The sequence below is a fragment of the Bufo bufo genome, chromosome 8, assembly GCF_905171765.1.
Source record: "Bufo bufo chromosome 8, aBufBuf1.1, whole genome shotgun sequence".
Taxonomy (NCBI): Eukaryota; Metazoa; Chordata; class Amphibia; order Anura; family Bufonidae; genus Bufo; species Bufo bufo.
The window spans coordinates 24965549-25037637 of record NC_053396.1 but is presented as its reverse complement, the minus strand read 5'-3'; the positions used below and the strand labels follow the sequence as shown (position 1 = coordinate 25037637).

At 45.3% G+C, this 72089-nt stretch overlaps 3 protein-coding genes and 1 long non-coding RNA gene across 4 annotated transcripts; 1 reads left to right on the top strand and 3 right to left on the bottom strand.

Moving 5' to 3' along the window:
* Positions 1 to 1159: 1159 nt before the first annotated feature.
* On the bottom strand, positions 1160 to 4090 carry LOC120978030 (protein kinase C delta type-like). The gene is made up of 6 exons (XM_040406268.1): positions 3919 to 4090; positions 2604 to 2857; positions 2397 to 2488; positions 2092 to 2154; positions 1347 to 1806; positions 1160 to 1258 (listed from the first exon to the last, which is right to left on the bottom strand). Exons 1-6 carry the CDS (start codon positions 4088 to 4090, stop codon positions 1160 to 1162), a joined length of 1140 nt encoding a protein of 379 aa, XP_040262202.1.
* Positions 4091 to 20388: 16298 nt separating this feature from the next.
* On the top strand, positions 20389 to 53277 carry TTC16 (tetratricopeptide repeat domain 16). Its single transcript, XM_040405173.1, has 14 exons — positions 20389 to 20476; positions 22603 to 22654; positions 22732 to 22907; positions 26972 to 27062; positions 27192 to 27335; positions 29807 to 29907; positions 31849 to 31978; positions 34530 to 34744; positions 41139 to 41401; positions 43103 to 43244; positions 43319 to 43484; positions 50530 to 50669; positions 51515 to 51623; positions 52888 to 53277. Exons 2-14 carry the CDS (start codon positions 22610 to 22612, stop codon positions 53044 to 53046), a joined length of 1881 nt encoding a protein of 626 aa, XP_040261107.1. The 5' UTR covers positions 20389 to 20476; positions 22603 to 22609; the 3' UTR covers positions 53047 to 53277.
* A 2087-nt stretch (positions 53278 to 55364) lies between these two features.
* On the bottom strand, positions 55365 to 56339 carry LOC120977304. The gene is made up of 2 exons (XR_005773869.1): positions 55981 to 56339; positions 55365 to 55941 (listed from the first exon to the last, which is right to left on the bottom strand). It is a non-coding gene; the product is annotated as an uncharacterized LOC120977304 (long non-coding RNA).
* A 72-nt stretch (positions 56340 to 56411) lies between these two features.
* TOR2A (torsin family 2 member A) lies at positions 56412 to 70771 on the bottom strand. The gene is made up of 6 exons (XM_040405174.1): positions 70573 to 70771; positions 69144 to 69409; positions 61535 to 61710; positions 60104 to 60231; positions 56633 to 57055; positions 56412 to 56588 (listed from the first exon to the last, which is right to left on the bottom strand). Exons 1-5 carry the CDS (start codon positions 70751 to 70753, stop codon positions 56811 to 56813), a joined length of 996 nt encoding a protein of 331 aa, XP_040261108.1. The 5' UTR covers positions 70754 to 70771; the 3' UTR covers positions 56412 to 56588; positions 56633 to 56810.
* Positions 70772 to 72089: the final 1318 nt, after the last annotated feature.

Genomic DNA, 72089 nt, shown 5'->3' with positions numbered 1-72089 from the left:
AAGGTACCTGCTTCTTATGATTACTTGTGTGGTGCACGGCTGTGTGTGATTTGTAGTTCTGCACAGAATTATGCTGGGAGTTGTAGTTCCACTACGAGGCCCAAGTGTGTTCACTGCATGCGCCCTATGTCTAAGTGGCATGTGTTCTACGGGTGTGATGTGTGTACAATTTGTCTTATGTCTAAGTGGCATGTGTGCAACATGTGTCGTATGTGTGAGTGGCGTGTGCACATACATGTGAGTGGCTTCTGTGCAGTGTCTTCCAATGTGTGTGACGTGTATGTTTCTACGTATCTTCGTCTAGCTTTGTTCTCCTTGAAGACATAGGGGCCCAGACACTCTTCCTGCACAGGGCCCCATAGCCGTCAGTCTCTGCCCCTGTCCTGATCAGCACACGAAGGGTCAATGGAAATAAAACCAGGTACACAAAGATATAGGGTTGGAAAAAAGAATTTTATTTCAGGTATATTTGTATTAATGAGGGGACAGATGCTGTGATGTATATTCCAAGTCAAGGATATGTTACATCCATTGACTTTCATTGATTTCAAAGGGAAGGCGAAAAAACCCCCAGGAGGGGGAAAAATTCCTTCCCGACTCCACTTTGGGCAGTCAGACTATTTCCCTGGATCAGATCCTATGAATCCAGAGGAAGGCGAAAAAACCCTTAGGAGGGGGAAAAATTCCTTCCCGACTCCACGTATGGCAGTCAGATTAGTCCCTGAAACAATGACCGAATAATTTGTCCCCAAAAAGGCTAGCCGAATTGTATTTTCAATTTGGGGAGGGCAGCTTTGTGATCCAAAGGAAGGCGAGAAAAAAACCCTTTATGATGATGCCAATTTGTCCTAATGTAAGGGGAAAAACACTCCTTCCTGACTGCAAATATGGCAGTGGGACAATAGTCCCTGGATCAGATGCCCATATACATACTCACATGTCTGGTGTAGAGATGGAAATCTGTGAGTTCTTGACACGCCGTCTTGAAGAGATGTCAGGCCAGAGTTCAGAGGATTCGGAGCCAAGAGACCGGGGCAGCATTATGGTGACATTGACGGCAGTGTATCAGCAGAGAGAGGCATAGTCCAGAGCAAGCCAAGGTCAGCTACACAGGCAGCGGGCAGAGGAGGCGCAGGGTTCTGGAGAGGCCGGCTTCATCCTACTTTGTCCAGCTAGGTGACAGGAATGAAAAGCTGGACATGGGGTGAAGAGGTGGTTCATCCTCCGGCCACTTCAGATGGCTCCTCTCTAGAGCGTGCTGCAAGAGAAGGAAGTGCACAGAGATATCCGTCATTTCACTTTCTAACTGTGGTTCTAGTTCTAGTTTATAACTAGTCATCACTTACCTGGAAAGGTCTAAAGGGAGGCTGCGCTCTCCTCATCTCCAGTTCCTCCCAACAGATGGTTCCGAAAAATGGGTGGTCTCTGATGTTTCCTGACACACCTAGGCGCCTCTCTGGATCTTTCCGTAGCAGCTTCTTGATGAGATGTTTCAGGTCTACCTCCAGCCATGTTGGAAATCTTGGCTTAGCTTTGGTGATTGCCAGGTAGACCAATTGCATCTGGTGGCTGTCCTTAAATGGGAAATGTCCAGTTGACATTTTGGACACGACAACTCCCAGGCTCCACCAGTCTGCTGCTACGGTGTATGGTTGATCCAGGTGCACCTCTGGGGCCATGTAGCGGTATGTTCCCGCCTGTCCATAGATCTTAGTGGACGCGGTCAAACCGTCTTGCGCCAGCCCCAGGTCTATAATTCGGATGTGACCATCTGTGTCCAGCATGATGTTGGCTGGTTTGATGTCTCTGCAAAGAAATAAAAAGATTTCTGGCTTTGACGTCACACAAGACACATGTAGTAGGTGAGACTGAGCACCAGAAGAGACTGGCAGAAGGTCAGAAATGCAGACAGATGTTATATTGGAGTAGCAGATTTGTTGCAGGGATTTCTTTGATTGTCCCATTCATCTGAATGGGGTTTGCAGAAACAGCCCTATTCAGATAGATGGAACTGATATTCAGTCATAGAAATTTCTCTCATCTTCTGTATGCGACTTGTCCTCTAGACAATATGATTACTGCTTCTCTTACCGATGGGCGATGCCATGGCCGTGGAGGAACTGGAGGCCGCAGATCACTTCTGCCGTGTAGAACCTGATGTAGAAAGGGGAGGATTTAGTATCGGGGGCCTGAAACCATCTGTATAACTGCTGTAAAGGAAGATGTCACCTCATCTGCTGACTGTAGAGTAATCCTGGATCACCACAGACTACCAGGTACCAGGTATTAACCACTACACTACCCAAGACCATCAGGAGCAGGACATGAGTGTTATCCCCCATGATGGACCTTCTTCAGGACATTTTCTTTCCCATATCTCGCCATTAGTCACTCACCGGACATTTTCGATGTTCAGCTTGCCGCTCATGTCGATCAGTGACTCAAGGCTGCCACCGGACAAGTACTCCATGATGAAATAGGCATGGGCCTGTACAAGAAAGGAGCAGTAACATCACTGGTATAAAGCAGAACATGAGATTCCAGGTAACACATAGTCTATTGTATGTGGAGAAGAGGAGTGGAGCAGGGAGACCTCTCTGTACCTGAGACTGCAGAGCGGCAGAGAGATGACACAGGAATGGGCAGTCTCTGGCCTCCAGGAGTATCTGCCTCTCTCGCTGTAGGGCTTCCGCATTGTCCTCTATGGGGATGATCTTGATGGCCTTGTAGATGTTTCGGCCACGGACGGAAGCCAGGACCACTTTGCCGAAGCTGCCCCGACCCAGCACCTGATGGAACCTGAACCCGCTGATGGAAATTCGGGTGTTGGCTCTGGGTGTTATAGCCGTGCTGGGTCCTGAGGCAAAAATAAGGAATAGAATATTATCAGAGAACATGAGATCAGTCTCTATTAGACTGCAGAAGTCATCATCTGAAGTGCGGCTGATAAACGTATATTCACTGTATATAATGATTTTTCTACATGCTGCATCCATATTATCATAGGACGTGTTCATACCTGGCATCACATAATTGAAAAAGGCTAAACTTACTAATACATCGGCCAACAAAATAATATATAGTAATGTATAGACAGTGGTGCACTCACCATGGAGGCAGACCACACTACTGCTGAGCTCCTTTCCAAGATAAAACAAATATATTTTCCTGCAGCCACCACTAGGGGGAGCTCAATGCATAGAGATTGTTATAGGTTCAATGGTAACTGTATAAATTCCTGTGCAGTGAGCTCCCCCTAGTGGTGGCTGCAGGCAGCAGTTTTACAATATACTATGTGATGAGAAACAGAAGATGTAGAAGAGTAAATCAATGGATTGATGCTAGTAGACTGGTGTAAATACATTGTGAAATATGGAGCAGATTTACTACTGCTGTTTAATAGTTATACAGGGTGAACTTACCCTAGACAGATTTATTACAGTGGCTGATGCTGGATGATAAGTCCGTCTGATCTTTCTTTTTTTTGAAAAACCGTATTGGGTGTATTTCATGGAATTGAAAACTAAACATAGAACTGTCTTGAATATTTCCCATATTTCAGACATTACCCTTCTACCTGATGTCCTAACTGTAACCTGTCACTTTGCAGCCGTCCTGTTACTGATACAGCTTTACTGTACATAAGGACCATCCGTCCCCTGAGGTAACGTACCGCCCCCGAAGAACCCCCCCCCCCCCCTCACTGCAATGTATGACCGGGGCTTAGTGCTGATAATACAATGACATTAATATCTGCAGTCCCATATAAATGTAGTGACATCTAATACATGGCTCCTGTACAGATCTCCTCATCTTGTCTATATGGGAACATGTACTACAAATAAATCTCCATCCACATTGTGGAAGAGACGTGTGGAGATGAAATAGTGCCCCATATGAAGACAGTGCCCCCATTACCTGCTCTTGGCTCCTCATCCTCCAACACTCTGGCATTGGGTGCAATCCTCTTCTTCTTGGTGTCTTTCTGTCGGCTGTCATCTTCCCTCTTCCTCTTCTCTTCTCCTCCACTCATCTTCTTCTCCTCTTCTTCGCTCCTCTTCTCCTCGTCTTCTTCTCCACTGGACGTCATCTCGCACAAATCTCGCAGGGCAATCCAACTCTCTTCCACTCGCGGCAGTTGACAGTTGGAAAGTGAACGGCAGTTGAGCGTGCGCCAGTCACATGACCTCAGGACAGGCAGTAGAACCTTCAGCTGGCACCTGCCATGTAGGTGCCCCGTGTGCCCGCTCTGCCACATACATTGTACTGTGGACACCATGAGCGGTAGAGATAGAAATTCCTAGAAATGTTATATGACTTCATATAAAACATACAAGATGGAGCTGATGTGACGGGTATATCTGGGGTGGAGGTGGCGCTCATATTTCATTTCAGGCCTTTATAGGGTTTGATAATCAGTAAATTTGCTGGAAATGAAGACGGTTTGGGAAATAAAGGAATGAAATAATCCTTGTGAGGGGCAGTTGTGTCCAGTAGTCAGGACAGTGTGTTGTCAGTGATTGTGTATTTCCTGCTCTTATTACTCCCATTATCACTGGGGGTCCTGAGAGAGTGGCGGTGTGGGGTACCCCAGGTGTACCCCTGTATTAAGGCCTGTTATACTATATCTGTACATAACTTTACACATCGCTGATATCTGTGGGTGACATTTGGACCAGGTGTACAGGATGGCTTTCCACATTTTCATCTCCTGACATGAAGCAGAGATCTTCACATGAGATGTAAGGATCCTAAAAATTTAGTTTAAAGGGCTTCTGTCACCCCACCAAACCTTTTTTTTTTTTTTTTGCTTACTTATAATCCCCACACTGCGATTTATGCCTACATAATCAAATTAATCATTTTGGTCCTGTAGATTTTGTTTAAAACATGCTTTTAAAATATGCAAATTACCTTGCTACCAGCAAGTAGGGCGTCTACTTGCTGGTAGCAGCCGCATCCTCCGATCCTAAAGACGCCCCCCTCCGCATTGTGATTGACAGGGCCAGAGGACGGGATCTTTCTCTGCTGGCCCTGCCTGTTAGCATTCAAAATCTGGCGCCTGCGCCGCGGCCGTATCTGTCTTCAATCGGCGCAGGCGCACTGAGAGGCGGCCGCTTGCTCGGCCGCTCCATCCTCAAATGCGCCTGCGCCGATGACGTCACATCTACACCCGGCGCAGGCGCATTGAGGATGGAGCGGACCGAGCAAGCGGCCACTTCTCAGTGCGCCTGCGCCGATTGAAGACAGGTACAGCCGCGGCGCAGGCGCAGATTTTGAATGCTAACAGGCAGGGCCAGCAGATCCCGTTCCCTGGCCCTGTCAATCACAATGCGGAGGGAGCGTCTTTAGGATCGGAGGATGCGGCTGCTACCAGCAAGTAGCCGCTCTACTTGCTGGTAGCAAGGTAATTTGCATATTTTAAAAGCATGTTTTAAACAAAATCTACAGGACCAAAATGATTAATTTGATTATGTAGGCATAAACCGCAGTGTGGGGATTATAAGTAAGCAAAAAAAAAAAAAAAAGGTTTAGTGGGGTGACAGAAGCCCTTTAATAAAAACTTGCAGAACCTTTTATTACATAACGATTAAGCTTTCTCTGCATTAGACTGAACAATCCCACAATGACATTTACACTGTACTGATCAGATCTACAGTCATGGCCTGATCAGTGGGGATTGATCGCTGGGACCCGACCGATGCCCACAATGAAGGGTCTGTGATGCTCCATAAGGGACAATGGCTCTTTGGCTTTTTCCTGAGACGGCACCGCTCCTGATCTATCACTGTGTGCGACTTGTAACCTCCTTGAATGTAAATGTGCTGCGTGTTATATCACGGTGCTTGGTGGCGAGTGGCCCTGTATAGTGACAGAAACCAAGGGGCCAATGTGCTTCTCCAAGGACATGAAGTCCTCTCATTCTTGGGATTGGTGGGATCCTAGTGGTCGTAGCCTCCACAGATGAGACCCGATGTCGTATCTAATCAGTAGTTTACATGATGAATGTTTGAATGTTATTGGTTATTTAGGCCGCTGGAGAAATCTTCATGGAGTAGTGGTCGTGCAGTGTCTCACTCCGTATCAGTAGTGGGCCCTGTGTGTATATATATATATATCTGCAGTATGTCATTTCATGATCTGTATGGACAATTGCTGTAATTCCTACAGAGTCAGACAAAATGAGCAACCAACCAAAGCTAGGATTGGACCTGCTGAACCCGGAAGACAGCTACTTTCACACTCGCGTTTTTTGCGGATCCGTCCTGGATCTGAAAAGACACTTCCGTTACTATAATACAACCGCATGCACCTGTCATGAACGGATCCGGTTGTATTATGTCTTATATAGCCATGACAGATCCTTCATGAACCCCATTGAAAGTCATGGGGGATGGATCTGTTTTTCTATTGTGTCAGAGAAACGGATTCCTTCCCCATTGACTTACATTGTGTGCCAGGAACAGATCCGTCTTGCTCCGCACCACATCGCTGCTTGCATGGGGACGCAACTAAACGAACAGAATGCATATTGAGTTGAGTCAGTTTTGTCCCCATTGACAGTAAATGGGGACAAAACTGAAGCGTTTTCTTCCGCTAGTGAGATCTTATGACGGATCTCAATAGCGGAATTGAAAACGCTGGTGTTGAAAGTAGCCTAAGTTGACAAGTAGCTACCCTCTGAATTGTGCGCAGGCCAAGGGTAGGCCTCAAGACAGGAATAACAGAAACCCAGAGTGTTGTAGAGTATAAGGAGAGACTAGTGGAGGTGAGAGGGTTACCTCAGCCTATAGACTCCATTAGCACTCACTGTGAGACAGCAGTTGGCCTACGGTGCCTGTTCACACTCTGCAGTGAAGTACAAGCTGCATTTGGAGCCACATTCCTCCATGGATGGTGTGGACGTGTTATTAGAATTTGTGAGTAAGCTGGAAGTGTATATGTACCGGCCATGTGAAACAGAGAAGTTTATGGAAGTATATACCCCACTGGAAGATCGGCCAAAAGTGACAATAGCCTGAGTGTGAGCAGAGTCAATAACCTCCCCAAGAGCCTGTTATTAGGATTACAGCCATAGCTAACTTGTGATGTCCTTTGAATGAATTACAACTTCGCTTTGCATTGCAATAATCTGTTACATCTACCCCAAAGGCAAGTGATTCTCAGTAAATGTTCCAGGCATTTATTTTACCACCTCTTTTGCACCCAAGGGTGCTGGCATCACGCACCTCAGGGACCCTGCCTTCCCTGCACCTTAAACCCTATACCATCAAGGGAACCTGAACCAACATCTGGCCGGAGACCCCCCCAACACCAGAGTGTGCCCCGAAGGAATCCAGTGCTTTCTTCTCGTCACTGCACGCCAGCCCACGGAGCTGCAGAAACGTGAGTACCAACTACTACCCCCATCAAGGCACCAACACTCCCACACTGTCCGGCGGTCCCAGTCGCTGCATTTGTCTTGCTTGTCTCCTACCCTCTCTGCTCATAGCTGGGACAAGCAGTCATGACCACTGGAAACCTCTGGGTACGGCACAGTAAAATGGTCAGACCCTTCAGGCCCATGTAGATTTCTTAGGCATTGCCTTAGCCTTCATGCACACATCAGGCCATACAGAGGCATACTGAGTCACTCTACACCATAGTACAGAGCCCTAGGCAACTCCCTGTATCACCATATAGTTCCCTGTGCAGCACCATGCTACACATTAGAAGGTTAGAAGCTTTGCTCCATCATATCGCATCTGATGGAGCATGTCATGATCTGCCTGAACCTCAGTAACTTTTGATGGACATTTTAACACTGGAAATAAAACTTCTCAGATGATGGTTTTAGAATTTCATTTAATTGACATTAAATGGTCAGAATATTTCTCCAGTGTTGACCATCAGATTACCATAATCATGATGCATGATAGATGACTCCGCTCCTGAGAAGAAGTGATGCTGAAATTAAGAAGAACACTATTACACAATTAACAAGAAATATTCTACTATAGATTTATGATATATTTCTATAGAAACCTCCTATAATATATTGTACCTGTGTACAATAATTGCGACCTGCATAAATACGGGCGGGTAGCCCTCGAAAAAGGGTGCTGCTTTATACCTTTATGAAGTTTTGGCTCATGTTTGGGGAATGGGATAACTACACTCTTGGGGATTGCTATATCCCAATACTCCCCTGAGTAGAAGCTCTTGTAAGAGCTTGTTCCTGGTTCCTGCTCTCTGCATTTAGGAGAGGTTCACCCACTGGAGCCTGGAGCCTTGTTGTAGGTCCAGGGTGGGTAGGAGACGGCGAGACCTCCACCAAGCTTCGGCGGTTTGTGGGGTCTGCAGTGCTGACGGTGTCAAGTGGAGTGCTTGGAGTCCTCTGGAAGCACTAGGAGAATCTATCGACGGAGGCACCCGGTCGGGGTGCTAGGCGTTCCGTTACACCTTTGGCCGGTGTTAGAAAACCCCCAATTATTTCCACGTCTATTGTTACCCATTCATAGAGTGGCCATCCAAGTATGGACGGCAGCGAAGAAATTATGTGAGTACTCGGACGTAATGGAGGGGCTCCCACTATGGGATAACCCTCTGTTTCCTGATTTATTGTCATTTCATGATGCCCCTTTTTAGAGAAGTCACAATATTTGTCACATAGAGGATATCTATCAAAGCAAAGTAGTCATGTCTTTTACCGATCTCCAGACTAGACTCCAACTACTTCATAATGCATTTTATCTCTACCTACAGCTCAGGCATGCTCTCAACACTCAAATCCCGGGAGGTCCTTCTATATCTAAATTTTCCCTAATAGGAGTCCTGAAGTCACAGGGCCCTAAGGGGCTCATCTCTTTCATATACACTCATCTGATAAATACCCGGATTAATTCTACTCAATTGCCTGTGATGCATAAATGGCAGAATGTGATCCCTGACTTAACAGAGGATGATATATCCGAGGTCTTGGAATCAGCTATGTATGTTTCCCCGGCAATAAATAATAGATTCATACAGGTGTGCATTGTTCATCGGAGCTATTTATCCCCAGTTAGGTTAAATAAAATGGGAGATTGAATGACACTAGATGCCATAGATGCGCCAAGGAGATTTTTGGCATCTCATATGGGCTTGCCCTTACATTGAGACATTCTGGTCGGAAGTCACCCAACTTCCTTTCTGGACTGATCCATACACCGGTCCCCATGGACCCTAAGTTGTGTCTACTAAAACGTACTAGACGATGAGATATTACCCACTATACTAAAACCTTCCTTCGGGAAACACTATTTTGGCAAGAAAAGCGATAGTTCTAAGATGGATGGGGGGATCGTGCTACCTCATTTTCTCAATGGAAAGGTTTAATCAACACAATTATCCCGTACGAAAATATTGTGTATAAGCATAGGAAGTGTGAACCTAAGTTTGAAAAAGTTTGGGGGGCCTGGTGTTCTTCTCCAAATACATTGCATTCTATGTCTTTTATACAAACCCAATTACCTTCAGGTTCATAGATCATTAGGTTTGGGCAACAACCTTTATTATATACTTGTCCAGTAATTTGGCTTCTCGTCTATATTCTGAAGTAAATGTGCTGATGCATCTGTAAAGCTGCTGCTTATGTATACAATTGAATGTCACTATATCCTGGCTTATTGGTGCAATCAGTCAGGACAATAGTCGGATTGAATGTCATTTACATATATATTTTTATTGACATGTACTGATTACCAATGTACAACGGTAACATTTTTCGTCTGTTACTTACATGACAATCTCAATGTCAGTTATATCTACTTTACTTGTTCAATAAAACGAGTAAAAAATAAATAAATCAGACATCATACAGTACAGGACAATCTCGTTCTAACAAAGCTAGAACCAGCCCTGTACCTCACATGGATCCAGAGATCTCCCCATTCTCTGCTTTTATTGTTCCTAACTCTTTTCAGCCTGGCGGCTCAATGGGGCGTGTCCTTTCTGCTGCAGCTCTCTCCCTGTAACTGCCATAGCTTCTAACAGAACATATGGCTGGTGGCAGTTGGAGATTTAAACTGAGCATGTGCGACCAGCTCAGTGAGACGGACAAAAAATAAGGAAAAGAACAAACAGCAGGTGGCGCTGTACAGATACATTTTATTGAATAACTCGGTGGCTATATTACATTTTTAATTACATGCAACTACAAAAGTATTCAGATCCAGGTGCTGGTTTGAAAAATGTAGAATATGTTTTGTGACACAACCCCTTTAAATAGTATAGGACTCAAAGTTCAAAGCCATTGCGCTGTGTTCATGTCTCATCTCCTTATTGTGTAAAGCTTTTATACTAATCAATTTTTTCATTGAAAAATTTATTTATTTTTGTTAAAAATTATAAATTGTCTTTCTTTAAAGCAAAGGTTATCTGATGATCTTATAGGATATATCAGTATAAATAAGCAGTCTGTGCCTTTAGTGTGATTGCACTGTAGATATGGAGAACTTACAGTGTATTCATTCCAGACAGGAAGCATTCATGATATGTAGGTTCCCCCTGTAACAGGGAGAAGTCTGTCAATCAGGAATACATTAGATTCCTGTTGCTGGCATTGGCCTGAAACAAGTAAACTGTATGTTTTCATATATGCAAATGAGCCTCTAGGAGCAACAGGGGCGTTTCTAGAGCCTCAGCTCTCTCTGCAAATGCCGCGCCCTCTGCACTTTGATTGACAGGAGAAGGCAGAAGGGTCTGGGATCCAAGGAGTTATTGTGATTGCCTGGAGCCGGGAAGGAATTTTTACCCCTAAGACCTCTTTCACACGGGCGTTGCGGGAAAAGGTGCGGGTGCGTTGCGGGGACATGCGCGATTTTTCCGCGCGAGTGCAAAACATTGTAATGCGTTTTGCACGCGCGTGAGAAAAATCGTCATGTTTGGTACCCAAACTCGAACTTCTTCACAGAAGTTCAGGCTTGGGATCGGTGTTCTGTAGATTGTATTATTTTCCCTTATAACATGGTTATATGGGAAAATAATAGCATTATGAATACAGAATGCACAGAACAATAGGGATGGAGGGGTTAAAAAATAAATAAATAAAATTTTTTTAACTAATCTTAATCCACTTGCTCGCGCAGCCCGGCTTCTCTTCACTCATAGAAGTGAATTGGGCTGCGTGAAAATCGCAAGCATTCGCAAGCAAGTGCGGATGCGGTGCGATTTTCACGCATGGTTGCTAGGAGACGATTGGGATGGGGACCCGATCTTTATTATTTTCCCTTATAACATGGTTATATGGGAAAATAATAGCATTCTGAATACAGAATGCATAGTACAATAGGGCTGGAGGGGTTAAAAAAAATGAAAAAATAATTTAACTCACCTTAATCCACTTGCTCGCGCAGCCGGCATCTCCTTCTGTCTTCTTCTTTGCTGTGTACAGGAAAAGGACCTGTGGTGATGTCACTCCGGTCATCACATGGTCCATCACATGATCTTTTAACATGGTGATGGGTCATGTGATGGACCATGTGATGACCGGAGTGACGTCACCACAGGTCCTTTTCCTGTACACAGCAAAGAAGAAGACAGAAGGAGATGCCGGCTGCGCGAGCAAGTGGATTAAGGTGAGTTAAATAATTTTTTCATTTTTTTTAACCCCTCCAGCCCTATTGTACTATGCATTCTGTATTCAGAATGCTATTATTTTCCCATATAACCATGTTATAAGGGAAAATAATAAAGATCGGGTCCCCATCCCAATCGTCTCCTAGCAACCATGCGTGAAAATCGCACCGCATCCGCACTTGCTTGCGGATGCTTGCGATTTTCACGCAGCCCAATTCACTTCTATGGGGCCTGTGTTGCGTGAAAAACACACAAAATAGAGCTTGCTGCAATTTTCACGCAACGCACAAGTGATGCGTGAAAATCACCGCTCATGTGAACAGCACATAGAAATGAATGGGTCCGGATTCAGTGCGGGTGCAATGCCTTCAACTCACGCATTGCACCTACACGGAAATCTCGCCCGTGTGAAAGGGGCCTAAAAGCAGGAAAATTGGTTTCTACTTCATGGAATTTTTTTTGCCTTCCTTTGGATCAACTTAGAGGATAACAGGCTGAACTGGATGAACGGATGTGTTTTTTTCAGCCTTATTAATGTATGGGGGTAATACTGATCTTCCTACAGTGGTCTGTTAGTAACAGTACGGTGGTAATATTCAGTCACTATTTAGCTGTATTACTAGTAGTCATGGTGCGGCATTATCTGGATTGGGGGCCACTCAGGTGACAGGTGCTGACCCCCTATCTATGCCCCAGAGTCATGCCACCGATGACATCACAGATAGTGTTTCTAAGGAAACAAGAAGCGTTATCGTGCCAGGATTCTAATGATGACATCACAAAGGGTGGCTTAGCATCAGAGCGGCCATCTTGAATGTACTTTATTAACCTACCCTTAATGGAGTATTACCTGGGGGGATCATTTATTTTGAGACTTGTACTAGTTTTCCGGCTATAATAACAGTCACAAACTTTAGCACATGCTGATTTTATGGAAGAATTTGTAACTTTAAATATTACACTTTTAAATATTGGTCACTCGCCCCTTCAGGATCCAGCTCTGAGCTTACTTACTATACCCTTAGGATACCCATAGAAAATAGGGGCTGAGTACGATTTGTGCAATTTCATAATTAAGAGAAATAAAACACAATTTTTAAAAACATTTAAAAAAACACTATGTTTATTTATAAAAGGTTTTAAATGAATTTTCTGCAGCTTTGGCTCCGTCTTCAGGATTGGCTGGATTCAGGTCCGCTAACTTGTAGAGAGGAGGTCGGGGGTCGCACCTTTTCAGGGACAGAATATTGTCACCAGAGGTTCCTGATGTTATTTTGTAGTCGGATCCTAGAAGAGAAAATACCTAAATAAAAAAACGGTTTACAAAACCACAAGGAGAAGACGGAGGGAAGCGGCTAAACTTACCGGACCTGGTGGTGCTCTGCTCATCTTCATTGGAATTTCAGATGGTTTGGATGGTAAAACCATCTATAGATGGTAAGTGGGCCCCAAGGGGTAGATGGTAAGTGGGCCCCAGGGGGTAGATGGTAAGTGGGCCCCAAGGGGTGGATGGTAAGTGGGCCCAAAGAGGTAGATGGTAAATTGCCCCAAGGGGTAGATGGTAAGTGGGCCCCAAGCCGCAGATGGTAAATGGCCCCAGGCGGCAGATGGTAAGTGGGGCCAAGCAGCAGATGTTATATGGTGGCCACGGGGCAGATGGTATACTAAGGGCCTATCGGCAGATGTTACAGCCGGCGGCAGATGTTACAGGATGGCCGCTTTCTCTTCCGGGTACTTTTGGCCCTGATGTTAGTGGTGTTCCCCGGAAGGTCCTCCATCTCCACGTCGTCCGGATACTGGCGAGGGCCGACATCCATTTTGTCATCATCGCCGTGATCGGACTTCATCTCAACATCATCGGCATATTGTCGAGGGCCGACATCCATTTTCTCTACAGCAGTCATCACAGGAAAAGTCTTCGGCATCAACCTCCTCTTCTTCCCCATGATGAGAGCCAGCTAGAGATACTGACACTGCTGTCAGGGCGTGACCCCAATTTATAGGATTAGACCACACCCCCTGATTATTATGTCATAAGTAAATGAGTCATGCCCCATTATGACATCACAAGTAAAATGGTCATGCCAGAGGAGGGGGGGCCAGGGGGACAAGCATCTATTGATGACATCACAAGAAGATCCTTAGCATGAGAGCGGCCATATTGGATTTACTGAACTCACATTTTTAATATCACATCATGTACATACATGTTCTTGCCTGAAATTTTCTTCATGTTTGTTCATTCTCTTCACAAAGATTTTGGGATGAGGGGTGGGATATATGACCCCAGGGGATTTCGGTCCCTATAGAAGCCAATCACATCACAGCTTTCATTTCGTATTTGGATCTTTGAAAATAAAAGCTGCGCTGTGATTGGACGCTATGGGCAACAAAGACTGTTTTACTGTTAATCTGACCCGATGTGTTAGATGATGGGAGTGATATAATGTGTAAGAGATGGTGGGAGTGATGAATTATGTATAAGATGATGGGAGATATGCATTGTGTGTGACATGATAGGAATAAAACATTGGTTGTACGATGATGGGGGTGAAAAACTGTGTATGAGAGGATGGGAGTGATACATTGTGTGTGAAATGATTGGAGTGCTTACAGATATTTATCTATAATGTAATATTTTCACAATAAAAAAAATATTTTAAAGATATTTCTGATACTTTACAGTGGATTATTATGTAATATACAGGACTATACATGGGGTGCAGTGTAATATACAGGACTATACATGGGGTGCAGTGTAATATACAGGACTATACATTGGGGGCAGTATAATATACAGGACTATACATGGGGTGCAGTATAATATACAGGACTATACATGGGGGGCAGTATAATATACAGGACTATACATGGGGGGCAGTATAATATACAGGACTATACATGGGGTGCAGTGTAATATACAGGACTATACATGGGGTCCAGTGTAATATACAGGACTATACATGGGATGCAGTGTAATATACAGGACTACACATGGGGTGCAGTATAATATACAGGACTATACATGGGGTGCAGTGTAATGTACAGGACTATACATGGGGTGCAGTGTAATATACAGGACTATACATGGGGTGCAGTGTAATGTACAGGACTATACATGGGGTGCAGTGTAATATACAGGACTATACATGGGATGCAGTGTAATATACAGGACTACACATGGGGTGCAGTATAATATACAGGACTATACATGGGGGGCAGTGTAATATACAGGACTATACATGGGGTGCAGTGTAATATACAGGACTATACATAGGGTGCAGTATAATATACAGGACTATACATGGGATGCAGTGTAATATACAGGACTACACATGAGGTGCAGTATAATATACAGGACTATACATGGGGTGCAGTGTAAAATACAGGATTATACATGGGGGCAGTGTAATATACAGGACTATACATGAGGTGCAGTATAATATACAGGACTATACATGGGGTACAGTATAATATACAGGACTACACATGGGGTGCAGTATAATATACAGGACTATACATGGGGTGCAGTGTAATATATAGGACTATACATGGGGTTCAGTGTAAAATACAGGATTATACATGGGGGCAGTGTAATATACAGGACTATACATGGGGTACAGTATAATATACAGGACTATACATAGGGTGCAGTATAATATACAGGACTATACATGGAGAGCAGTGTAATATACAGGACTATACATGAGGTGCAGTGTAATATACAGGACTATACATGAGGTGCAGTGTAATAAACAGGACTATACATGAGGTGCAGTGTAATATACAGGACTATACATAGGGTGCAGTGTAATATACAGGACTATACATGGAGAGCAGTGTAATATACAGGACTATACATGGGGTGCAGTGTAATATACAGGACTATACATGGGGTGCAGTGTAATAAACAGGACTATACATGGGGTGCAGTGTAATATACAGGACTATACATGGGGTGCAGTGTAATATACAGGACTATACATGGGGTACAGTGTAATATACAGGACTATACATGGGGTGCAGTGTAATATATAGGACTATACATGGGGTGCAGTGTAATATACAGGACTATACATGGGATGCAGTGTAATATACAGGACTATACATGGTGTGCAGGGTAATATACAGGACTACACATGGGGTGCAGTATAATATACAGGACTATACATGAGGTGCAGTGTAATATACAGGACTATACATGGGGTACAGTGTAATATACAGGACTATACATGGGGTGCAGTGTAATATATAGGACTATACATGGGGTGCAGTGTAATATACAGGACTATACATGGGATGCAGTGTAATATACAGGACTATACATGGTGTGCAGTATAATATACAGGACTATACATGGGGTGCAGTGTAATATACAGGACTATACATGGGGTTCAGTGTAAAATACAGGATTATACATGGGAGCAGTGTAATATACAGGACTATACATGGGGTGCAGTATAATATACAGGACTATACATGGGGTGCAGTGTAATGTACAGGACTATACATGGGGTGCAGTATAATATACAGGACTATACATGGGGTGCAGTGTAATATACAGGATTATACATGGGGTGCAGTGTAATATACAGGACTATACATGGGGTGCAGTATAATATACAGGACTATACATGGGGTGCAGTATAATATACAGGACTATACATTGGGTGCAGTGTAAGATACAGGACTATACATGGGGTGCAGTGTAATATACAGAACTATACATGGGATGCAGTGTAATATACAGGACTATACATGGGGGGCAGTGTAATATACAGGACTATACATGGGGTGCAGTATAATATACAGGACTATACATGGGGTGCAGTGTAATATACAGGATTATACATGGGGTGCAGTATATTATACAGGACTATACATTGGGTACAGTACAATATACAGGACTATACATTGGGGGCAGTATAATATACAGGACTATACATGGGGTACAGTGTAATATACAGGACTATACATGGGGTACAGTACAATATACAGGACTATACATTGGGGGCAGTATAATATACAGGACTATACATGGGGTGCAGTATAATATACAGGACTATACATGGGGTAAAGTGTAATATACAGGACTATACATGGGGTGCAGTGTAATATACAGGACTATACATGGGGTACAGTACAATATACATGACTATACATGGGGTGCAGTATAATATACAGGACTATACATGGGGTGCAGTATAATATACAGGACTATACATGGGGTGCAGTGTAATATACAGGACTATACATGGGGGCAGTGTAATATACAGGACTATACATGGGGTGCAGTGTAATATACAGGACTATACATGGGGTGCAGTGTAATATACAGGACTATACATGGGGTGCAGTATAATATACAGGACTATACATGGGGGGCAGTGTAATATACAGGACTATACATGGGGTGCAGTATAATATACAGGACTATACATGGGGTGCAGTGTAATATACAGGATTATACATGGGGTGCAGTATATTATACAGGACTATACATTGGGTACAGTACAATATACAGGACTATACATTGGGGGCAGTATAATATACAGGACTATACATGGGGTACAGTGTAATATACAGGACTATACATGGGGTACAGTACAATATACAGGACTATACATTGGGGGCAGTATAATATACAGGACTATACATGGGGTGCAGTATAATATACAGGACTATACATGGGGTAAAGTGTAATATACAGGACTATACATGGGGTGCAGTGTAATATACAGGACTATACATGGGGTACAGTACAATATACATGACTATACATGGGGTGCAGTATAATATACAGGACTATACATGGGGTGCAGTATAATATACAGGACTATACATGGGGTGCAGTGTAATATACAGGACTATACATGGGGTGCAGTGTAATATACAGGACTATACATGGGGTGCAGTGTAATATACAGGACTATACATGGGGTGCAGTGTAATATACAGGACTATACATGGGGTGCAGTATAATATACAGGACTATACATGGGGGGCAGTGTAATATACAGGTCTATACATGGGGGCAGTGTAATATACAGGACTATACATGGGGTGCAGTATAATATACAGGACTATGCATGGGGGGCAGTGTAATATACAGGACTATACATGGGGTGCAGTATAATATACAGGACTATACATGAGGTGCAGTGTAATATACAGGACTATACATGGGGTGCAGTATAATATACAGGACTATACATGGGGTGCAGTATAATATACAGGACTATACATGGGGTGCAGTATAATATACAGGACTATACATGGGGGGCAGTGTAATATACAGGTCTATACATGGGGGCAGTGTAATATACAGGACTATACATGGGGTGCAGTATAATATACAGGACTATACATGGGGGGCAGTGTAATATACAGGACTATACATGGGGGGCAGTGTAATATACAGGACTATACATGGGGTGTAGTATAATATATAGGACTATGCATGAGGTGCAGTGTAATATACAGGACTATACATGGGGTGCAGTGTAATATACAGGACTATACATGGGGTGCAGTATAATATACAGGACTATACATGGGGTGCAGTGTAATATACAGGATTATACATGGGGTGCAGTATATTATACAGGACTATACATTGGGTACAGTACAATATACAGGACTATACATTGGGGGCAGTATAATATACAGGACTATACATGGGGTACAGTGTAATATACAGGACTATACATGGGGTACAGTACAATATACAGGACTATACATTGGGGGCAGTATAATATACAGGACTATACATGGGGTGCAGTATAATATACAGGACTATACATGGGGTAAAGTGTAATATACAGGACTATACATGGGGTGCAGTGTAATATACAGGACTATACATGGGGTACAGTACAATATACATGACTATACATGGGGTGCAGTATAATATACAGGACTATACATGGGGTGCAGTATAATATACAGGACTATACATGGGGTGCAGTGTAATATACAGGACTATACATGGGGGCAGTGTAATATACAGGACTATACATGGGGTGCAGTGTAATATACAGGACTATACATGGGGTGCAGTGTAATATACAGGACTATAAATGGGGTGCAGTATAATATACAGGACTATACATGGGGGGCAGTGTAATATACAGGTCTATACATGGGGCAGTGTAATATACAGGACTATACATGGGGTGCAGTATAATATACAGGACTATACATGGGGGGCAGTGTAATATACAGGACTATACATGGGGTGCAGTATAATATACAGGACTATACATGAGGTGCAGTGTAATATACAGGACTATACATGGGGTGCAGTATAATATACAGGACTATACATGGGGTGCAGTATAATATACAGGACTATACATGGGGTGCAGTATAATATACAGGACTATACATGGGGGGCAGTGTAATATACAGGTCTATACATGGGGGCAGTGTAATATACAGGACTATACATGGGGTGCAGTATAATATACAGGACTATACATGGGGGGCAGTGTAATATACAGGACTATACATGGGGGGCAGTGTAATATACAGGACTATACATGGGGTGTAGTATAATATATAGGACTATACATGAGGTGCAGTGTAATATACAGGACTATACATGGGGTGCAGTGTAATATACAGGACTATACATGAGGTGCAGTGTAATATACAGGACTATACATAGGGTGCAGTATAATATACAGGACTATACATGGGGTGCAGTGTAATATACAGGACTATACATGGGGTGCAGTATAATATACAGGACTATACATGGGGATCAGTGTAAGATACAGGACTATACATGGGGATCAGTGTAAGATACAGGACTATACATGGGGTGCAGTATAATATACAGGACTATACATGGGGTGCAGTGTAATATACAGGACTATACATGGGGTGCAGTGTAATATACAGGACTATACATAGGGTGCAGTATAATATACAGGACTATACATGGGCTACAGTGTAATATACAGGACTATACATGAGGTGCAGTGTAATATACAGGACTATACATGGGGTGCAGTGTAATATACAGGACTATACATGGGCTACAGTGTAATATACAGGACTATACATGAGGTGCAGTGTAATATACAGGACTATACATGGGCTACAGTGTAATATACAGGACTATACATGAGGTGCAGTGTAATATACAGGACTATACATGGGGTGCAGTATAATATACAGGACTATACATGGGGGGCAGTATAATATACAGGACTATACATGAGGAGCAGTGTAATATACAGGACTATACATGAGGTGCAGTGTAATATACAGGACTATACATGGGCTACAGTGTAATATACAGGACTATACATGGGGTGCAGTGTAATATACAGGACTATACATAGGGTGCAGTATAATATACAGGACTATACATGGGGTGCAGTATAATATACAGGACTATACATGGGGTGCAGTATAATATACAGGACTATATAGCTGCATCTATTCTATTAATGTTATGTAAAAAAAAAAGTCATGACAACTGGATGTGAAAACATGTATTCTATACATTGAGTTTTAACTAAAGAAGTAGAAATTTATCTACAGTAGAAAAAAAGATTTATATCATATTATGATTTATATGATATAAGATTTATATGATATAAAGTGAAGGCTGTATAATAATAAAAAGGGCCTGATTCTGTAGTGAACATCAGATATCCGGTAATTACAGCCCCGCAGTCACATGACTGCCAGTGCGTGGCCTCCTCCTAATCCTGAGCTCCATTCACCGCTGTTGCTTAGTAACCAAGAAGTTGTACACTGCACAGTAGAGTGCGGCTGCTGCAGGTCGGACAGGCTGCGCTGATTTCCCAGTGACAGGGCAGGGGTTGTGTGAGATTTCTTGGAAGGAAATTTCTAAAAACTTGAGGTACGTGACGCGAGAAGAGGATCATCTTATATGATGGTGTAGACTTTTTGGGGTATAACTTAAAGGGAACCTTTCCCCATGAAAATGCAGTGCCATCTGCTGGCAGGGAGTTATAGTGCAGGAGGGGCTGGACATATTGATATGGAGTTTTATGGGAAAAGATTTAGGATACCTTATTGTAGGGCTTGAAAAGCACTATATTGTTATTCCTCATTTTCTTGTGTTTTATTTATTCTTCTTTCGTTTTCTGCGATTAGTACAGACTCCGTTCAAACTGCGTTTCGAAGATCTCGGCACTGAGATTTATTTGTTGGATTTGTTTTTTTAATACATTTGCATTTAAAAAAAAAAATCCCCATAAAAAAGAATGGCGGAATGTTCGGAGATTCAAATTTTAACGGCCATGGATGATGTCCCAAGCACAGTCTAAGGGCTCATGCACACGACAGTATTTTGCGTTCAGTATACTGGCCGTTTTTTTTAGTTCAGTGTGCGGTACATATACTGAACCATTCATTTCAATGCATTCCGTTTCAGTATTTCCGTACCGTTAAAAGAAAGAACATGTCCTATTCTTGTCCGCAAATCACGGTGCTTGGCTCCAATCAAGTCAATGGGTCCGCAAAAAAAACTGAACACATACGGAAATGCATCCGTATGTCTTCCGTATCCGTTTTCGTTTTTGCGGAACCATCTATTGAAAATGTTATGCCCAGTCCAATTTTTTCTATGTAATTCGTGTATACTGTATATGGCATACAAAAAAAACGGAAACAAAAAAAACGGAACAACGGATCTGTAAAAAACGGACTGCAAAACACTGAAAAAGCCATACGGTCCTGTGCATGAGCCCTAACTCCCACCCAGTCTCACAGACACAGCACACACTCACCGCGCCTGTTTTTGTTAAATTTTATTAGTCGCATTTACTACTGAAATTGCGCCTGTTTTGGAGGCTTTTGCGCCTCATTTGACTATTTTGAGGTTTTAGACGAATTCAGGCCTGAGGATAGGTCATCAATATTAAAATCTCAGAAAAACCCTTTAAAGGTGGTCAGTAATGGGGCGGATTTTACACATTTACGGTACAACTTTTAGGATCGGGCTGTTGGATTTCAACATGCCTGATCTTTTAGTTCTTGGGAGAAAATCCTTCACCAAAGGAGTCTGCCAGCGGCTTAGGCCTCATTCACATCTCCGACTGGCTGTTCCGGCACAGAGCAGCCTGCCGGATCCTCTACTTCACCGCCAGATCCCCATTGACTCCAATGAGGTCAGACGGTGATCTGGCCGATTTCCGGCTTAAATGACAGGTTTCGGATGGATAAAAACTGCTGCAAGTAACTGTTTTTTGTCCAGCTATCAGCCAGTATTCGCGCCAAATCAGGCAGCCAGATCTCCGAAACGGAGATGTGAACGTAGCCTAAGGGCTCATGCACAAGAACTTATTTTTGTCCATGTCCGTTCCATTTTTTTTGCAGCCAGTATACGGAACCATTCATTTTAATGGGGCCTGAAAAAAACAGAAATGATCCCGTGTGCATTCTGTGTCCTTATGTCCTATTCTTGTCTGTTTTTGCGGATAAGGACAGGTATTGTTACAATGGATATGCAAAAAAAACGGATGCATCACAGACATCACACAGATGTCATCCGTTTTTTTTTGCGGATCCAAGTTTTGCGGACCGCAAAATAAATACGGTCGTGTGCATGAGCCCTAACTGCACTCTCCCTATGGAGAACACATGGATGCTAGTTGTACCCTGTAAGCAACCTTGTCAGACCATTAGCCTCCATTCACACGTGTTGGATTTGATGCCGATTTCCACCTCCAATGCATGTGAATGGAGGCGGACATGCTCCAGACAAAAAATCAGCTCCTGCCACCGAAAACAAAACAGCAAGAATAAGTATAATGCTACTTATTTTTTTCAGACTTCTGAAAAAAAAAAATGGAGATTATCCCCAATTTTGCGGATCTACAGCACATGAAAGTAACCATCCTAGTGCCAATCTACAATGCAGGAAGGATGCATGTCTCCAATATGGCCGCCCCCGTGGGAAGCTTTTAATTACAAAATGAACATACAAATGAATATACTGGAATAAACCATTTCTTTTTTTAGGGTCTTCATGGAGAAGACAACGGCAGAAACGTGCTCTCCAGTGCTGGAAGAGGTAAGATTCAGAGACGTCCTTGTGTCTTCCCTGGTCATTCCTCTGAGGTAATTACATTTTCCAATATTTTACCTCAGATGACAGGAGACATGTTCCCCACGGCTGTGAGCGAGGCGAAGCTTCAAGAAGCTCGGAGGAAATCCCTGAAGAAGATCTTTGGCTCCAGCGAAGTGTTTTTAGATGTCCACGACAAAAGTGGTCAACGCACCGAGCAGACGTACGAGGTTATTGTGCAGGGAAAGGCAACCGAACAGTAAGTCTCATGGAGGGTCATGCCACGAATCGTCATGCACATGGCAGTGGCGTGTGCACATGGCATGTATGGAGGCACACACAGTGTCTGTACTGCGGAGCCTTAGTGGGACGCCATATGGTGCCTATGTACTGGAGCGGTATTATGGCTCCATACATTCCTCATATTAATATATGCGGTTATGCCTGTAATGCACAGACCAAGCTCTTAAAGGGGTTGTCCCACAAAACATTTTCAGTATTTTTTCAAACCGGCACCTGGATCTGAATACTAAGCTTGGTATTCAGTAAAATGTATCTATATAGCGCCACCTACTGTTTGTTCTTTTCCTTATTTCTCCATCCACCTCACTGAGCTGGTTGCACATGCTCTGTTTAAATCTTCAACTGTCACCAGTCATGTCTACTGTTAGAAGCTGTGACAGTTACAGGGTAAGAGCTTCATCAGAAAGGACACACCCCCTGAGAAAGGACACACCCCCTGAGCTGCCAGTCTGAAATAAATGTAGCAGAACAATTGGACCAATGACTGGGGAGATCTCTGGATCCATGTGAGGTACAGGGCTGGTTCTAGCTTTGTTAGAAAGAGATTGTCATGTACTATATGATGTCCGATTTTTATTTTTTACATCAATCATGACATGACCCCTTTAAGGGATATCACCGCAGGTCAGAGGCTCACATTACCAAATAGTTGTATGGCCTACAGGGAGGCTCAAAGTTGGCACTCTTGGGGGTGGAACCGGCCCACACAAATGTCACACGTTATGTTTTCACATAGAGGAAGGCAGATCTGGGGCAGCAGACCAGGAGGACAGGTGAGGAGCCAGTGTAGCAGAGTAAGGGTCCATTCACACGTACGTAGAATGTGTCCGCACCCCTTCCGCAATTATCCGGAACTTGTGCGGACCCATTCATTCTCTATGGGGCAGAAATGGATGCGGACAGCACACAGTGTGTTCTCCGCATCTGCATTTCTGGAGCGCGGCCCCTAACTTCCGGTCCGCTGCTCCGGAACAAAATAGAACATGTCCTATTCTTGTCAGCAATTGCGGACAAGAATAGGCAGTCCTATGGGGGTGCCGGCCGGGTGCAGTACACTACGGACATGTGAATGGACCCTAAACTGGAGAAAGGCATAGCAGAGCTGGGGGCAAGAGTACAGAGGGTAACTCGGAGTAAGGGTCCATTCACACATCCGTGTGTTTGCGGATTCGCAAAACACGGAAACCGGCAATGTGCGTTCCGCATTTTGCAGACCGCACATTGCCGGCACTAATAGAATATGCCTATTCTTGTCTGCTATTGCGGACAAGAATAGGACATGCTCTATTTTTTTCGGGATTGGAATGGCGGACCATAGAAATGAATGGGTCTGCTATTCCGTTTCGCAAAATGCTGAACAGAATTGCGGATGTGTGAATGGAGCCTAACCTGACTAATCAGGCGGTGTCCTACTGTCGGAGCTGAGTTCAAATATCCCGATGGGATGATATCATCAGAGAGCGCCGCGTTTTTGCTGCAACCCAACATGCAGGACGGAGCCAACAAGAGGAAGGGAGCAAGGCAGAGAATGGAACTGGATCCAGGACAGGTGAGTAACATGACAGAACCATAGGTTGTTTTTATACTCCACAGAGGCTCGAATGCCTAGTGGTTACAGTGGCTACTGAGAGGCACATATGCATATTCGTCTCATCGTTAAAGGCTCATTTTGGGCTAAAAAAAAAAACAAACACTTTTTTTTTATAATAACAAAATAATAATTTAATTTTAATAATAAAGTTTTTGTTCTGCAGCCTTCAGTTTCCGTGTATCTACAGACTGTCAGGGAGATGCTCTAATGACTGGATGTGTGCAGCGTACTCAAGTTGTGTGCAGTAGGTGTTTCTGGGTGATGTAGTGCAATAGACACTAACCTGGTACGGCTGACTCTCTGCAAGGGCAGGTGATGGTATAGATAGTTCGTGACGCCAGTGCCAAGTAAACGGTGGCACGCCGTTTGCGGATAGCAGGAATAAATTGAGGAACACGTGGTATTAAAACAGAACTCCAACTTTAGTAGTTTTCATGCAGAGACAATATTGGAATCGCAGTTCCTTGGCATACAGTCGATTTTGCAATACGGTTGATGCAGGCAGTTACAGCTTGAGCAAGGTGATTACAGAGTGTTGAACACAGGACTTGCAGTACAGGAGCTTGCACTCTATTTCTGTCTGTTCCTGGAATATAGCAATTCTTCACCAAGGCCCAATAACCTAATTCTGGCTTTATATCCTTGGCTATAGCTTTAGAAAGTACCTCCTCTGTTATTTTTAGTACCTCTTGCTTCTCTGCACTTTGCCTCTGACTCTCTCAGCTTCCTTAGGCTCTAGAAACTTCTGAGCTCTCCGCTAGACTGACTTTTGCTTCCTTGACTGGGCCTTATATAAACTAGGGCTCCCTAGCTCCCTCTAATGACTAGAAGCTGGAATGACACCCCTAGCAGGCCTGTACGTGCAAGTTTCACAGTAACAGGGAATACATGCATTACATTATATGACATTTTATAAAACTGACATATACCAACTTCCCATAATTAGGAGGGACGACAGCACACCAAGTGACACTTTGGTAGTGACGGGTATTACACTCCCCGTACACTACATGTGTAGCTCATAAACACTCATTATGGCTAAATTCTTATCACATGGACAAGAATAGGGCCTAAATGAGTGCAGGTGAACTGTCAGGAGTTCAGAGATAAGGTCTACACATGGAGCTAGGGGGACGTTGCCATTACACCTAGAGGCTCTGCTCTCTCTGCAACTACGTGCCCTCTGCACTTTGATAGACAGGGCCAGGCGTGATGGCGTTCACTGCCTGGTCCTGTCAATCAAGGTGGAGAGGGTACAGCAGTTGCAGAGAGCAGAGCCTCTAGGTGTAATGGCAATGCCCCAGTTGCTCCTAAAGGCAGATTTGCATATATTAAAGGGATTCTGTCATCAGATTTTACCCCTTTAACCTAAACATATGCTCATGTCCAGACTAATAAGAAGAATCCTAAGCTGGCCTTATTAAACCTCACTGTGGCTCTATTTGCCCAAAAAACTGTTTTTTATAACCTGTCAATCACTTACTTAAGGTGCTGAAGGGAAGGTCCGCTAATACAGGGTGCCCGGCCGCACCCCTCGCCGTCCGGTGCCCAGCGCCGCCTTTCCTGTCTTCAGCGCCGCCTTCTACAGCTCAGCGCTGCCTCCGCAATCCTATGGAGTCTAGTGCGCAGCAGCGGGATCTAGCAGATGACGGGGAGGATTGCGGAGGCGGCGCTGAGCTGTAGAAGGCGGCGCTGAAGACAGGAAAGGCGGCGCTGGGCACCGGACGGCGAGGGGTGCGGCCGGGCACCCTGTATTAACGGACCTCCCCTTTGGGCACCTTAAGTAAGTGATTGGCAGGTTATAAAAACCTGTTTTTTGGACAAATAGAGCCACAGTGAGGTTTAATAAGGCCAGCTTAGGATTCTTCTTATTAGTCTGGACATGAGCATATGTTTAGGTTAGAGGGGTTAAATATGATGACAGAATCCCTTTAAAACTTCATTTTTCTCAGCAATGGGGACACATATGAACATGGGAACAACACAGATGCCTTCAGCTGCCAAGCGCACATGGAACAGGTCAGCCAGTTTCATAGGTACAAAACTGCTGACAGATGCCCTTTAACTGTTGCTGGGATGGTGGATTTCTTCTTCAGGTAGCCTATAGGGTTTAAGTGCAAAACCGATTAGTCAGCTCGATGCGGGTTGCCTCTGGCTTACATTTGCTGGCCTCAGATCTAGGATGTAGGGAGACTATGCTTTCCACCTGCAAGGGCTACCAGTGCTGGTCACCTGTGATCACTCGCCCCAGATGACGCTACAATTTTCCTATCTGGCCCACAGAGATTTGCTAGGCCATGGCAGAAGAAAGAAAAGATAAAGTATTCCTGATTTCTGCAGGCACGCACAGGCCCTGTCCCCATTTGCCCCATTTAACGTTATTGGAAGTGCAGACACTATTACATGCATTTATCATTTTGTTCTCGCAGCTATCAAGGTGGTCTGCAGTATTTGGCCCAGAAGGAATGGGAGAAGGCGGTCATCACATTTTCCAAAGCCATTTACCTATGGCCTGAGAAGGTACGATCTATAACTGACAATGCTTGCGTCCTCTGCTTGTCCTTGGTGTGCCCGCAGTTTTGGTTGAGGTGGGTCTCGCTATAGTTTTCCGCATCCACCATATGACTTTCTGATTGCATGCTACTATAGGTCGAGCTGTATGTGAAGAGGGCAGAGGCGTTCCTCCAGCTCCGTGACTTCCATCGTGCAGCCCTCAACCTGAAGAAGGCTTGTTCCATAGGACCGCCAGTCAGAGAGCATATAGAGCTGCTGGCCCTTACATATTACCTGCAGGTAACTCCGAGATGATAAATTCTGGTCAGTAAAAAGTCAGAGCCTATAAATGTGGAGGTGAGAGTGTGAACGTATAAAAGAGCTACTAATATCAGTCACACATATGTATGAAAATGTAACCCTTGGGGGTGTGCAACTGGTGTAGCCATTTCTGCTGAAGGGGGCGTCACACATGGTCTGGTACTCAAAGCTTGTCATTACCGCAAATCTATTAGTATTAATTGTATAGCAGTATTATTGTGTGGTACTGTTAGGCCATGCTCATACGTTGGTATTAAAGGGGTTTTCCGGTCAGGCTAGGTCATCAATATCAGATCGCTGGAGATCCAATTCCCCGAACCCCCACCGATCAGCTGTTTTGGCACTGGAAACTATACAGTGGATGGAACCAGAAGCACAAGGTTCTGTCTAATGCGTAGTGTCCGTGTCGGAGTACTGAAGCTCAGTGAATGGGAACTATGGCCTCGTTCACATCTCGGGTAAGGAGATCCGGCTGTCTGATCTGGCGCAAATGCCGGGTTTTGGCCAGACAAAAACCGTCGCGTGCATACATTTATGCCAGAAAGTGGCCGGATGGTGGGACAGCACGCTATAACATTATTACCCATGGAATATGGTGCTTGTAATTAAAGGGCATCTGTCAGCAGTTTTGTACCTATGACACTGGCTGACCTGTTGCATGTGCGCTTGGAAGCTGGAGGCATCTGTGTTGGTCCCATGTTCACATGTGCCCGCATTGCTGAGAAAAATTATGTTTAAATATATGCAAATGAGCCTCTAGGAGCAACGGGGGCGTTACCGTTACACCTAAATGCTCAACTCTCTCTGCAACTGCACTTTAACAGGACCAGGCAGGCTCGGACTGGCCCACCCGCAAACAGGTGAATCCCCTGGTGGGCCTCTGAGCAAGGTGGGCCCCCAGTCTCCCACCCCTGCACAAGTGGCACATAATCAGTAGACTTACTGGACTACATACATATATTCAATGTACAGCACCTCCACCAGCCTATGTTCATATAAAAACTTGTTAAATAATTTATTATATTTAAAAGTATCCATACAGTGGGCCCCCAAAATAAATTTTACTGGAGGGCCCTAGGTACCCCAGTCCGACACTGGGATCAGGCAATGTAAGCATCATCATACCTGGCCATGTCAAAGTGCAGAGGTCGCGGCAGTTGCATAGAGAGCTGAGCCTCTAGGTGTAATGGTAACGCCCCCGTTGCTCCTAGAGGCTCATTTGCATATATTAAAACATCATTTTTCTCAGCAATGCGGGCACATATGGACATGGGACCAACACAGATGTCTTCAGCTGCCAAGAGCACATGTAACAGGTCAGCCAGTTTCATAGGTACAAAACTGCTGACAGATGCCCTTTAAGCACCGTATGGCATGGTTACCGTATGACGGTACCATATAGGACATCATATAACTTAGAGCCGGCCATGATCTTGAGGTTCTCAGAACTGGAGATAGGTGAGAAAAGGGTAGATATTCTTTGGGACTTTCTGTCAGTCATCACAATGAAGAACACTACCCTCATCCTCTATGTAGCCTGATATGGCTGATTTCAGAGAACAATAGATTGCATTGAACTGCTCATGATATGGCAGTCTTTCGGTTAGATTTCCCATTTAGCAATAGTTAGAGAACAGATTTTCCACCAGGTTATATAAATAATTACAAAATATTCAGAATATCAGATCCTATGCAAAGAAGTTCGATCAATTAGCATCGATTGGGATTCTGCACATAGAGGAGGACTTGGGGGAGCTATAGCAATGAGATGACCTTGTAGGCTTAAAGGGATCCAGGATTAGAATTTTTTTTTAAAAACAGCGCCCCCCATCTGCCCAAGGTAGAGTGTGGTATTGCAGCTCATTCTCATTCACTACCGCAGAGCTGAGCTGCAATACCAGACACAACCCATGGACAGGTGTGGCGCTGTTTCTGAAAGAAAGCAGCCATGTTTTGCTAATCTCCTGTAATAATGTATAAGAACCAAACCGTTAAAGGGGTTGTCTCATTTGAGACAATAGGGGCATATCGCTAGGATATGCCCCCATCGCCTGATAGGTACGGGTTCAGCCGCTGGGACCCACACCTATATCGGGAATGGAGCCCCGCAAAGTGGTGGCTGGAGGACTCCGGTTCGGCCACCGCCCAGCGCTCTCCCTATAGAAGTCAATGGGAGTGCGCCGCGCATGACCGGCCTCCGCTCCCAGTCACTTCTAGGGGCCTGACAGAAATAGCTGAGCCAGCACTTGCCTATTTTCGGCGGCTCCATAGAGAATGAATGGAGGGCGGCTGCTCATGCGCAGTGCACCCTCCACCACTTTCGGGGCTTCGTTTAGAAAATGCTGCTGCTGGCGATATGCCTCCAGTGTCTCAGATGAGACAACCTCTTTGACTCAATTTAATTCTATGTGATTACTGCTCCTGTGGTGACTGTTCACATTGCTGTGCAGGGACAGAGCTTGTTTGACCAGAACTGTCATCTGGATGCGTTTGAATCTTTTACCCGCGCTGCGGAGCTGCAGCCTCAGAACAGCCATTATCACATGCGCAGGTGAGCGGAACCACATATTCACTAAAAATCACACAGGATGGATTGGCCACAGGGGATTTAGGCCTCATTCACACTACCGTGGCTTTGATCCGCATCCGATCCACATTTTTTGCGGATCGGATGTGGAACCATTCATTTCAATGGGTCTGCAAAAGATGCAGACAGCACACGGTGTGCTGTCAGCCTCCGCATGTCCGTTCTGCAGCCCCGCAAAAAAATAGAACATGTCCTATTCTTGTCCGTTTTGCAGACAAGAATAGACAGTTCTAACAGAGTACACGTCGTTCCGTTCTCCAAAATGCAGAATTCACACGGCAGACATCCATGTTTTTTCGGACCACAAAAATGGCTATAGCCGTGTACATGAGGCCTTAAAGGGAGTCTGTCAGCAGTTTTGACCATGCTAAACTGCTGCCAGTACTCGGTAGGAGCTTAGTAGAGGAGGATAAACATACCTTTTGTGGAGCTTTTATTATCAGGAGTAGTGTGAATGTGAAGTTTACTCTTCCAGATTCTGCTCCTGCAAGTGCCCAGGAGGCAGAGCTTCACAGCCCTCCCTATGCTCTGATTGACAGATGTAGTATCCAACTAGGAGGCCACTACAGCTGTCACTCAGAAGAGAAGGGAGAAGTTGGGAAGCAGCTCAATGCAGAGAACACTTCATAATGAAGCTCCACCTTCTGGGCACTTGCAGGAACAGAATCGGGCAGAATAAAACTTCCTATTCATTCTACTCCTGATAATAAAAGCTCCACATAAGGTATATTTGTCCTGCTCTCCATAGCTCCTCCCTATGGCTGGCAGCAGTTTAGCAGGGTCAGAAATACTGACAGACTCCCTTTGGACAAATCTCATCCACATGCTCTGTATAAGATCCGCAGAGTAAATTGAGCTGCAGATTTTATCTCTGCAACATGTCACTTTATGTTGTAGATTTTCCCCTTTGCAATGAATAGGGTGAAATCCTCAGCAATTCAAGGCACAAACCACAGAAAAAATTTCGCTGTGAAAACATACGTCCAAAGGGTCAATTCACATGCCGCAGATTTGTTGCAGAAATTTCTGTGATTGTACCATTTTGTTTAAAGGATGTTCTGAGAAATTCATTCAGGTGAATAGAACTGGTTTTCAGTCTCAGAAATGTCTTGTCACGGATGGTGTTGCAGAAAGCTGGAACTTATAAATAAACATCCGACTGGCTTGATCCCAAACTAAGGAGCATATGGGTGAGCCCTATAAAACCCTAAGAGCTCTCCCTGACTGCTATGCCCATGCAAAGATCTTTATGGTAGACGATTGCATGCCCACGTACCTAATACTGAGTGACACCTGAAAACCCTATAATAGTGAGGGGACACGACCACCGGCTCCCTGCACTTAATACGGACGGAGTCAGGGTCACCTAGAATCAAGCCAGCAAGGAAACACAAATAAAGGAAAAAGACTTATCTTGAGGAATCAGCAGTAGCAGCCTCCAGCAGTGAACACAATCCAGGAAGAAGTATAAACCGCAAAGTGAGGCAGTATGGGAGGGAATATAAAGGGAGGCAATTAGTGTAAATAGGTGACAGCTGGGAGAAGGAAAGGAGATGACAAAGTGAAACCAAAACAAAGAACGTCATGCAAGAGGTAGAGAAGAACGTCTGCCAGACTTTCTCAGAGAACTGGCGGTGACATGTCTGCAACAAATCTGCCACTTGTGAATTCACCCCTACTAATTTTCGAGACTGCATTACAGGCAGTGGTGCACCTAGCCTTTCTGCTGCCTGAGGTGCATTGGCGAATAGAGTACTGCGCTGTAACTATACTCTTTAAGATCGCCACCCCCCCCCAATCCTCTAGATAGTGCTGCCTGAGGCAGCCGCCTCACCTCGCCTCATTAAAGGGTGCGCTCTCGATTACAGGCTATTACTCACCATCACTCTGCTGGTTTTCTGACAGTATTTCTTGCCTCGCTGCATTGGGAAGATATGCAGAATGCCTCCAGCTCTTGAATAAACAGCTGGAAGAAGAACAGGGGAATCCTGACATATATGTACTACGTGCCAGGCTCTATGATCAGCTCAATAAGGTAACAAGGCCGTCTGCTTCATTGCTCAATGTTCAGTGTTGTAAGTTTTGAAGAAATAGGTATTCTATGACTTTCTCTGGCTTTCAGGATAGGTTATCAACATCCTTACACAGATCCATACACTGTGGTGGTTGTGCCTGATTATTGCCTGTTTTTTTCTGCAGCTCTCTCTATCACAGTTCGAGGGATGTGTCCTTTCTGCTTCAGCTCATTCCCTGTAACTGTTACAACAGCTGGCAGGAGATACAGCTGGTGGCAATTGAAGGAGCCAATTTAACTGAGGTGGAGAGAGAAATGAGAAAGAGAACAAACAGCAGGTGGCGCTCTACAAATACATTTTATTAAATAAATCAGTGGTTATACTAAATGCTGAAGGGTCACCAGCGACCTTTCTTTTTCAACCAATTGCCTAGACACAAAGCTGTGGTCCACTTGATAAAAACACTGTACGTCTTTTGTCGATCTGGGGCTCCGTTCCCGAGTTATGATGCTTTTTCTTAATATTAAAATGAGGCCTTTGGTGCAATATGGGGGTCACCATTGCTCTTGTTGCATCCAAGCTAAACTCATTTCTGTGGTCAGCCCCTCCATTGACAGGGCCAGGCAGTGACAGAGCAACCAGGGAGAGGCTGGAAAGGAGAAGAGATTGGGTGCAACAAGAGCAATAGTGACGCCCTCGTTGCTCCAAAGGACTAATATGAATATTAAGAAAAAGTATCAGAACTCAGGAACGGAGCCTCGGATCTACGAAAGAAAAATGTGTCGATGCAAACAGCTGGGTAGGGAGGTCACTGGAGATTACCCGCAATTAGAAAATTATTGAGATTGAAATATATAGAATATTTTTGTTTTTCGTTGGACAACCCCTTTAAGTCACGGTTAGGTTAGAAAATAGCCAAGAACATTTATATTATTAAGTTCATAATCTATAACTTACCGTAGTTGTTCAAATAATCGATTGCAGGAATTTAGTGACTGAATGGGGCGTGTAAAAGTCCTTGCCTAAAACCAGAGCAACAACCTCATCTATATGAATAGAGCAGATTTTTAGTCTTGGCCACGTCGTGCCTCCCCTTCCCTCAGTTTAGACCTCTGTACTCAACAATGCCTTGTGGTTGGAGCCTGTACGGTGCCATTCCCTTTGGTTCCATATTATGGTGCCATAGGTTCTTCATCTGCTTCTGTATGGCAATACTAAGGCCTCCTGCACACGGCCATTGCCCGGCCGTGCCTGTATTGCGGTCCTCGCTCGTTTGTGCACCGTATTATGGATGCGGACCCATTCACTTGAATGGGTCGGCAATCCGGAAGGTGCGGTGCAGAACGGAGGCAAGGGACCCCACGGAAGCACTACCTTCCATGGGGTTTCTCGCTGTGCATCCGCACCACAAAAAAATAGAACGTTAGATTTTTTTGCGGTGCAGACGGATCATGGACCCATTGAAGTTGAATGGGTCTGGATCCGTCTGCGGCTACTGTACGGATGGTGCCTGTGCATTGGGGAATGCATACGACGGTCCCCAATGCACGGAACGTCCAGCACAGGTTAATGTGCATGAGGCCTAAGGAATAAAGCTCTGTAATATGGCATAAGATGGATTACAGTAAGTACCGTAGGTACTCTAAGTGTCCACGGGTTTCTATGGGTGACTATCAATTAAAGAAGTCATGATAAGCCAAGTGTGCAAAGACAATTGAAAATAAGAAATGGCACTACCCTCAAAAGAGAGTATAATGTGTTTTCTAGAGAGGTGACTATTACCCGGCAAGATTTCTTCTCAAGAGGGTCAAAGCGGAGAGGATCCGAATCTAGCTCCTGTTTTGGTTTCAGAAGAACTTTTTCTCTTGGTACACCTTGGGTCACAGGGTTAATGGTGTGACCTAAATATCTAAATTAGGGACCCTTAAAACCAGCAGATTCCAAACCTATAGGGTACGACCCCATGGTGCGGCTGCTGGAGTGCAGACAAGCCATACCCACCCATGGCATCCAATGGCCACCCCCATTTTATCACAAATTGGTTGCCGCAGGTGGACATGACTTGGCCACATGCTGACTGCCACACCATGGGGCAGCAATCTAGGGGAGTGGCCCTTTCTAACATAGACCCCTTCCCAACTTTGTTCAGTGAACCAAACAGGGGTAATCAGGGGAAATCCAGAGGTGCACATAGCCTTTCTGCTGCCAGAGGCGAACACTGAGATGGCGCCCCAACCCCCCAATGCCAATTTCTTAACCTAACCCCTTCCCTCCAGCCCTACTGTTAAAGACATACTTGGAAAACATTACATACAGCGCTACAAAACATACAGGGTAATACAGCACCACATACTGTGCCCACTGTGCAGAAACAGAGAATCCCCCTTCTGCTGCCCCCTCTTGCCCCTACTTGGTGCTACCTGAAGCAATCGCCTCACCTCGCCTCATTGGTGGTGCACCCCTGGGGAAATCTATACATGTCAGAAGACGTCATCAGTGGATGTCCATGAGTTTAGACTCCTACCAAATAATACATATAATGCATTAATATAATTTGTCTATGACCTCCAGGCCACTTTTTGCTATCAGGACATCCACTCGGCTTTGTCATTGGATCCACAGCACCAAGAAGCACTCGGCTTAAAGGATAAAATGATGGCAACGGCAGAAGAAGCTAAAGATAAAGCTGTGAACTTGGCTGTCCAGGGGCAGCTACAGGATGCCTTAAAGAAGATCTCTTTCGCCATAGAGAACAACCCATTATCTGCTGAATATCATATATTCAGGTATTAGACACTAATGACATTGCAAATATATATGTAAATGGATTACCTGGGGTCATGGGTTACATCTTAAAGGTTATGGACACCATTGAGGAGAAATTTCTTTATTATTATTGCATTGAACTCATTTTTAACTAAAAATAATTTTTTTAATTGCTCTTTATTAAAAATATTGAGCCCCTTTCTTCGTACAGCCTTGAGATTCTCTAGTAGCAGGCTCTGTATTTTTACTGTTTTTCTGTAAGGCAACTCAACTGACGGCTCCTTATCTCTGACCTCCTTAACACTCATCACAGCTCAATTCTTATCTTACTGATAAGAAAGTGGCTTAAATAAGTGTTTTTGAGCTTATAGTAATTTAGAGATAAGGGTTATTAGGTAACCGGCACAAAGTGAAAGTGAAAATACGATTCTCACAGCTAGGCAGAAATGAGCTTTTTATGACAAAGCTGGTGAATATTTTTAATAAAGGCCCACTGAAAAAAAATTAATATAATGCATTCATAAAAAATTGCCCCTGAAGGTGTACATAGCCTTTAACTATAATTGAGCACATGTGTCATTGATGAGCCAGTGGACACATAGATTCTGCCTAAATATATCTAGTTCACAGGGACATAGAATAGAGACGGAATAGAGACGGATTTAGCATCCAGTTTTTCTTTTAATTTTCCGTGCCATCTAAATAATTAAAAATTCTGCAGTTTTAACTCTGGCCACTAGTCTGACACTTTATGTTCTGTAGAGATCACTTCTCAGCAGTCATCTCATTATCACCGCAGGCAGTATTACAATGACAGATCATCCTAAAAATGTCAATATGAATCTTGTGGCACACTATATCTGAAGTAAGGTTCCCACCCTATCCATATAGTGTAGAAAAAAAAGACCCCAGCACTTCAAGAAGCAAAATGTGATTTACAGTTGCAAGAAAAAGTATGTGAACCCTTTGGAATGATATGGATTTCTGCACAAATTGGTCATAAAATGTGATCTGATCTTCATCTAAGTCACAACAATAGACCATCACAGTCTGCTTAAACTAATAACACACAAAGAATTAAATGTTACCATGTTTTTATTGAACACACCAAGTAAACATTCACAGTGCAGGTGGAAAAGGTATGTGAACCCTTGGATTTAATAACTGGGTGAACCTCCTTTGGCAGCAATAACTTCAACCAAACGCTTCCTGTAGTTGCAGATCAGACGTGCACAACGGTCAGGAGTAATTCTTGACCATTCCTCTTTACAGAAGTGTTTAAGTTCAGCAATATTCTTGGGATGTCTGGTGTGAATCGCTTTCTTGAGGTCATGCCACAGCATCTACAAACTAAGAAGACAGGTTGGCATTAGCAGGAGGAGCTCGAACCCACATGCAGTTGTGCATATATATAGGGGAGCAAATCCTGCACTTGTGGCCCGTTGCTAATGGCAATCCCCAGCAAAATGCATACGGTGGAGGATGCCCGCGGCGAACCACAAGTACCACAATAGACATCCTACACAAGGTAACAAGTGCGGATGTCATAATTGATATAACAATATAACAAAACAATAACAAACACAGGTGCACTCTGTAGTCTCACTAAACCCTCAAACTGATTTTAAAATTGAGAGATTAGTCAACATGTTCTACGGTGTAGAACATGTCTAAGCCCGGGCACCACGCCAAGGTTTCTCAAGTAGCCCGGGACCTAACACTCTCCTACCTGAGCCGTATGGGCGATACCAGGAGCCAGTGGGCAAATTACAGGAGCATAAGGCCGACTCACAAACAGCTCACCAGATGCCACAGCATCTTCATCAGGTTGAGGTCAGGACTCTGACTGGGCCACTCCAGAAGGTGTATTTTCTTCTGTTTAAGCCATTCTGTTGTTGATTTACTTCTATGCTTTGGGTCGTTGTCCTATTGCAACACCCATCTTCTGTTGAGCTTCAGCTTGTGGACAGATGGCCTTAAGTTCTCCTGCAAAATGTCTTGATAAACTTGGGAATTCATTTTTCCTTCGATGATAGCAATCCGTCCAGGCCCTGACGCAGCAAAGCAGCCCCAAACCATGATGCCCCCACCACCATACTTCACAATTGGGATGAGGTTTTGATGTTAATGTGCTTTGCCTCTTTTTCTCCACACATAGTGGTGTGTGTTTCTTCCAAACAACTCAACTTTGGTTTCATCTGTCCACAGAATATTTTGCCAGTACTGCTGTGGGACATCCAGGTTCTCTTGTGCAAACTGTAAACGTGCAGCAATGTTTTTTTGGACAGCAGTGGCTTCCTCTGTGGTATCCTCCCATGAAATCCATTCTTGTTTAGTGTTTTTTGTATCGTAGATTTGCTAACAGGGATGTTAGTATATGCCAGAGACTTTTGTAAGTCTTTAGCTGACACTCTAGGATTCTTCTTCACCTCATTGAGCAGTCTGCGCTGTGCTCTTGCAGTCATCTTTGCAGGACGGCCACTCCTAGGGAGAGTAGCAGCAGTGCTGAACTTTCTCAATTTATAGACAATTTGTCTTACCATGGACTGATAAACAGCAAGGCTTTTGGAGATACTTTTATAACCCTTTCCAGCTTTATGCAAGTCAACAATTCTTAATCGTAGGTCTTCTGAGAGCTCTTTTGTGCGAGGTATCATTCACATCAGGCAATGCTTCTTGTGAAAAGCAAACCCAGAACTGGTGTGTGTTTTTTATAGGGCAGGGCAGCTGTAACCAACACCTCCAATCTCATCTCATTGATTGGACTCCAGTTGGCTGACACCTCACTCCAATTAGCTCTTGGAGATGTAATTAGTCTAGGGGTTCACATACTTTTTCCACCTGCACTGTGAATGTTTACATGGTGTGTTCAATAAAAACATGGTAACATTTAATTCTTTGTGTGTTATTAGTTTAAGCAGACTGTGATCGTCTGTTGTTGTGACTTAGATGAAGATCAGATCACATTTTATGACCAATTTGTGCAGAAATCTATATCATTCCAAGGGGTTCACATACTTTTTCTTGCAACTGTATGTACAAGCGGCTTATAAATAAATCACGTTTTGAATCTTGGAAAATTCCTTGAAGTGCTAAAGTTCTTTTCTACACTAGATAATACTTACATATAGATCTGTCATACACAATATGTATGTCACGGAACCATGAACCAGACGTACAACAAGGGATAAGTGAAAATAAGAAGGCTTTATTGAAAATAAAGCTGTAAAGCAAAAGTCCAAACGGATGGCGAAACCGAAGCAGAGTCTTTGCGAAGCCAGAGGTCAGGAACCAGAAGGGTAGTCAGACGAAGCCAGGATCAGGAACCAGCAGGGTAGTCAGACGAAGCCAGGATCAGGAACCAGCAGGGTAGTCGGACGAAACCAGGATCAGGAACCAGCAGGGTAGTCGGACGAAACCAGGATCAGGAACCAGAAGCAGCAGCAGTCTAGAAGCATGTGAACACAGGAGGACCAAGCAAGGAACTGAAGCCACAGACCTCCTATATATATGAGCTAGGCATCCAGCTCCTCCCAGTGGGAAGGAGGAGCCGCAGGGTGGGAGGCTACAAGAAACCCAGAAACCAAGATGGCCGCCAGCATATGTCAAACGAAGGAGAACAGCAAGAAGGTAAGACCATGACAGTACCTCCCCCTCAAGGGCCCCTCCTCCGCGGAGTAAAGAACGGTTTCTGAGGGAAGCGTGCGTGGAAGGCTCAGAGCAAGGCAGGAGCATGGACATCTGCGGAGGGAACCCAGGAACGCTCCTCTGGACCATAACCACACCAATGGACCAAAAACTGCACCCGACCGCGGACCAGGCGTGAGTCCAGGATATTGCTCACCTCATACTCCTCACGATTACCCACTTGGACCGGACGAGGCCGAGGAACCGAGGAAGTGAAACGATTACACACCAGTGGCTTCAACAGGGAGACATGAAACACGTTGGAGATCCGCATGCCAGGAGGAAGCGCAAGGGCATAGGCTACCGGGTTTACCCTGCTGGGGACGAGGATTTGCGAATGTGTCCGCGTGAAAGCGCCTCTCTCACGTACTCCTCCATGGCCTCATTCTCCGCTACCGACAGTGGATAGACTTTGCCACGAGGAGGAACGGCACCAGATTGTAACTCTATGGCACAATCGTATGGGCGGTGCGGAGGTAGGGCAACCGCGCGCACCTTATCGAATACATCCCGGTACTCCTCGTATTCAGGAGGCAACAGAGAGTCCGAGGAAGTACACAGCAACTTGACAGACCCATGGATGCAACTAGCCCCACACTGCGGTGACCACGAGAGGATCTCGGCCGATCTCCAATCGAAAGTTGGATTATGCTTCCGGAGCCAGGGGTACCCCAAGACCACCGAGTAGTGTGGAGACGAAATAACCTGGAGGCAGACCGACTCTCTGTGAACGGCACCAATGGCTATCCCCACTGGAAGGGTCTCATGAGTCACGTGTGGCGGCAGAAGGGGTCTGCCGTCTATCGCCTCAAGAGCCAGTGGGGAACCTCGAGCCTGCAGAGGAATGGAATTGGCGGCAGCGAACACATTATCAATGAACAAACCACCAGCACCAGAGTCCACCAACGCCTGGGTCGTCACCGAGCCCCCGACCCAGGAGAGGACAACAGTGATCAGTGGTTTGTCAACACGAGGAGACTCCACCCAAGATCTGCCCCCGACAGGATCTCAGGTGCGAGCGTTTCCCGGACGGTTCGGACATGCCAAACGAAAATGCCCACCGAGACCACAGTACATGCATCGGCCCTCGCGTTTCCGGAGTACCCTCTCCCCCTCGGACAGGCGAGCAAACCCCAGCTGCATGGGTTCACCCCCAGACAAGTCATCCCCAGGAGGCGTGGGAGGAGAGGGAGGCACGGATGGGACAGCAAACGTAGGCGCCAATCTGTTGGAAAACCTCCGCAGGCTCTCCTTAAAGGAAGGTCTCTCCCTGAGTCTGGTGTCAATCAAAATCAGGAAAGAAATAAGAGACTCGAGCTCCACTGGTAGGTCCTTAGCTGCAACCTCATCCTTCAAGGCATCCGAGAGACCATGAGAGAAAGCAGCGACCAGAGCCTCATTATTCCAGCCCACCTCTGCTGCCAGGGTACGAAACTCAATGGCGTATTCAGCTATGGATCGTGAACCCTGTCTGATGGACATAAGGAGCTTCGCAGCAGAGGCAGCACGAGCCGGCACATCGAATACCTTCCGAAGAGAAGCAACAAAACCGGAAAACTCGGCAACCACCGGATTGTTGTTCTCCCATAAAGGGCTGGCCCAGGCCAAGGCCTTGTCCGAGAGCAGCGAGATCAAGAAGCCCACCTTTGATCTCTCAGTGGGAAAGGCATGTGGCAGCAACTCGAAATAAATGCCCACCTGGTTAAGGAAACCTCGGCACTGAGTTGGCTCTCCCCCAAAGCGCTGTGGAAGAGGGGCAGAACCGGTCGTACCCCGAAACACCGCAGGAGCAACCACAGGTGTCGGGGTAGACTCTGGCGCAACAACCGGAGCGGCAGTAGGAGCGGGCCCAGGAGCGACAACCGACCCATCGGCAACGGGAGCGAAATGAGCCGTGCGTTCAAGCAGGGCTTGCAACGCCACAGCGAACCGACCCAACAGGTGATCCTGCTGATCAAGTCTGGCAACCAGCGTGGGTAGCGAGGATGGCCCTGTACCGTCAGAATTCATGGCTTGGTCCTAATGTCACGGAACCATGAACCAGACGTACAACAAGGGATAAGTGAAAATAAGAAGGCTTTATTGAAAATAAAGCTGTAAAGCAAAAGTCCAAACGGATGGCGAAACCGAAGCAGAGTCTTTGCGAAGCCAGAGGTCAGGAACCAGAAGGGTAGTCAGACGAAGCCAGGATCAGGAACCAGCAGGGTAGTCAGACAAAGCCAGGATCAGGAACCAGCAGGGTAGTCGGACGAAACCAGGATCAGGAACCAGCAGGGTAGTCGGACGAAACCAGGATCAGGAACCAGAAGCAGCAGCAGTCTAGAAGCATGTGAACACAGGAGGACCAAGCAAGGAACTGAAGCCACAGACCTCCTATATATATGAGCTAGGCATCCAGCTCCTCCCAGTGGGAAGGAGGAGCCGCAGGGTGGGAGGCTACAAGAAACCCAGAAACCAAGATGGCCGCCAGCATATGTCAAACGAAGGAGAACAGCAAGAAGGTAAGACCATGACAATGTACACTTATGTATTTAGATAACACATGATTCACCATAAACAATAGGTGAGGTCACAGCTCATCTCATCCCCCTCCCTGCACAATCACCTCTGCACAGGTCATAGAAAACTCTTCTGTAAACCTCAATGACTTCTTTATCAGTTTTGCAACTGTATCCCTCTCTTCATTCCTTCTAAAATGTTTAGTCTATCTCTGAACTTGACTTTCAGAGGTACAGTGTACAGGAAGCTAAGTGATTTCAGCTCCGCAGTGGATGATTTTGTACGGGCCATGCAGCTTTGCAATGCAGAGGGCAGATCTGGCAGCGAAGGCATGAACTTACATACGGAGGCTGAAAACCAGCTACTTCTCACCTACAACGACTTTGCCGTGCATTGCTACATGAAGGGCTTCTACCAAGAGGGGGCGCTGCTCCTGAACAAAGCGCTGAACGGGGACAGGACCAAAAAAGAGCTTTATATGAACAGAGGAGGTGAGCGATTCACTGCACATGGACTCATAGAAGTGAACAGTGCATTTCACAATGTTTGTCTACATGGACCCTCAGGGCATGCTTTGCTCACAGACCTAGAGATCATTGGACACAACTGTCGCCATGTCCTACACGGACTTCACTGCGCATTGAAAACTGTGCCCATGTTGTGGTCGCAACATGGACATTTTTATACAGCAGACTGATTCAGGCTTAAGACAATTTTTTAAGCCAATTTTTTGGGTATTTTGGAAAAACCAAGTACCCCTCCTACCTACCTGTGAGCAGACCTGGTGGTCAGGTCCCCCACTAATCACAAAGCAAGGATCCTGAGTCCTCTGTGTGAATGGAGTTGGAGTGGTAGTGCACATGTGTGACCACCACTTGGGGTCGTACTGGCCCACCAGAGTACCAGAGGATCCTCCGGTGCGCCCAAGCTCTGACAATATTGGACCCCTAATATAACAAGGCCATTAAGGTCCTATATACACAGAGGGTGGGCCTTCAGAATAATTTCCTCTGGAGGTCCGAAGGGACTTCAGTCCGACGCTGCAACCACTCGATTCGCTTTTATGGAACTCCCAAGTACAGAGATCGTCTGTCTCTGTTAGTCCCATATTTTTGGTGAATTTTCTTTTAATTTTCCATGTTACTAGATATATTTAAGACAACAAAAACATTGAAAATTCTGAAGTTTACACACTGGCCACTAAGCCTGATAATAGGCGCCAATTCTTATTCTGTACGCATCACTTTTTCACAGTCATCTCATTATCATCACAGTCAGGATTACAATGTCAGATATCACCTATATAGATAAGACAGAATCCACCATTCACAGTAAGTGATATCACAGCTTATCTTCTCCCTCCTGACCCACTGCACAGGTCACAGAGCATGCCTAGAAAATTCTCCCGGGGTCCTCTCCAGTCCATCGTGTCTGTGGCCCGTGGTGGCAGCTCTCAAAGAACGGGAAGTCTTTGACATATTTTAGGTGTAGTGACCAGTGCAAAAACTTCAGGATTTTAGGATTATGTTTTAAACAAGAAATAGGAACTTGAAAAATTTCTAACAAATTCAACAAAAAAAAAAATATATATATGTTTAACGTAAAAACTTGATTTAAACAATAGGTAATTTTCCAATAACGCACTCCCTTTAAATGGCATCTGTCAGCAGTATTGTACCTATGAAACTGGCTGACCTGTTGCAAGTGCCCTTGGAAGCTAAAGGCATCTGTGTTGGTCCCATGTACATATGCCCGGCATTACTGAGAAAAATGAGCTTCTAGGAGCAACGGGGGAGTTGCCGTTACACTTAGAGGCCCAGCTCTCTCTGCAATTGCTGCGCCCTCTGCACTTTGACAGGACCAGCCAATGAAAACATCATTACACCTGGCCCTGTCAATCAAACTGCAGAGGGCACCGCAGCTGCAGGGAGAGCAGAGTCTCTAGGTGTAATGGTAACGCCCCCGTTGCTCCTAGAGGCTCATTTGCATATATTAAAACATAATTTTTCTCAGTAATGCGGGCACATATGAACATGGGACCAACACAGATGCCTTCAGCTGCCAAGAGCACATGTAACAGGTCAGCCAGTTTCATAGGTACAAAACTGCTGACAGATGCCCTTAGTTGTTTGTACAGGTGGTAGATATCTGCTTCTTCTATATTAACTTTTTTGTTTTTTTACCACCATTAGACTGTTTCTTCCAGCTGGGGGAGCTCGTCTTTGCCCTGGCGGATTATCAGCAGGCATTTGACCTGGATGAAGAAGACTGGGGCATCAGGACTCGAATTGCTAAGCTCCTAGATGAGATAGGACTGCAGGCTCAGAGTCAGAAGTGGGTAGACCTACAGGTCACATAGACCTTCCATTGTCATGTACTATTTCTGACCGCTCTCATCCCCGATGCAGGCAGTACCGGCAAGCTGAGCGCCACTTCTCGGAGGCCATCATGAAACATCCCTTGCTTCCCCAACTATATCTCCACAGAGCCAAAGTCAGGCGCTCGGTACAGAACACCACAGGCGCTCAAGAGGACGCCGTCATCTCTGTTCTGCTCAACCCAAAAAGCGAAGAGGTACGAAAGACGTAAAAATATTCCACCAGTACAATAAATGTTTTGCTCCATTGTAAAGGAGAAAAGCAAACAGATATTTCCCACAATATCAAAGTACCCCGATGTACTCTTCCCAGCCACAAGGCAGCAGATTTCCATTGATCACATGGTTTTTAAAGGGAATGTGTCACCAAAATTGTTTTTTCTGCCAGTTAAAACCAGATGGCGGCTCACATCCTTTTTTCTATTCTGTTTTTATTTTATGATTGCAGAATTTTTAAATTCTACTTAAAGTGTAACTATCATTCTTTTTTTATTTTTGTAACGTGTAGGGGCAGTGACACTGCTAATTTTTGCAATATACTTTAATTACTAAAATCGTACATTTCTATTAGAAAAATAGCTCTAAAGTGGCCCATTGTGAGCCTTAGCAACACTCCTGTCTTCTGTTTACATAACACAGTCAGTATTGAGCAAGTCACCACAGTTATGTAAACAGAAGACAGGAGTGTTGCTAAGGCTCACAATGGGCCACTTTAGAGCTATTTTTCTCATAGAAATGTACGATTTTAGTAATTAAAGTATATTACAAAAATGGTCAGTATCACTGCCTCTACACATTACAAAAAAAAAAAAAAGAATGACAGTTACACTTTAACATGATTATGTGGGCGGCCATCTTGCCCGAGCTGTTCTTAACAGTGTTTAGAGATCTGCTTTACAGCAACCACCATGGGCCATAAACACAATGGTCAGGAGCAGGTGCACTGCCAATGAGACGAGGTGAGGCAACTGCCTCAGGCAGCACCAGGTACAGGCAAGAGGGGGGGCAGCTCAAGGGCCATGAGCAACAAACGCTTCAATTGTGGAAGAGCTCATCTCTGCATATTCAACTGCATCACTGTACTCAGGACCGCAATGCAGTTGAATGCTGTGACGGGGCACGGGAGCGATGTCTCCCTGGCTCACTGTTTCCTCTAATAGGCTACAGGAACTAGGACTAAAGCCTATCAGGGGCCGGTGTCATCAATATCGCTCTGCCTGAGCCGGGCTGCATACAGCTCAGGGCACAGATTAGACATACTGCTCATATCTCTGGTTTAGTACCAGCTAGAGATATGGACTTTGTATTGTTTGAAATCTGACATTCCAATGCCAGAACAACAGCAATATCTTCAGTACATGGGAAGATATCACTGTTAGAAATCGGGATGCAGTGAATACAGCTGAAAGTGAAAGTAAAAGCAGGTTTTACCACAATTATTCCTAAATCGATTTCTAACAGTGATATCTCTCTTTAGCTTGGACTAATGCTGTCATTTTGGTCTTATATGTGGAATGCCATCTTTCAAACAAGACCAGTTGCAGGCTTCTAACTGCTACCATTGAAGAGATATCAGCATCTAAAGCAGCCCTTCCCCCTTCCTCTTCTTCTTGGGCCCAGCCCTGGCAGAACAGTTAGGTGGCTAATATGATTTGAACAACAGGTCTTTTTCTGATGACACATTTCCTTTAATACTATAGATTATCATTCATCATGGCCAGACTCCTTTCGATCCTTATGTACATGTACAGCGCAACCGGACGTGACTTAACGCCCAGCGCCGTACATGTACGGCGCAAGGTCCGCGGGGCTCTGGGGAACGATCGGGGGGGGGGGGGGGGGGGAGTCGGGGCACCATGCCTGCTCTTACTGGCAGGCAGCCATGCCGAGTAAGGGCAGCATGGTGCCGCACCGCCCCCCTGCAGCTCCAAGGGCTGCGATTGGCCGATCAATGAGACCAGCACATCGCAGTGCAGGAAGCTGTCAGAGGTATCGGGGAGGGAGGAGGTCAGGGTTAGGTGGTAGGTGCTGAACAAGTCAGCACCAGTCACCTCCGATGTGAGGCAGGGGACACCAGTGTTTTGGGTCCCCTGCCAGCGCTGCTATTGGCTAGAACAATGCTCCAGCCAATGGCAGCGCTATAGCTGCACAGGAAGAGGCAGAACTTTCCTGCATGCAGCCATTCTAGCTGGTGACTGCATGGAGAGAGGTTCTGTGCTTCTCTGCTTGTTGGCTTGCTGGGACATCTGGTGCACACCACAGCGATTTAACCCCTTTCCTGCTGAAAAGAAGAAGAAAGAAGAAGAACATCTGGAATAGCTGCACCGATTTTTTTTTTTCATTTGCAGCTGTTCCAGATCCCTAAACCACCCTCGTCCCTGTCTCTTGCGTGTTGCAGAGCACCGATCAGTAGTGTGCTCTGTAGCATCTGCACATTTTTTAGGTTATTGTTTTTTTTTTACTTTTTTTTTGGTGTGAAAAAAAGATCTGCAGTTAGTGGTAGTAACTTTATATATATATATATATATATATATATATATATATATAAATTTCAGTTAGGCCTCATGCACACGACCGTTGTTGTGGTCCGCATCCGAGCTGCAGTTTTTGTGGCTCGGGTGCGGACCCATTTACTTCAATGGGGCCGCAAAAGATGCGGACAGCACTCCGTGTACTGTCCGTATCCGTTGCTCTGTTCCGTGGTCCGCAAAAAAATATAACCTGTCCTATTCTTGTCTGTGCTTTGCGGACAAGAATAGGCAGTTATATCAAAGGCTGTCCGTGCCGTTCTGCAAATTGCGGAACGCACACGGACGCCATCCGTGTTTTGCGGATCTGCGATTTGCAGACCGCAAAACACACAACGGTCGAGTGCATGAGGCCTTAGTGTGAGTTTAGGTTTTTGCAGGAACACACCATCTGCGTGCGTGCATTTTGCAGAGCACTGTAGTGAATTTTTATACTACAGTTTTTGCACGCACGCACGCACGATCTGTGTGCGTGCGTGCTGCAGAGCACTGATCAGTAGTGTGCTCAGTAGCATCTGCACATTTTTTTTTTTGGTGTGAAAAAAGACCGTGTGAAAAAAGACCTGCAGTTAGTGGTAGTTAGAGATAGATATAAATTTCAGTTAGTGTGAGTTTAGGTTTTTGCACGAACGCACCATCTGCGTTCGTGCATTTTGCAACCACTGAGCACCAATCAGTAGTGTCCATTACTGATTGCGTCTGCTCAGTTTGCACTGCAAGTTTTTTTTTTTGTTGCAGAAAAGACTTTTTTTGTGCAGTAAAGACTTTTTTTTTGTTGCAGAAAATACTTTTTTTTTTACAACTTTTCTTCTAAATTTCATTTCAAATTTATTACAAGCCCCTTCACGTGTGAAAACACTACATACACACCCCTCACACTAAATAAAGTTTTACACGTTTCACACATCACACCCCAATAAAATAAAAATCCCAACGAGTATACTCAGCTGAAGAGGCATACGCCATCCTTGCCTCCGATACTGAGTCAGCTAGTGAGGGAGAAGAGGATGCCACTTTCCTCCTTTCCTCTACCCCCTCATCATCATCCGCTGATGAGGGACCCTCTAGAAGGTGCCCCAGGGTAGCAGAGGAGGAAGCCACCCAGAGTGAACCCTTAGGGTCCATTCACACATCCGTATGTGTTTTGCAGATCCACGGATCCGCAAAACACGGACACCGGCAATGTGCGTTCGGCATTTTGTGGGCCGCACATCGCCGGCACTATAATGTTCTATTTTTTTCGGGAACAGAATTGCGTACCCGGAAGTGCGGATCCGCATTTCCGGATCCGGACAGCACATAGTGTGGCCCCATAGAAATGAATGGGTCCGCAATTCCGTTCTGCAAAATGCAGAACAGAATTGCGGATGTGTAAATGGAGCCTTATGGACCCCACCCCCTGACGATTACCAGCCCCAAATTCCAGAGTTTGTGGGAAACTCTGGAATCCAAATTGACTGCACAGACTTCACAGAAATTGATTTTTTCAAAATCTTTTTCTCAGAAGATTTTATAAATTTGATGGTGACCCAAACAAATTTTTATGCCCAGCAATTTATTTCCCAGAACCCTACTTCGCCATATGCTAGACTCCTAGGTTGGACCCCAGTAAGTGCAGCAGAGGTGATGACATTTTGGGGACTCGTGCTGCAATACAGGCAATATTGGAGTTCGGACATTTTCTACCAGACTCCAATTTACAGTCAGACCATGACCCGGAATCGATTTGATTCAATTCGGAAATTCCTACACTACAATGACGATGCACAGTGCCCGACATTTCAAAGTTAGGCCCGTCATTGGCCACTTCAGCACCTAGTTTGCTGAGGTGTACAACCCAGATAAAAATGTATGTGTAGATGAGTCCCTGTTACTGTTCAAAGGGAGGGTTAGATTCCGCCAGTACCTGCATAGCAAACGGGTAAGGTATGGCATAAAAATATACAAACACTGTGACTGTAGCTCCGGGTACACTCACAAATTCCGTGTTTATGAAGGAAGAGATTCCCGCATAGAACCCCCAGAATGCCCCCCCATCCTCCTAGGAGTTAGTGGGAAGATTGTGTGGGACTTACTGCACCCATTGCTGGATAAGGGTTACCATCTCTATGTGGATAACTATTATACCAGCATACCCCTATTCAGGTCCCTAACTGCCAGAGGTACTGTGTGCAAAAATCAGAGAGGCCTCCCTAGATCCCTGGTAGGGCAACCACTGAGAATGGTGAAATCAGGCTCTCCTCCATGAGAACATGCTGGTGGTTAAGTACAAGAGGGACGTCCTTGTACTGACCACCATTCACACTAACGCCAGCTCCCCTGCTCATGTACGAGGTACCACAACCACTACCCCTAAACCAGTTTGCTTCCTGGACTACAATAAGCACATGGGAGGGGTGGATCTTGCAGATCAACTTCTGAAGCCCTACAGTGCCACACAAAAAACAAAAGTGTGGTACAAAAAGCTGGCCCTACACATTGTACAGATGGCAATGTGCTATGTGTACGTGCTATTTCAATCTGCAGGCCACACGGGAACTTTCCTCCAGTTCCAAGAGGTGGTTATCAAGGCCCTAATTTTTCATTTTCCAGGTCAAGTCCCCCAGACAGCAAGGAAGGGAAGGACCCAAAAAAGATGCAGGGTGCGGACCCATTCATTCTCTATGGGGACGGAATGGTTGCGGACAGCACACAGTGTGCTGTCTGCAGCCGCAATTGCGAAGCGCGGCCCCGATTTTGGGTCCGCAGCTCCGCAAAAAGATAGAGCATGTCCTATTCTTGTCCGCAGCTTGCGGACAAGAATAGGCATTTCTATGGGGGTGACGGACTGGTGTGTTGCGGACCCGCAATTTGCGGGTCCGCAACACACCACGGACGTGTGAATGTAGCCTTATGCCTCTATGCTGTGACATTCCTTTATTATTCCTGCTAGAAGTTATGAATGAATTGCTCGCAGTTAAGGGTACAGAGAGGTGGTAACCAGTTGGGAAGGGGGGGGGGGGGGGAGGAGTGTCCTAGGGGTGGGCGATATGGCCTAAAATCTATATTAAAACAAAACAATAGCTGATCTTAGGGAGACCAGCTACAAAAAACACTGTGGAGCCTCATTTAAGAGTCTCGACACAGCAATCCAAAGTGCAAAGCTCCCTGGGAAACAGTGATATGCAAAATAACCGTGGAGCCCCAGTTATGGGTCTTCAACACAGTGAAAGCCAGATATCCCTCAAAGGAAGGAAAACCGAAAAATCTATATTGTGATATAATTTTAAGCATGTGATATATATATATAGCTATATATTTCGGGGGGGGGGGGGGGGGGGGGGCGGGTTAAACTTTTTTTTTAAAACTTTTTATTTAATAACTACTAGCCTCCTTAGGGGCTAGAACCCTTGTCCTATTCACCCTAACAGAGCTCTATTAGGGTGACTAGGACCTCACACTCTCCCTGCTGCCCTGTGCATAGTGCACACAGCAGCAGGGAGGTTACCATGGCAGCCAGGGCGTCAGTAGTGTCCTGGCTGCCATGGTAACCGATCGGAGCCCCGCGATTACACTGCTGGGGCTCCGATCAGAAGTTGCCACCCTGGGGCCACTGCCACCAATGATTTAATCGTGTGGAGGGGGGGGGGGCGCAATTAATATAATACTTCGAAGAGGTGGAGTAGAATGGAGGGGCTGTGGCCACTGCGCCACCAATGAATATAGTTAATATGCCTGAATACAAACATATCCCATACCTGACCTCTATTACTGCGCGCCGTGATCCACCGCAATTAACCCCTCAGGCAGATCACGTTGCGCAGTAATAGAGGCCGGGTATGGGATATGTCCGGCACATGCAGGCTACGTTTGTATTCAGTCCCTCCCCTCCTCCTCTCTTTTCTCATTGGTGGCGCAGTGGCCACAGTTCCTCCCCTCCTCCTCCTAGTCTGTTCTCATTGGTGGTCAGCGGCAGCCGCGCAGAGTGGGGAGGGAGGGACTCTCTCCTTCTCCACTGTGCCAGCTCAGGAGAACATGGTGAGTGCCGAGAGCAGCGCATGCCATGTTCTACTGCGATATAAACGAAATCTCTATCGTTGGCCAAATTTATATAGTTTATATCGTTCATATCGTCTATATCGCCCACCCCTAGTGTGTCCCTAAACAGTTTGACAATGGCAGCACTGATTGGATAGAGTGAGTCTGTGCAGAGACACACCCCCTACGATCCAAAGCTCGATTCGCTCAAGCCTACTCCAATTCTTCTGCTAGATTTATATCAGGCTGTCCGCTTAGGGAGTGTGTCCTTTCTGCTGCAGCTGAAGGATGGAACTGAACATGCATTTCAGTCTCGGGGAGCAGGACACATAAATTAGTAAAAGAGCAAACAGCAGGTGGCGCTATACAGATAGCTTTCATTGAAAAGCTCAGTAGCTATAATACATTTTTTTATTACATGCCATTACAAAAGTATTCACATCCAGGTGCTGGTTTGAAAACTGTAGAATATTTTTCATGGGACATCCCCTTTAAGCCCCATCCTACTTAGGAAGAAAACAGGACCGTTGGTTGGTGCGCTGGTTTAGGATCCATTCACATGGTCATCTTTTCAGGATGTATAGAAAACAAAAAAAAAAGAAGAAAAAGGTTTTTCTGTTTTCCTCTGACGAGATCAGGGGATGATCGTCGTATATATAACCACGTTTTCTGACCGTGTCACTATTCACTCTCACAGACCGCACCAACAATCATGAGTTTTTTTCCTGGAAAAACGTTGCATGAAATTCTAACCAGCAAACTCGCCAGCGGCGCTCGATGTGTCCTGGGGCAAAATCGGAAGACTCTCGGTTACCCGGTTCCATGGAAAGACAGCACGTGAGTTTTCCTTCCATATAACATTGGGGTGGGCAATATTCTTATGAATGATTAAAAGGGAACCTGTCACCTCCAAAAACCATCCCAAGCCGCCAGCAGTACCTGACCGTAGCCAGCAGAGCGTTTCAGATGACGATTTTCTTCCTGAAGGCCGATGCGGCTAAAGCTCAGAAAACTTTCTTTTATCCCCTGCCGGCGCGCTTCTCTAGTCATGCTTGAAGTCAGGGGGGCAGCGCGCCGGCAGGGGATAAAAGAACGTTTTCTGAGCTTTAGCCGCATCGGCCTGCAGGAAGAAAATTGTCTGAAACACGCTGCTGGCTACTGTCAGGTACTGCTGGTGGCTTGGGATGGTTTTTGGAGGCGACAGGTTCCCTTTAAAGGGGTTGTCTCACTTCAGGAAGTGGCATTTATCATGTAGAGAGAGTTAATACAAGGCACTCACTAATGTATTGTGATTCTCCATATTGCTTCCTTTGTTGGTTGGATTCATTTTTCCATCACATTATACACTGCTCGTTTCCATGGTTACAACCACCCTGCAATCCTTCAGAGGTGGCTGTGCTTGCACACTATAGGAAAAAGCCTCTCTGATGGCTGGGAACGTTCATAGGCTGGTGCCTTTTCCTATAATGTGCAAGCACGACCACCACTGATGGATTGCAGGGTGGTCGTAACCATGAAAACGAGAAGAGTATAATGTGATGGAAAAATGAAGCCAGCCAGCAAAGGAGGCAATATGGACAATCACAATACATTAGTAAGTGCCTTGTATTAACTTTCTCTACATGATGAATGCCATTTGCTGAAGTGACACAACCCCTTTAATGGCTTCTCTGGTTTTGCAGTCAGTCTACCCGTGAAGAAATAGACGGCGCCATTCCTGGAACCAGAAGAGATCTTGCCGTTTGTATGACTGATCAGCAAGTGGCAGAAATGGTCGTCAGGCGCAGGAAGGTGAGGTGCATTCATGGGGTATGCTCACATGGTGCAGTGGAAAAGTGATACACAACCACTTTTTTTTTTTTTTTTTAGGTGGGCGGGAGGGGGCGGGTCATGTTTTTTAAAAAAAAGTTCTCGTAGGTATGGCCTTTTCCCCCTCTATAGGCTTTCTATATAGGACAAAATAAATAAAAAATGTAAAAAAGATGCCTATAAAAATGGTACAAAAAAAAATAAAGGATGCTTAAAAATGGCTCAAAGGTGGGGCTCCACAAGGGACTACAGACCTATGGGTACTGTGTGCCACAGGATGAGTCCTCTGTACTGCACCATATTACGGAGAAATTCTCCCCTAGAAGTAACATTCAAGAGGAGAGCGCCTCCGTGATACGTCTCTGTGAACGGCCATTAAAAACAAATGAATAAAAAAATGTTTTACATTTAAATCCTAACCCCTGTAGTGCCCTCAGTATATATAATTGGCCTCTGTAGTGCCCCTTGGACATATAAAGGCCCCCCTGAGTGCCCCTAGTATCTATAATTGCCCCGTTTATATATGTCCTCAAAGTGGCCATAGTAATGTCCCCCCTCCAGTGAGGAGTGAGTGTCCCCACGCATACAAGCGGATGAGTTTTTTTTTTAACAGTGTGCCCATTTTTAAAAGGCAGTTAGATGGGTGCACTCCTGTCTAAAATGCCTTTAAAAATGGATCCATTGCTTTTAGAGGGGTCCGTCTGGCCGTGTAAATAGGCAAAAAAAAAATTCTGACGCCGGCTGTGAATAGCCCTAGACTTTAGTTGGCTCTAAAACAGCCGTGTGACGACAGTTTTTTTTTTTTACTGTCATGTGAATGAGCCCTTGGAAATTCACTACATAGGATTGGAATAAAATGCGCAAAATGCCTTAAGGGGAACCTGTCACCTGGATTTTGTGTATAGAGCTGAGGACATGGGTTGCTAGATGGCCGCTAGCACATCCACAATACCCAGTCCCCATAGCTCTGTGTGCTTTTATTGTGTAAAAAAACCGATTGAATACATATGCAAATTAACCTGAGATGTGTCCTGTCCCTGACTCATCTCAGGGTAATTTGCATATGTATCAAATCGTTTTTTTTTTTACACAATAAAAGCACACAGAGCTATGGGGACTGGATATTGCGGATGTGCTAGCGGCCATCTAGCAACCCATGTCCTCAGCTCTATACACAAAATCCCGGTGACCGGTTCCCTTTAAAATGTATTATTTTTTTTTTAAATCTACTTTTTCGAACCTACAGCTTAAATCAGATATCCAAGCAGCACTTAACAGACAAGGATACCTGCGGTCCACAGCTCCTCGTATCACCGGACCCCCGCAGCCCCAGGAGGAAGCACCTGCCGCGCAAACTCCTTATCACTGGAAGACATTTGGTCTTGGACTGATGAGCAGGAGATAGCAAGACATAGTCTATCAGCGGTCTGCAATCTGCGGCTCTCCTGCCGTCGTGACACTACACATCCCAGCATTCCCTGACTGCTTTCACAGCAGCAGGAGGACCGCGGCGCTATGCAAGATCACAGAAACAAACTGGAGGGAGGCAATCTATTGTTTTCTTTAAAATGTTTATTGGATAAAGCTATGGACAGTATTTCTGCACATCATTTCATTAGGACCCTGATTTTATTTTTTTATTTTTTAAAACATAAGGCTCAGTCGTAGAGTTTAGAACATAAGGCTCAGTCGTAGAGTTTAGAGGTAAGGTAATAAAACAGTAATTCTGCAATGAAACCGGTTGTCTTCTAATTATCCTTCACACATAGATTAACATCAACATGAATATAATCAATCACATAAGTTTTTCTTAAAGGGGTTATCCCATTTTGACATCACACAGTATGGTAATATCCCTTTAATGAAGCATGTCACTTGTGCATTAGCACCACCATCTGTATTCTGGTTACAGGGGTTATCCTACATAAAAAACCAGGACACCAGAAATCAGGATAGGTGATAAATATATGATCACTGGGACCCCCAGTGATTACTAGAATGGGGGTCCAGAGCCCCCCACATTCTCCCTTACTGCATGCCTGCAGTGAAGAAGAGTGTCAATGAAGCGGTGGTCATGCATATGAACACTACATTCAGTGGGGGTCATTTATTAACCCTTTTTTTCGTTTTCATTTTTCTTCCCAGTCTTCCTGGAGTCATAACTTTGTTTTAATTTTTCCATTTACATATCCATATAAGGGCTTGTTTTTTGTAGGACAAGTTGTACTTGCTAATGCCACCGTTTAATATGGCATACAATGTAGTGGGAAGGGGGGAAAAAATATATATATCCAAATGGGGTAGAATTGGAAAAAAAAAAATACGCAATTCCTCCACCGTTTTACGTGTTTTGTCCCTACGGCGTTCCCATTGCGGCAAAACTTACCTGTGCCCTTTGTTCTCTGGATCAGTATAATTACAACGATACCACATATGTATAGGTTTTATATGTCTAAATACTGCAAAAATAAATTAACACTTTGAAAAAAATAAAAACTTTTTTATAGTTATGAGCTGTGTGGGGGCTTATTGTCTTTGCGTGACGATGTGCCGCTAGCACATCCGCAATACCCAGTCCCCATAGCTCTGCGTTTTTTTTTACACAATAAAAGCACAATTTCATACATATGCAAATTAACCTGAGATGAGTCCTATATGTGAGATGAGTCAGGGACAGGACTCATCTCAGGTTAGTTTGCATATGTATCAAATTTGTTTTTTTATACACAATAAAAGCACACAGAGCTATGGGGACTGGGTATTGCGGATGTGATAGTAGTGATCTAGCAACCCATGTCCTCAGCTCTATACCCAAAATCCAGGTGACAGGTTCCCTTTAAGTCATTTGCCATATTGGAAAAATATTTTAATATATTTTAATAGCGCAGGTGTTCTCGGACGCGTTGATGTTTATATTTTTTATTATTTAAGTTTGTTTTTTTTTTTATTCTGAGGAAACGGGCGATTTACATTTTAATATTTTTTTTTAGGTTTCTGTAGCCAGTCCAGAAGGCTACCACGTTCGCTACGTTTTTAAATTCAATATTACCATACTGCAAATAGCATTATAGTATTATGTGTATTGCTGATTTCTTATGTAGGCCTGCCACCTGCCGGCCAACATAAGAGTTGCAGTTCTAATATGCTAGGTGTCTTCAGAGAGACCCAGCTTATTAGAGTAAATTACCGGCATCCCCAATCCCCAAGCCTTGATCACGGCATCTAAAGGCTGTAATGACCGTGACCGTCAATAATGCTGATCATTAGCCGCGGTCCTCTGCGGTTTGAAACAGCAGAGACCCTCCGACCATGGCGCCCGCTGCATGCGTGAAACATCGCTCCAGCACTGTACATGTACGGCGCTGGTAGACAATGGGTTAGGGGACTTGCGACTAGTCGTAAAAATTGTTGCAAATCCCTTTTTTGACCAGCCGTGCAACAATATTTAGTCACACAACCAGTTTTGGACTGTGTTCAACAGTTGGGTGGGACGGGGGCGAAGCAGGGGGTTGTTGGGGGCCGTGCCAGGCCTAATTTACTAACGTGGATGCTGAGCTCTGTATACGTCCGTCTTTGTTTGCCCCACACATATTGAATGGAGCGTTAGTGCGTAACCACCGCTCCATTCACACTCGTTTTCAATGCACGGCTGCAAATCTAGTGATCGGTGGGGTCCCAGCGACCATGCATTGGATTGGAGGGGTGATGTTTTTTGTGGGATAACCCCTTTAAGGCACAAGATCAGAAATTCAGAAATTCCAGGCTGCAGGTTAATATCATTAGTCCCGTTTATATGAGAAGTGACCAAAATAAAAAGACCAATATCTTAAGGAACTGCTCACGGTCCGAAATATTTACAGCCGCCCCAAAGCAGAGCATTTTATTTTCCTTTCACAGAAAGTGAAGATAATTAAAAGGGGTTGTCCGGCAGATTATGGCCAGTGATGGGCTGAATGGTTATTTCCTGTGTATCAGGAGTGACCAGGAATCAGAGACACACAGGGGACCGGGAAGCACAGAAACAGGAGCGGTGAGAGGAGTATGACTGATTTTATTTTTTTACGCAGCCTTTTATTAAAAAATATTGAATCCACTGGACAACCTCTTTAAAATTTAATGGAGCTATTCTGGGTCTCCAGTTTCCAATATGTAGGACAGGGTTTAGTCTTCATTCATATTATGACAAGCAATAAAGCCAGGTACATAGAAAGGATCTTAAAAAGTAAGGGCTCAATGCACACGGCCGTATCCATTTTGTGTATCCGCAAAACACGCATCCTGGCCGAGACAGCTGGAGCCACTCGCTGGTCGAAGCGGTGACTTGTCACCCATGTGCTACATCACTGGGTCACGTGCCGCACTGGTAATGGTCAGCGATTGGCTGCAGCAGTCACGAATGGCCTCGTCAACAGGATGTTCATATCCCAGAGACCTGGGACCTGTGGAGCAATGACCTAATCCTGATTTAGGGCTGTGTGAACCCGGTCTGTGACTAAGGCCGTGTTCACACGAAGCCGATTTAGCTGCGGATTTGCAATCACGGATTTTAGGGCGGCAAATCTGCAGCGTTGTGCAATACCAGCAAAGTGGATGGGATTTTCCGAATTCAAAGCCACACGCTCCACAAACTGACCTGTACAGCATGTCAATTTATGCTGCTGATCTCACCCTTTGCAATGGAGAGGGTGAGATCTGCTGGCTTTTCTGCGGCAAAAAAACGCATATAATACGTGCCGTTTTATTGCATTTTTGCAGATTTTTTCAGCCACATTTGAACTCTGCCTAAAGCAGGTGCACTTTGTAATGCACATAACACAGCTGATGATCTGGCAGCCATTTTCCACCCAGAAACAGCGCCTCTCTTGTGTATGGGTTGTGACTGGTATTGCAGCTTAGCCCCATTCACCAGAATAGAGATGAGCTGCAATACCATCCACAACCCACAGACTAGAGTGGAGCTGTTTCCAGGGAAAATAAGAAGACCCCCCTACCCCACAACCCCTATAAGCAGCCTGGTCAATCATAATGTATGAAGAACGGAGTCTGTACTTGTCAAACCACCGCTATGTGATGCTCCATTTCCAGTAATGGACAGGTTGAGGTTGCTCCGGAGGAGAAGAAGAATTGTCTCTATTTTCGTGTTCGTCTTATTCCGGCCCGATGCAGCTTTCATAAATAGTAGTTGATCCTGAAGGGCACAGTTTTGCAGCCGGTGGACGAGAAAACGTTCTCGCCTTCAGGGAAATAAATCATGTTGCTGGCTACCAAGTGTACGACGTCTTCCTCGGATGCCAGCCCCATCTGCTCCAGCTCGTTGCGCACACAGTGCTGGACGTGGTTGGGACGCAGAGGTAGAAAAGGCACAATGACATCGATGAGATTCTGCTTAATAATCTCAGACTGCCAGAAGCCATCTAGAAGACACAGAAGAGTTAGAGACGTGGTCCACAAGAGGTAGGGTATTCCATTTTAAAGGGGGTTGTCTCACCTCGCTAGGATATGCCACCAATGTCTGATAGCTGAAGGTCCTCAGAGGTGGGACCTGCAGCCATCTCTAAAACTGATTCCACAAAGTAAAGGAGAGAGGGCTGCACATGCGAGGCCGCCCTCCATTAATTTCTATGGGAGTGCCATTTTCGGAAAACCCATAGAAATAAAAGGGAAAAGCACCGCACAAGCGTAGCCCTGCTTTATTCACTTCTAAGGGCCTGATGAAAATAGCCGAGCCAGCATTGAGGGTGCACGCGGTCTGCTCTCCTTCACTTTGCGGGTTCCATTCTAGAGATAGGCGAGGGTCCCAGAGACAGATTAGACATCGGTAGCCTATCCTAGCGATCTGCCACCAATGTATTAGGTGAGACAACCCCTTTAATCCTTCCTTTTGATTCTTTTTTTCATAAATAGGTTAAGTGTGTGTAACATTCCAGAGTATGTCACTAAACTCTTTCTCCCCGCTACAACATGTTAAGTGTATGCATATTGTCATCTTGTGTAATCTAACATTGCATTTTTCTGTATATGTATTTTCTAGGCCTGTTTTATGTATTTTGCTGCAATTTCCATGTGCACCAGCAGGTGGCGGCAATACGTTTAGCAGAACCCTATCCAGTCTAGTATTGCTAGACTGGAATAGTTCATTCCAGTCTAGCTCCCCCCCCCCCCCCCCCCCCCCCCCTCTTTGAGCAGAAGTGGGCTGCCCCATGTCCTGTCTCATGGGGAGGAGAAGGAAAGTTCTAGTTAGTGTACCAGCCACCCCTGCTAGGGGAAGGCTGTGTTAGTAGGAGCTCCCAGAAATAGGGATTCCCAGACCAGGATCTGTCTCGGCTGAGACCAAAGATCACCCCTCCCAGACTGAGCCCTCCGCCTCAGTGCTGGTAGAAAGCAAGCAGCACCTCCAGAACTACAGATCTCCAGGACGAAACATTCCCTGCGAGCAGAACTGTGAGTAACTTATCCAGAGACCAGGAGAAGCCAAATTCCTCCTCAGCTAGTCAGTCCCACACCAAGCAGAAGACAGATTCCTGCCATATTCTCCAGGCATATAGTATAGAAGCAGAAGAGACACAGATCCCTGCCATACATTGCCAGAAACCTGCTGGGACCTAAGACTAATTCTGTAACTCGTATGGATTTAAAGCTTTAACCAGTAAAGACAAGTTGAACGTTATTACAAGTCTGGATCTCATTCATTACCCCCAAATTCCTCAATTACTCCTACTAGCAACACTCATTTTATCCAGGAGTCCAGCCGTACCAAGGTAGGAGACACCGTTGACACTATACCTACTACTACACAGAGACATTACACCACTCTGGCATTCCTCACCTGGTACGTGAGTTACAACACCTTAAAGGGCCCTGCAACAGTACCCTGCGCACGCTGCAATTGGCGTCACGAACAAACCATAGACTTATATACACAAGCTCTGACCCACTGCATAGTTGGACACCGTACCACGGTTCTGCTCATTGCACGTGTAGGCAAATGTTTGCATTTTTACAATTTAAAAAAAGGTCATAGTTTAGGGTTGAGCCAATCTGGTTTGGATTGCTGTATCCAAACACGATTCTTTTAAACACTTCGTTAGGAATATCGGCTCCGCCCTACCGTGAAATGTATCGCCTCCGCAGAGGTCTTTCCGAAGTTTCAGCAAATATCGCTGACTCCATCACGTGACACTTCGTTTATTCTCAAAAATTACTGTATAAAAAGACAAAGCCGAACTCTGTTTCATGCCCCATTAACGAAGCAGAGTCCAGCTTCGTATTTTGATACAGTAATTTATGCAAGTGTGAAACAGGCCTTAGTCCCATTCAAGTGAACGGGATTAAAGGCTATGGCCACCGTTGGGGCTTTTTTTTTAAAAATCACTGCATTTTACTTATTTTGGGGCAGAAAATATATTTTTCTCAATCAGTATTTATTAAAAATTGTCAATAGTTTTTGCTCTACAGACCATTTCTTGCTGCTTTGCAGTGAATCTGTCAGGGAGCTGCTCTGACGGCTCAATGTGTAGTCCTTACCTGGATTTTCCTGATAGCTCAGAAACACTCATAGTGAAATTCTTACCAGTTTGATAAGAATATGGTTTAAAAAGAGTAACTAAACCTTTATATGAACTTATAATATGTTTTCCCTAATACCCTAATAAAACTTTTTCTAATATACTTAGTCAATTTAGTATTTTTATTATACTTTTACTTCCCTAAGAGCGCACCATTCACTGGTGCACTGAAAACTCTGTTCTCTGTACAACGCTGACAGCTCAGTACGGACTGTCAAGTTTATGAACGGGGCCACGGCATAGCGAGTACGGGCAGGAGTGCATATTGCTGCTCCTGCCCGTGCTCCCCAGAGGATTACTAACTCCTGGCATCGCACATGGGTACCCTGTACCCATGTACTATGCCAGGATTAGCTGAGCGGGGCAGGCTCCTGCTTCGCTAAGCTACAAGCTGAGCAAGCAGAAGCATGGCTCCGCTCAGCTTATCCTGGCGTAGTACATGGGTACAGGGTACCCATGTGCTATGCCAGGAGTTAGTAATCCTCCAGCAATGTGTGCTCCTGCCTGTACTCACAGCGCTTCTGCGGCCCAATAATAAAATGTGTACTCCGTACACCGCTGAGCGGTTTTAAGTCCACAGGGAATGGTGCGCTTTAGGGAGGTAAAAGTGTCATTAAAAATACAAAAGTGATTAATAAAGCATATTAGAAATAGTTTTATTAGGGCATTCGGGACATCATATTAAAAATTGTAATAAAAAAGTTTAGTTACTCTTTAAACGAGTCAGAGAAGACTAACAAAGACCAATTAAAAAAAAAAAAAAATTATATATATATTTTTTTTTTTTTCATCTAAAATGTGCAAAATAAAAAAAATACTTATCACTTACTGTGTGGCTGCTCTCGTAGTTTATGAAAACAGGAAAATAACTGCCCCCATATATAACATTGTACTCACGCTCTTGGTCGGCCAGCACAGCTTTGGTTAAAGCAGGCACCACATCATTGAGCTGAATCTCCTCTCTGTCCTTGCGCGCTCTCCAGAAATTCAGCGCTACGTTATTAATGGCTTCTCCTCCCGAATTACTGCACAAAAAGGAGACAAAGAGATGCTAAATTCTCATCGCCATCTGATGTAAAGCTCAATACAATCTACGGTTTTCAGTTATACACCTGGGGTTTAGGGTCCCAAACAGTGGTGTACATAGAGAAGTAAGGGCCCCATAGCAAGGATCAAACCAGGCCTTAACCCCCTTCAGTGACCCTTGGGACAGCTTTCCACTGCTTCATTTGCTAAAAGTTGTTCCTTTAGACTAGGGTAGAGTCCTGACCAAGTTTTCACCCCTAGTAGAAGAGTTGATAATCCCAACTAAGACTGGGCCCCCTCTTGCCATGGGCCCCATAGTAGTCGCATTGGTCTGCCGCTATGGTAGTTACGCACCTGCTTCCAAACCTGCTGATAGGAAACTCATCCATCCCCATAAAAGATAGTAAATGAATGTCGAACTTACCGAGAGAGGAGTCCAGGACTCTTCACTAGTGGCAACAGGAGTCCAGTCAATGAAGCCAGGGTTGGTACACCTCCCTTCACTGCACATGCACGGCACATCGGGCACAAGCACAGTGAAATGAAGATTACCCTTGGCTTCACAGGTGTGGTGCTCATATAGAGGACGCTGCTGGAGAAGAGTCCTGGACTCTTCTCCAGGTACATTCAATATTCACTTACTATTGGGGGGTTTGCCATGAGCAAATTTGGGACCCTAAACCCCAGTTTTCATAATAGAAAGCTGGTGGTTTAGTGGCCCCCAAACCAGGTAAAAGATTGCCTTTAAAGGGGTTGTGCAAAAATTGTGGAAGGTGGTTATAGGAGTCTTGGCCAAACCTGTATAGGAAAGCTTACTTATCTGCTTCCCAGTGTGATGCTCCACTGGGCTCCCTCAAGGTCAACATCCGGTTTGACGCCGCCAATCACTGGCCACGGCAATGACCGGCTCCCCTTACATCATGACAAATGGTCACATAAACACAAGGGGATCCAGTCTCTGCCACGGCCAGTGATTGGCTGCAGGCAATGTCAAACCGGATGGTTTCAGCGAGGGATCTCGGTGGAGTACTGCAGGCCTGGAGGAGAAGGAGCAGGAAGCCAGCGCCGGGAAGCAGGCAAGTAAGTTTCCCTTTACAGATCCGGGAAAGTGGAGAGGGGTGGTTTGCCAAACCGACCTCCGTCCTTGCACAACAGCCGTACAGATTGCCAGCATGATATGGGATGTCCCTGTGGTCTGATCATACTCTCCTGTCTACAAACAAAACAGTACAGAACGACCAACCATGCAACGGCCGATTAGTAGCTGGAGGTCATTCAGTGTACAGGAGACCGGGTCTTTACCTTACAAACACAAATATGGCCTTCTTGTAGTTGGAACCAAAGACGACCCAAGAAGGACCCAGGAAGGGGGTGATGACGTCAATCAATCCTGGATGCATCTTATCCATCTCCTCGAACAAAAACATGGAGCGGCTGCAGGCAGTGAGGTTCCCCTGGATCCAGAGCTTCAGGTCTTCCTGTGGAGACCAAAACATATATATCTGGGCATGCTACATAGGGTCTATACCAAGGGTGCAATTGGCGCTCGTTTGCATGAGCCTATTACACAGGCCAATGTAAAGTGTTTAGGGAGGAATGATCACCATCACAGTCATTCCTCCTTCAGTTCTATTGATCATCGGTAGCACATCTCTGATTACACCTGAGAGATGTGCGGCAAGGTTATACCGGGCAGATATCAGGAATGAGCGTTCCTATGAACACTTGTTCCCAGTCATTGACCCGAATATCTCGCAGTGTAATAGAGGCTTACAGGGAGTTCTTGCAGCATGGCCCCTGAAACCGAAGAGTTAAACTTACCTGCTCCCCGCACTGCCCCTGCTGCCTCCATCCTCCGGTCCCCGCGCGGTTTATACTTGGCAGTGCATGGCCATGGTCACATGCAGCTCTCCAGCCAATCACTGCTGAAGCCAGTCATTGACTGGAGTGGGGTATGGTGACCATGGCCATGCACTGACAGGTGTGAAAGTGCAGGAACAGGAGGCCAGGGCGGCATGAAGCGGGTAAGTATGAATCTTCTGGTTCAGGGGCCGCGCTGCAGGAACGCGTTAAGTCATTTGTACAGGAAAAGTGGCAACATTTCCTTCCTGCCTCCTACTCATAAATCAGCGATTTCGTTCACTGCAGAGGACGGCGCTCACTGGTTATTACCACCTCCTGCCAGTTACAGGCGCCATGCAATAACCAGTAAGCATTTTCCCTTACTAGTGGGGAAAGCGCTTATTGGTTAACACTTTAATAACCAGGCCTGAACAGACACTTTTTTTTTGTGATTTAGCGCACGTGATGGTTTGAATGGTTGTAACTTTTTTATGTGTTGAGACTACCAAAATAATTTTTGCAACAATTTTTCACTTGAAACATAGGGTTTTATTTCCCTATTTTTAGTTCCCTATTTTGTGTTAGTCGTTTTGTTATATAATGATTATAGTTTCACGTGAATGGGGCGATAATGGCGATGGTTTTTTTTTTTTTTTTTAACTTAATTTTTTATATATTTATGCTACAAATAATATCCCCCAAGAGGTTATAGAAAAACCATTGGGGGACACTGTTTTTCACTTTTTCCTTTTTTTGTATTCTATATAATATTTTATTGTATTTTTTTATTTAAATTCTTTTATAATTGGTTTATTACTTATTATTTAAATATAGTTTTGCCACAGTGACACACTCCCAAAGGATCATAAAAAGAATGTTGGGGGACAATAAACACTCTACTATTTTGTACTTTTTTTTTTCTTTTATTTGTATTTTATTATTGTTTATTTATTTTTATTTTTTTCTATAATTATTTTTAAATACAGTCCTGATCAAAAAAGTTTAAGACCACTTGAAAAATGGCAAAAAAATCCTATTTAGCATGGCTGGATCTTAACAAGGTTCCAAGTAGAGCTTCAACATGCAACAAAAAGAAATGGGAGTGAGACCAAACATGGGACATTCAAAGGTGGAAGAAAGTTTTATTCTCTGATGAGAAAAATTTAACCTTGATGGTCCTGATGGTTTCCAACGTTACTGGCCTGACAAGCAGATCCCACCTGAGATGTTTTCTACACGCCACAGTGCAGGGGGCGCCATAATGGTCTGGGGGGCTTTTTCCTTCAGTGGAACAATGGAGCTTCAGGAAGTGCAGGGGCGTCAAACGGCCGCTGACTATGTCCAGATGTTGCAGAGAGCATTCCTCATGACTGAGGGCCCTCGTCTGTGTGGTAACGACTGGGTTTTTCAACAGGACAACGCTACAGTACACAATGCCCGCAGGACAAGGGACTTCTTCCAGGAGAATAACATCACTCTTTTGGCCCATCCTGCGTGTTCCCCTGATCTAAATCCAATTGAGAACCTTTGGGGATGGATGGCAAGTAGAGTTGTTGCGATACCAAATTTTTGATTCGGTTTCGATACCATGAAAAAGTATTGCGATACTCGATACCATTCGATACCACGCGAAAAAAATAAACAAAAAAAGCCACGTGCATTCCTCATTTTTAAAAATGGCGAATCGCGCAGTTTTTATTTTATTTTTTCTGTTCCGGCATTCACCACCTAGATTTTTTTTTTATATTTTAATAGTTTGGACTTTTCTGACGTGGCGATGTAATATGTTTATTTATATATTTTATATGTGAAATTGGGAAAAGGGGGGTGATTTATACTTCATATTTTAGTGTTTTTTTTTTTTTCACTTTTTATTTAATAACTATTTCCCCCCTTAGGGGCTAGAACCTGGGATCTTTCATCCCTTTTCCTATTCACCCTGATAGATCTCTATCAGGGTGAATAGGACTCCACACTGTCCCTGCTGCTCTGTGCTTTGTGCACACAGCATCAGGGATGTTACCATGGCAACCAGGTCTTCTGTAGCGTCCTGGCTGCCATGGTAACCGATCGGAGCCCCAGGCTTACACAGCTGGGGCTCCGATCAGAAGCTGCCACTGCACCACCAATGAGGGGGAGTGGAGAGGTCCCTGTGGCCACTGCCACCAATGATTTTAATACTGGAGGGTTGAGAGGGGCCGGCGCACTGTGCCACCAATGATTTTAATGGGATGGGGGGATTGAGGGGGGGGGCACACTGCACCACCAATGATTTTACCCCTTTATACAGGAGGCGGGTACTAGCAGATCAGCGGCAGTTAACTGCCGCTGATCGCAGCTCCCTGTCAGGGGCAGGGTGCCGGCAATGCGATTCTGCTGCCGGCACCCGCCTCCTGTATGTGTTAAAGACTGACTACTGTATATGAGTCCAGACTTTCACTATCAGGCCACACAGAGCGGCGCCCAGCGATGTCTCAGCACTCACCATTTAGTCCTGGGCGCCGCTCCGTTCGCCCGCAGTGCCCCATTACTGTCTCCTCTCCTGCTCCACATGCTGCTGATTACTATCGGAGCGATGGGAGGAGACATCAGCTTCACTAGTGGGCGTTCCTTCTCCCTGGCTGTAGCGCTGTCCAATCGCAGCGCAGGGAAAAGGAACGCCCACTAGTGAAGCTGATGTCTCCTCCCATCGCTCCGATAGTAATCCTATCATTGGTGGCGCAGTGCGCCCGCCCCTCCTCCGCCCCTCTCTTCTCATTGCCGCCCCTCCTCCACCCCCTCTCTTCTCATTGCCGCCCCTCCTCCGCCCCCTCTCTTCTCATTGCCGCCCCTCCTCCGCCCCTCTCTTCTCATTGGTGGCAGCGGCAGCAGCACAGGGGGAGGGAGGACAGCTTCCTTCTCCCCGTGCTGCTGAGAGAGAACATGAGCGCGCCGATAGCAGCGCGCTCATGTTCAGAGATACTAGACTGCGCAGAAGCGCAGCCCAGTATCGAAAAAACGGAAATCCCGGTATCGTATCGATACCGGGACAAAAGTATCGATTGGGTATCGAAATTTCGATACCCGCAACAACCCTAATGGCAAGGGAAGTTTACAAAAATGGACAACAGTTCCAGACAGTAGATGGCCTTCGTGCGGCCGTCTTCACCACTTGGAGAAATGTTCCCACTCACCTCATGGAAACGCTTGCATCAAGCATGCCGAAACAATAACGGCGGAGCTACTCATTACTGAGTTCATGTTTGGAAGTTGGATTTCTGTTTTTGGGGGGGGGGGGGGGGGTTTAGGTTTTTTGGAGGTGTGGTCCTAAACTTTTGATCAGCTGAAAAACAGCCTGTTTCAGTTTATTCGTTGTTTTCATTAAATTGAATGCTCAAAAGATGTTTTGTCTCACTCCCATTTCTTCTTGTTGCATGTTGAAGCTCCACTTGGAACCTTGTTAAGATCCAGCCATGCTAAATAGGATTTTTTGCCATTTTTCAAGTGGTCTTAAACTTTTGATCAGGACTGTATATTTTTGCCACATAATGTGTCCCCCAAGGGATCATTAAAAGACTGTTAGGGGACAGTGAACACTATTTTTATTTGCAATTTTTCCTATTATTTATTTTATTTGTATTTTTTTTTTATAATTTTCTATTTTTTTGCTCATCATATTTTAATTTGTTTTATTATATATTTGTTTTCATTTTTTTTTCTTTCTTTTTTTTATAATTTTTTCCACATCATTTTGTCCCCAAGAGGTCACTGAAAGACCTTTGGGGACACAGACTTTTTTTTGCACTATTTTCGCTGTAACTGGGGAATCCAAAAGGAGAAGTTACGGGGAAACCAGCCTGCTGTGGGGGCATTGTACACAGGCAGAGCTCTGCACTCCTCTGCCCCCAAGCTGGGTCCACCCTGCACAGCGCGCCGCTCACCTATTTGAGGAGAACGGATACACTGCTTCTGCCTTCTCCTCGTGCGGGAGCAGGAGCTGTAATGCTCCATCGTGCCGTGCTGCGGCCAGAAACACAGCTGATTGCACAAATCCTCCATAGATTAATAGTCATGCCCCTATGGCAGCTTCAGGCAGACATTTATGACAGTCCAGTGGACTCCAGACTCTCATAAATCACCTGCACCCGTACACATGAGATAGAATTACTCCATTCACACAGCTCTGTGCCACACAAAGTACATGAAGACTAATCGGCGCCCAATTTCCAGCCTTAAACGCCCCTTACTCCCCCATACCTCGTCTGTAACATACAGATGTAGCAGGGTTAACACTCCAGCTCTCAACTCATATGTCTTATCTCATCGCGTTATCTTGAGACAAAAGCCACTGAAAAGCAATTGAAGGCGTTTGCTTAGATTAGATAACACAACTCAGAAATCCGGAGTGTTAACGCTACTCCATCCGTACTTACCGTCCTGAAGTTACGTGGATCATCCTCCCACGAACGCCCTGCAGGTTTCGTCTAACGATAGCGCGGTCACAGCGATCTGCGGCGGCACGGGCTGCCGGCAGATCGCGATGTAACCCGGCGCTTTTATACGTCGGGTTACAGATAAGAGCCTCCCGCCGCGACGTAGAAAGGTAGGCAAGTGGTTAAAATAAAGGTTTGAAGGCATTATCTAAAAACAAGGATACGTTTAATGGATGGAAACACAGGGGGTCATTTATCATTAGATATATGCCAATTTTTGGCGGATATCTGTCACAGATTCGGTCTCAAAGTGTATTTGTGGCCGAATCTGCGCCAGGTCTAAAAAAAGGGGGCCTAGCGTGGGCAGGGAAGGGGGATGGCCGGCCGGCCCCTCTCATTTATCATTTTCTATGCCTGTTTTAGCCGCAGAAAATGTATCTAAATGTAAGCCAGCAAGGAAGTTGGCATGGATTTAGGCTGGCAGTGGGTGCACTTAAGTTATGCAGAGGCCGGTGGCTCTACATAACTTAGGTGCATCATGTGGCAGCGCAAGGGGCATTAAAGGGGTTGTCTCATCACAGACAATGGGGGTATATATCGCTAGGATATGCCCCATTGTCTGATAGGTGGGGGTCCCACCTATCTCCTAAACGGAGCCCCGAAAGTGTTTAGTGTGGAGGACGCACTGCGCATGCGCCCGCCATTCATTTTCTATGGGGCCGACGAAAATAGTCGAGTGCTAAACATACGAGAGAATGGGAGTGGTGGCTGGTCATTCACTTCTATGGGGAGCAAGCTTAGTGGTTGCCATTGCGGGGCTCCGTCCCCGATATAGATGCAGGTCCCAGCGGTGTGACTTGCACCTATAAAGACAATGGGGGCATATCCTAACGATATGCCCCCATTGTCTGTGATGAGACAACCCCTTTAAGACCGGCGTATAAACGACCCCAATACGGTCTTACATTTCTTTCTACACTGCGTGCAGAATTATTAGGCAAATGAGTATTTTGACCACATCATCCTCTTTATGCATGTTGTCTTACTCCAAGCTGTATAGGCTCGAAAGCCTACTACCAATTAAGCATATTAGGTGATGTGCATCTCTGTAATGAGAAGGGGTGTGGTCTAATGACATCAACACCCTATATCAGGTGTGCATAATTATTAGGCAACTTCCTTTCCTTTGGCAAAATGGGTCAAAAGAAGGACTTGACAGGCTCAGAAAAGTCAAAAATAGTGAGATATCTTGCAGAGGGATGCAGCACTCTTAAAATTGCAAAGCTTCTGAAGCGTGATCATCGAACAATCAAGCGTTTCATTCAAAATAGTCAACAGGGTCGCAAGAAGCGTGTGGAAAAACCAAAGCGCAAAATAACTGCCCATGAACTGAGAAAAGTCAAGCGTGCAGCTGCCAAGATGCCACTTGCCACCAGTTTGGCCATATTTCAGAGCTGCAACATCACTGGAGTGCCCAAAAGCACAAGGTGTGCAATACTCAGAGACATGGCCAAGGTAAGAAAGGCTGAAAGACGACCACCACTGAACAAGACACACAAGCTGAAACGTCAAGACTGGGCCAAGAAATATCTCAAGACTGATTTTTCTAAGGTTTTATGGACTGATGAAATGAGAGTGAGTCTTGATGGGCCAGATGGATGGGCCCGTGGCTGGATTGGTAAAGGGCAGAGAGCTCCAGTCCGACTCAGACGCCAGCAAGGTGGAGGTGGAGTACTGGTTTGGGCTGGAGGATGGAGTCAAGCTCAACTCCCAGTCCTACTGCCAGTTTCTGGAAGACACCTTCTTCAAGCAGTGGTACAGAAAGAAGTCTGCATCCTTCAAGAAAAACATGATTTTCAAGCAGGACAATGCTCCATCACACGCATCCAAGTACTCCACAGCGTGGCTGGCAAGAAAGGGTATAAAAGAAGAAAATCTAATGACATGGCCTCCTTGTTCACCTGATCTGAACCCCATTGAGAACCTGTGGTCCATCATCAAATGTGAGATTTACAAGAAGGGAAAACAGTACACCTCTCTGAACAGTGTCTGGGAGGCTGTGGTTGCTGTTGCACGCAATGTTGATGGTGAACAGATCAAAACACTGACAGAATCCATGGATGGCAGGCTTTTGAGTGTCCTTGCAAAGAAAGGTGGCTATATTGGTCACTGATTTGTTTTTGTTTTGTTTTTGAATGTCAGAAATGTATATTTGTGAATGTTGAGATGTTATATTGGTTTCACTGGTAAAAATAAATAATTGAAATGGGTATATATTTGTTTTTTGTTAAGTTGCCTAATAATTATGCACAGTAATAGTCACCTGCACACACAGATATCCCCCTAAAATAGCTAAAACTAAAAACAAACTAAAAACTACTTCCAAAAATATTCAGCTTTGATATTAATGAGTTTTTTGGGTTCATTGAGAACATGGTTGTTGTTCAATAATAAAATTAATCCTCAAAAATACAACTTGCCTAATAATTCTGCACTCCCTGTATATCCCATTCACTGCAATGGGAAGGAAAAAATAAAATCCAACAGCCCGACCCTTATCTCCACAGGCATCTGCCTTCGAGGGGAAGTCCATGAGATGGTTGGCTGAAATCAGTGGATTCACTCGACATTTGTCCTATGTATATGGCGGCGCTCACCTTGTACTGATTGACGTTCTGGGCGTGCGGGAAGTGCAGGATGGGAGAGAAGCGATGGAGGTACGGACTCCGGTTTCCATCCCTGTACAGGTGTTTTACCAGCAGGGAACTCACAAATGTTTTACCGGTTCCACTCCAGCCGTGGAACGACAGCACCAGGGGCTTGCTGGGCCGCTCCGTCTCCACAAACGCCTTTACGGCCTTAACCAGTTGTTCCCTCACCAGGTGCTGCCCAAACACATTACGGGCAAGATCACAATCCAACGCTGCAAAAAACATAAGAAGAAAATCAGATCACAATCCAACGCTGCAAAAAAAAAATCTGATCACAATTCAACGCTGCAAAAAGCATGATAAAAAATCTGAATGACATTAAAAACCCAAACCAAATTAATATAAACTACTGCATGTGCATTCGGTGAAATTAAACATGTCCACCGCTGGAACGCCGGGCCCAAGGGGATATGCAAAGGACTACATTCTGACACCATGTATGTATCCCTTTAAGAACCAGGCTATAACTAGGTTATTCCCAGATTTCCTCACCTCGTGTCATATTAACATGACCAAGGTTTCCTTTCAGAAGTTAAAGGGGGATCCCTCCCATTAAAGGGACTGTCATAGGACAAACACTTATCCCTTATCCCTAGGTTTGATCTTCAGGGGCCCCTGTGTTCTACAGGACATCAGAAATAGCATAGTACAAGCGCTCAGTCCCATGGCAGCGCGTATGAGTTACAAATATGAGAACAGGGGTCCCATTCTCATAATTGGCAGGGGCCCCAGCTGATCACTTATGGGACAACCCTTTTAAGGTACATCATTATTTTTTTTTAAATGGCTGCCGGGGATATGGGCTGGTCCGATAGAAGGCGGCAATGGGGACGAGTGAATTCAGTGTGTGCGGGTTTTCTGGGAAGTATAAGTTATTTTCCAAAATTCGCACGGTTGTCCCTCTCCACAAGCTATAGTCACGTCTAGTGACATCACATACTGTGACCCGACCCAAACCAAAGGGTCTGGAGACACGTGTGACATCACTATGTGCTCGGCAGGGGCAGTGTATTATAGCTATAGCCCAGGGGTCCGCAACCAGCTGTTTGGAAACTACAACTCACAGAATTCTTCCTTCCACTTACAAGAACGGCAGAGTAAGTTTGCATGCTGGGAGTTGTAGTTTCATAGTAGCAGATTCCTGCGAGGAGCGGAGCACCAGCAGGAACCCGGACAGGAGGGGCCATGTTAGGTCCCCAGGGGTGGTCTCCAATACAGGACAACCCCTTTAATATGGAAAGAGGTGGGAACCCAGTGCATCATTCAGAGGACAGGCCCTGCCGTCAGCAGCCTGGACATAAAATAGACTTATTTATTTAAAATTTAAAATACACAAAATGACATCATACTCCCAGGCATGACGTCACACACTCACCATTAAGATCCGGCCTGAAGCCGCACTCGCAGGAGTTGTACAGGTTACAGGGAAGGGCAGGGAGTTCCCAGCATCCTCCTCCGCCGCCCAGACCGACCAGGAGCAGCAGGACTAAGCTGCCCGCCATTCCCACCTGCCCCACAGCATGACGGGAATCACACAACGCGTGTAACCCTACCATAACATGACCTCAGAGCTGCCGGTGGTGACATCACAGTCATGTGACCACGTCAGCTGACTTACCCCGCTGTAAGCGGAAGAAGCGTGATATAGTAGGAGCGCCATCTGCTGGCGGCTAGGAGCTCTGCAGCATTGTCATCTCAGTCATGAGCAGTTCTTAGGGTGCCAGGTTGTTGTTTTTTTTTGTTTTTTTTAAGAGGCCACAACCTGTAAATTGCCACGAGTGTAAGGCTGTATTCACATGGAATATTTTGTCTGTGACAGAAATCCCCTGCATATGCCATGGCAGAAACCGCTTGCGCTTAGGGTTGTGGGGGCGTGGCTTAAGTTGCTGTCATACTGTGGCTCCCAATAATATTAATGCCCCCATTAATAGTGCCTCTCAGAATTAAAGGGGTTCTGCAGTTTGTTTAAACTGATGATCAGTGATGGTCAGTTCGCAGTGTTCGCCAACGAACACCTACGGGCTGCCATCTTGACTCACCCGTCCTGTGCCTGTGTCGGGGGCCGGTCTGAAATCAAATGCGGTCCCTGGGAGCAGGCAGTTCCGAGAACAGCCGCCGGGGCCTTCATCGGGCTGTTCTCGGTACTGCCTGCTCCCGGTGATTTCAGACCGGCTCGCGGCACAGGCACAGGTAAGGGCTTACCTGTGCATCGCCGGATGGGTGAGTCAAGATGGCAGCCTGCATGTGTTCGTTGGCGAACACTGCGAACTGACCATCACTGCTGATGATCTATCCTCTGGATAGATCATCAGCATCTGACCGGCGGGGGTCCGACACCCGGGACCCCCGCCGATCAGCTGTTTGAGAAGGCAGCGGCGCTATAGCAACGCCGCGGCCTTCTCACTGTTTACCGCAAGCCCAGTGACGTCACGACTGGTATCAACTGGCCTGGGCGGGGCTAAGCTCCATTCAAGTGAACAGAGCTTAGCCCCGCCCAGGCCATTGATACAAGTCGTGACGTCACTGGGCCAGCGGTAAACAGTGAGAAGGCCGCGGCGCTGTTGGTTTAGTGACCATCTAAAAAACGCAACGGACTCCAAATGCAGCCAAACTGATGCATTCTGAACGGATCCCTATCCATTCAGAATGCATTGGGGCTGAAATGATCCGTTTTGTGCCGCTTGTGAGAGCCCTGAAACAGATCTCGTAAGCGGACCCAGAAACGCCAGTGTGAAAGTAGCCTAATGCTCCAATTAGTGCCCCCTTCTCTGGTTCTGCCCAAAAAAAAAAAAAAAAAAAAAAGCACTCACCTCCTCCATTTGCTTGCGCTGCTGTGAATGCTCCCTGCTGGAAGTTCAGGTTTGGGTTCGGTGTTGTGTAGATTTTATTATT

Excerpts from the sequence above, each read along its gene's own strand:
- LOC120978030 (XM_040406268.1), bottom strand. The coding sequence starts at position 4,090 with ATGACGTCCAGTGGAGAAGAAGACGAGGAGAAGAGGAGCGAAGAAGAG. Across the intron at positions 2,858-3,918 it reads GGATGAGGAGCCAAGAGCAG|GACCCAGCACGGCTATAACA; the intron begins GTAATGGGGGCA and ends TTTTTGCCTCAG. Across the intron at positions 1,807-2,091 it reads GGCCATGGCATCGCCCATCG|AGACATCAAACCAGCCAACA; the intron begins GTAAGAGAAGCA and ends ATTTCTTTGCAG.
- TTC16 (XM_040405173.1), top strand. The coding sequence starts at position 22,610 with ATGGAGAAGACAACGGCAGAAACGTGCTCTCCAGTGCTGGAAGAG. Across the intron at positions 27,063-27,191 it reads TTTACCTATGGCCTGAGAAG|GTCGAGCTGTATGTGAAGAG; the intron begins GTACGATCTATA and ends ATGCTACTATAG. Across the intron at positions 41,402-43,102 it reads GCTTTATATGAACAGAGGAG|ACTGTTTCTTCCAGCTGGGG; the intron begins GTGAGCGATTCA and ends TACCACCATTAG.
- TOR2A (XM_040405174.1), bottom strand. The coding sequence starts at position 70,753 with ATGGTAGGGTTACACGCGTTGTGTGATTCCCGTCATGCTGTGGGGCAG. Across the intron at positions 69,410-70,572 it reads CTTCAGGCCGGATCTTAATG|CGTTGGATTGTGATCTTGCC; the intron begins GTGAGTGTGTGA and ends TGTTTTTTGCAG. Across the intron at positions 61,711-69,143 it reads AGAACGTCAATCAGTACAAG|GAAGACCTGAAGCTCTGGAT; the intron begins GTGAGCGCCGCC and ends TGGTCTCCACAG.